This window comes from Aethalodelphis obliquidens, unplaced genomic scaffold (assembly GCF_003676395.1).
Source record: "Aethalodelphis obliquidens isolate GAN/ISIS:26980383/991018 unplaced genomic scaffold, ASM367639v1 scaffold12, whole genome shotgun sequence".
In the NCBI taxonomy this organism is placed as follows: Eukaryota; Metazoa; Chordata; class Mammalia; order Artiodactyla; family Delphinidae; genus Aethalodelphis; species Aethalodelphis obliquidens.
Window position 1 is genome coordinate 37,703,709 of NW_020837956.1, and position 72,089 is coordinate 37,775,797.

The window sequence follows — 72,089 nt, forward strand, 5'->3', positions numbered from 1 at the left end:
GCCTCTCACTGTTGCGGCCTCTCCCGTTGCGGAGCACAGGCTCCGGACGCGCAGGCTCAGCGGCCATGGCTCACGGGCCCAGCCGCTCTGCGGCATGTGGGATCTTCCCGGACCCGGGCACGAACCCATGTCCCCTGCATCGGCAGGCGGACGCTCAACCACTGCGCCACCAGGGAAGCCCAGGAAGCACTTTTTAAAGTGCAAAGTGCTTTGCATGTTTAAGGTGGTATTAGAGTGTCTTCAAAGGCTAGAGTGAGAAGGCCTTGAGATATATATGTATATATTAGTACTACATGATGAGTGTCCTTTGTTGAGTGGAGAAACTCATGCTTGGAGAAGCTGCGGCACTTACCCCCAGTCCCTTGATTAAGATTCAGAGGCGCTCAGAAGTCAGGTCCCCCCTCCACAAGGTCAAGTCCTTTCTCTGTCTTTCACCCACGGCCTCAGACAGCCACAAACATTTTCCTTCTCCTCTCTGATTTTACAGATGAGCAGCTAGGAGTCTAGAGATGGAGTTTCCCCATCATGAACCAACATGGCACAAGGGTCTGGAGCTTCTGGGCTTTTCCTTCTTCTAGAACACTGGCTGCCTCACGCACTCTTGTTTTCTGCAGAAAACAGAGAATTCCAGCGGAACCTCTCTGGGGGGTTGTCTATCTGCCACAGGGATGCTTCCGCAGGCTCCAGCACTTTAGAAGACACGCAGTCTGTTTTCTTACACAAACTCATGGAAATCCAGAGAAGCCGACTGCCTTTGGTCTGGAGGTGGTCTTAGGCAGAGGACTTACTTCAGTGTCTCACAATGACCTGTGATTTAATTTACGTTTATTATGGAAAGTGAAACCTCCGAAGCATGCATATAATTTGTCCTCAGGTGGCTTCCATGTTCTCTGGGAGCTTGTTTAAACTTTCCTTTGACTGGCCCGCCAGCCCTCCTTCTTGTGGCCCGAGGTGCTTAGCAAGGCAGAATTCACACCCTAGAGATTTAGAATTAACCTCTCCCTTTTACAGACGAGGATACTCAGGCTTGGCAAGTATTAAATGACTTGCCAGAGGCCAGAGCTGTTAGCTGAATCTGATCCATGAGACTTTCATCTTCCAATCCAGAGCTCTTCCATAAAGGAGCCAGTGGGAATTTTATTTGGGCTGGCCTGTGGTTACAGGGCTGTGGAGAGCTGAGCGCTCAGTCTAAAGGATGGTGGGAGGGGCAGAGGCTGCAGGTTCAGGGAACGAGCATTGGACTCTGGCCTCCGGCCGCCAGCACCAATTTGCTTTGAGATCGAGGTAAAGCCTCAGCTCTCTCATCTGTAAAGTAACAGTTTGGAGGATATTATGGTCTGAGTTGTGTCCCCCAAATTCATAGGTTGAAGTCCTAACCCCCAGGACCTCAGAATGCCACTCTATTTGGAGATAGAATTTTTAAAGAAATGATTGAGGTAAGATGAGGTCACATGGGCGGACCTAACCCACTATGACTGGTGAGGAGATCAGGGCACAGACACACACAGAGGGGTGACCACGTGAGGACACAAGGAGAAGGCAGCCACCTACGAGCCGAAAAGAGAGCCCTCAAGAGACACCAACCCTGCCGACACTTTGATCTCGGACTTCCAGCCACTAGAACTGGGAGAAAATAAATTTCTGTTGTTTAAGTCCCCCAGTCTGTGGCGGCCCTGGCACACCAATATAGACGCGTGTCTCTGGTGTAAAGAAATGTCACTTCCTGTTGTTGGTTACTGAGGGTTGGGTTTGCTGGGAGTTGGGCAAATGAAGTTGGGTCTAGAGAGGTGTCTGGAGCCTGAGGTCTCAGAATTGGCACTTATTGGTTCAGGGAAACACTCTTGCTGTCTTTCTTCACAACCCCGCTCCCTTGTGAGCTGCCCCTGGGGCAGAGCACGTGCTGGTGTGTTCCTTGGCCCCAGGCACTCCGCGTTCTTGGCAGATTTTGTCCAACGAGCAGGTAAACGCCACAGGAAGGAAAGCATGGCAACTTATTAAATGGTTGAAAGAGCGAAGAGAAAAATTGGAGACCATCTCACCATGGTGATGGGAGTGGAATGAGGTTACTGTTGGTGGGGCTAGTAGGAAACTGAGCCGTGATCTGGTCCAGACTGTGCATTTCACAGATGGGAACTGGGCCCCCAGAGGAAAGTGACTTACCCAAGACAGGGCTGACGCTAGACCACCCATCTCCTGAGCACCACTGTGATGCTTTCACTGGATTGTCCTCACTTGGAGGAGGGGAAAGGAAAAAAGAGATTCTCTTCAGATTCAGAAATGCCTAACACAGAGAACGCAGCACACTTAAACCCTGAAAGTCCCCGAAGGAAATGGCTTAAGTTGGCTCTCCACTGTGTGGAGGAATTGTTAGAAACAGTTAAATGTTATCATCCTCCTATTGTGTGAGAAGGACTGTGAAGGTCAGGAAGAAAGGCAACGTGCTTATCTCTGCTTATCTGAGAATGACCCTCATCACCGGCATTGTTTATGTTCTGTGGGAGCTGAGGCTCCAGTCACACTGGTACTTTCTCCAGGTGAACTAGGGCGAGGGCCACAGAGAAGGGGGGCAGGGTTGGATGCCCACCATGGAAGGTGCTGGAACGCTCTGTTTTTGCTGAGTCCCTCCCAGACCAGGGTGCCTCAGCCTGGGTCTTTGCTCCTGCAGTCCTGTCCGTGGTCCTTCTCTGGAGGGAAACACAGCCACTCACAGGCCACGTCTGTGCCACTTAAGAGACTCACATCACCCCTCAAACACCCCGGAATTACCCTTAAGAGGTGGTCTGAAAAATGGGCTTAGTGACCCTTGTTAGATGGAATGAGGGTAGCTGCTGGGGTTCAGCTAAGTCACAAACCATCACCTTCCTGAGCCCACTGTGGGGGGCACGTCTCTGGGTCGGCACTGCTGTGCAGGGCTGCTCATCTCGTGGGAGGGGAAATGCAGGGACAGAGGGGCTTGGGGACCCCCATGCTCAGGTTCACCCACATGCTCAGGGATGGACTGAGCTGGGATGCACACTCAGACCTGCCCCGTTGCCAGGCTGAGCCCTCTTCATTCGACCGCATTGCCTCCGTTGGGGTATTTCTTGAATGCTTGTGACCTGGGAGGCCCTGGGCCATGCAACCGGGACGTGGGGAGGAAGCAGAGCCGCTCCCTGACCCGGTCGCCAGCAGCCGTGACGGGTGTGAGGCTGGTGGGAGTTAACATAGGGGGCACGTGTCTTAAAAGACATACACAATAAGTGTATGTCTAAAGAAAGCAATACTTACTCATCACTCCAAATTTAAAAACACAAAAAGAGTGAAAAGAAGAGAAGAAACCAAATTACCTGTATTTTCACACTCAGAAGTTCACCGCTATTACTCTTTGGTGTATTTTGTTTTGGTCTGTTTTTTCCCTACACAATAATTTTCATATCTAGTTCTAATGACCCCTTGATGGTAGCCTTCAGTATTCAGGATCTACGTTTTTCTCATTTTCCACTTTATCCCCTAACAGTTATGCAACTGGAGCTCAATAAATGGGTTTAAATACATTTGTAGAATAATCACATATATTCAGTTGTGTAGTCTCACGTTCTCATGTAAAATTATAATGTGTTTTTCCCACATTTTCACCATCTTTTTCTAACTAGTGTCTTTTTAATAAATGCATAGGAAACCATAGTTGTGTGTACTTCACCATGTCCCTACTGTTGGACGTTTAGGGGTTTCCCAGAATATAGTTTATTCTTAATAAATAATAAAGCAGTGAACATCTTTGTACATAAAGCTTTTTTTTCTCCATATTCTGGGACATTTAACCTGGATGGATTCCCAGAAGGGATTTAACATGTCAAAGTATATGAACATATTTATTTCAAATCCTTTGGACACAGATGGCTAGAAACAATTTTCAAAGCTTTGTACCACTGTACACGCCCACCAGTAGGACGAGTGGCTTGGAGACAGAACATGAGGTCTGGGATCCGCCATCTGGGCTGGAGTTTTGGCATTGTCCCCTACTTGCAGGTGACCTCATTTTCCTAGATTGTAAAGTGGAAGTGGTAGTGACAGGTGAGAATCGGGTGAGAAGAGTTTGCAGAAGTTCTCCACAGCCTGTAGGACTCTGAAATGTGAGTTCTCCGTCAAAGAGACTTACTGTCAGGAGGGCATCGAGCCTACAGCATCCTGGGACAGAAGGTTACAGCTTCCCAGGACGCAGAATACAGCACCCTGGGGCTCAGGAATTCAGTCTTGAGGATGCCATGTGGTCTGTTCCCGCCCATCTCCTCAGACAGCTGAAATCCGAGCTGTGCCAGTTCTAGTGACTCAGTTCAGAGTTTACCACTGGCCTGTTCAGTTACACCTGCCTCCCAATGCACTGCTTGCCAAAGGGTCACGTAAAGAAGCACCTGGAAGTAAGCATTGTAATTTCTTTTTCTGCTTATATATATTAAGGTCAAAAATACCCCAACAAATCGATCCCCAGAGTTGCAGAGGCAAAGGAACAGCTGTGTTAGACTGAAGGGCATGGTAGGCGAGGCCTGGATCTTAGGGGGGATGAAGCCAGCGAGGGTCACAGGAAGGAGGGAATGTACTGAATACTTCTTCCAGGAAACTCTTCACGTTTCCCTCCTTCCTTCCCTCCTTATCTCTCCTCCTTTTGTTCTTTTGCTCGCTTACCCAATATCAACTCATCGCTGAGAATTCGAGGGTCAGAAGACACAGCCCCTGTTGTGAGGGGCTCCTTAGTCCGAGGAGGCGTTGGGGAGCGACAGAGCGGTGATAACGCAGCGAGCGTCTGGGCGTGCAGAGAAGGTCCGTCTCGACCCAAAGCACCTGGGTCACATCAGCTCTGCGTTGAAGGGACCTGCCGTGCAGAGGACGATCATATGGGGTGTGGGAGCTCCATTTGTGGAAAGAGCTTTTCCACAGTGGCCTGAACCGGGAGGGAGGTGAGGCCTGGCAGGCAAGTGGGCTGCATGATGGGCGGGTATCTCGGGGAAGCGAGATGCCGCTGGTTCAAGGGCAGGTCTCAACGGCACCAAATTCTGCTCCTGGAGGCTGAAGGCAGCAGGAGAAACCTTCTCTCACAGGTCCCAAGGGCACTGCAGAGAGCTTCTGTGGCCGTGCTGGGCCGGCGGGACTGTCAGTTCCCAGGAGGAAGCTGCGCGGCTGTGGAGATGCAGCCTCTGGCCATGTCGCCTGACTCCTGCGCTTAGCATCACGCCTTCCCAAGTCAGCGGCTGGCCTGACCCGGGACTCCTCCGTCAGGAAAAAGAGAATGGGCCGCCCCGTTTGCGTCTGTGCTATCGAGTGTGGGAACCAGCTGGCTTTTCTTTCCCCTGTACTTTTGGACTCAGGCTTGGTATTCTATAAAAATGCACAGGTGCTGTCGATGGCACAAGTTTTAGGGGAAAAGCGTTATTATAGTGAGTGCTTCCTATGCGCCGGGCCCCGGGCTTCAACGCTGATATTTAGTTCTGGGAAGGAGCCCTGAGTTAGGGGCCATCACTTACCAGTTTACAGAGGAGGATCCAAAGCTTAGTGGTAAGTGAGTTGCTTGAGGTCACACAGCTGATAGAAGGAGACCCGATTCTAGGACACACGCTCTCACCCACTGCTCTGTACCCGTCAGAGGAGGAGAAGGCATGGTAGTATATACTGTATATATGGCTTTCAGGAAGTTCTGCTTTGAGGAACTGGGGTTACAGGAGTACGCTTGGAAGTCTCCTCATTATTCATCCAAGTTCCCAGGGGTCAGGATTTACGTAGTCTGGACACTAGGCTCTGGAAACAAAGGTGGGTCCGAGGGACAGGCATATCTGAAGGAAGATCAAAATAAAAAGAGATTAGAAGTTATTGATGGGTTAAGACCTAGACCAGAGGTCAGAGGGTGGAAAATTCACCACTGTGAAATTTAGCACAACAAAAATGAGGACTATATTAATAAGAAGATTGTTAATCAATATGGAGTAAAGAAAAGAGTGAAGGGCTTGGGCCAGCTCTAATTCTGACCGTGTCACGTAGTAGCTTGAGACTTGGGTTGCCTTGATTCTTCCAAGCCTCCCTGACCTTATCTTTAGTGGAGATGCCACCAGGATGTATAATTCACAAGGCAGTCATAAGGGTTAGAGAGTAAATCCACTGGTGGGCACCTAGACTTGCTGGCATATACTGAGAGCTCAATACATACTAATTCCTCCCAGCAATGGGAAACGTCTAAGAATGGAATGACCTGCCTCCACGGGTGGGCATACTCTATCGCTGAAGAAATTTAAGGACAAGTTAGATGGTCTCTTGATGAGAGAGTGGAAAGAGGATACTGTGACATGAGGAATTTCCAAATCTGATGGAGCCTGGGGTCTGGTGGATCGGTCAGGCCTTTCACAGAGAGTGGGAAGGTTTTCAAACTGAGAAGAAGCACCCTCAGGTCCGTCTGCCTCCTGCCTGATAAAGGTGTTCGCTGTGTTGAGGACTCTGCTAGAAATACATCCAGACTAAACTGAGGGCTTGTGGGCACGGTGGTGGAGCAGGGTCGTTTCCTGTGGAGGGTTGTCCTTGGTGAGGATCCTGGCTAGGTGAGGAGATGGGCAGTGGGGAGCCCTGACCTTCCATCACAGCTGATACCAAAGCCTGAGAACCAGGTCCTGCCCTGATGCCAGCACCCTTGCATCCCAGCTGGAGAGGAAGATCTATTTACATAGAAAGGCCAGTAATAATAGGGACCAATTTATGATAGAGCCACAGTAAGAAGTTTGAAGTGGGCTGCGTGATCCTACATTAGGGTTGGTGGGTAGGCTCGGGACACTTAGAAATGTGGGCCAGAAATCCAGGCAGGGAGGGACCAGAGTGACTTCTTTTCTTTTTTTTTAATTTTTCTTATTCTTTTTTAAAAAATTTTTATTTTATACTGGAGTATCATTGAGTAACAATGATGTGTTAGTTATAGGTGCAGAGCAAAGTGATTCAGTTATACCCATACAGGTATCCATTTTTTTCAAATTCTTTTCCCATTTATGTTATTACAGAATGTTGAGCAGAGTTCCCTGTGCTATACAGTAGGTCCTTGCTGGTTATCTATTTTACATATAGCAGTGTGTATAAGTCAATCCCAAACTCCCAGTCTATCCTTCCCTCCCTCCCCCAACCCCTTCCCTCTGGTAACTATAAGTTCATTCTCTAAATCTGTGTTTCTGTTTTGTAAATAAGTTCATTTGTATCATTTTTTTTCAGATTCCCCAGATAAGTGATATCATATGATATTTGTCTTTCTCTGTCTGACTTACTTCACTTAATATGATAATCTCCAGGTCCATCCATGTTGCTGCAAATGGAATTATTTCACTTTTTTAATGGCTGAGTAATATTCCGTTGTGCATATGTCCATCTTCTTTATTCATTCATCTGTCAGTGGACATTTAGGTTGCTTCCATGTCTTGGCTATTGTGAATAGTGCTGCTATGAACATAGGGGTGCACGTATCCTTTCGAACCATGGTTTTCTCCGGATATATGCCCAGGAGTGAGATCTTAGGATTGTATGGTAGCTCTATTCTTAGATTTTTAAGGAACCTCCATACTGTTCTCCATAGTCGTTGTACCAATTTACATTCTCACCAACAGTGTAGGAGGAACCAGAGTGGCCCTTTGCTGTAGAGAGGAGGGCATTTGAGAAGAGGCAGGAGAGAGATGTCAGATCCATGTTGTGAGGGCTTTCCTGCCCAACCCTCCTCCCCTGGACACTGCTTCCTCGATGGCGGGGCTGCTGTCTCATCCTTCCCTCCTTCTGATGGTATCTGGACAGGGAGGGGCTCAGTACAAGTTGTGGGTGTGAATTTTCCAGTCCGCTGGAGGAGGGATTCAAGCCGAGGAAGGAGCTGGGCAGCGGAAGGTTACTATGGCAGGGAAAGGGAGGGATGGAAGGATGCTGCAAAGGAATACTACTTGGCAGTGAAGAGGCAGTCGGAGACAATGCTGACTCTTTTCAGGCTGGGGGAGGGTGGGTTCCAGGAGAGAGGGTGAGAGTCACAGGAATGGTGCTGCTGACATCTACCGTGCATATTTCCTGCTTCTGCTGACACATCAGGAGCCCCCATGGCACGCTGGGCTGGTTGGGGATGCGGACAACTGTGGGGGCAGGTGGAGACCATGGGAAGTGATGGGACCATCCTCACAGATATGGTTTGCTGCACACCAGCCAAGCAGCAAGTAGTGTGCAGGGCTTCATGTACTCCATCTGTTCTAAAACCAGCCCCCAGGGAGGCAGGTTAGGACCCACCACCCTGAGAAACTGATAAAAGGATAACGTGGATTAGTGGGTGCCCACAAGGAGCTCTGGGCTGGATCCCGAGCCCTCCTGATACCCCACCCCGTGCCCAGCTGATGCGTGACGGCACCTTCCTCATGTTTGGAGCGTGGTCTGGGGAGCAATCTCCTGGTCGTGTGAGAGCCGTTCCTTCCACCATTTCCCCACTCCTGGTGGGGGACTCAGAGGCTAGTGGTCAGAAGCTGGTCCCTGGGGAGGTGGTGCAAGCAGCTCTTGGTGGGTACCTTGTAGAGGGTGGGGGTGGATGCTGAGTGAGGGGCCACAGCAGAACTCTTCCAGGCATCTCGGTAGATTCACAGGGGCTGATGCCTGTCATGTGAGCTTAGGGCTGTCTTTCTACACTCAGTTATGATGGGTCTCCTAGACTCAGTGCCCCTGGGTCAGTTGCAATTTTAGCCAAAGTTACCAAACAGTAAACAAAGTGAGACTGTCCCAGATTCTTCCGGTCCTCTTTGCTTCCTGCCTCTCCCCAATCTAGCCCATCCTCCTTCATCTAAGGGACGGGTCAGTGTCAGCATATATGTTAGGGGTGTGTGTGTGTGTCAGATCCCTCAACCTTATTAAACAGTTATGCTGTGTCTACTCCTTGATAGGCACCATGAGGCTAACTTAAACCTCTGAAGAGCCCACAGACAACTGAGAGAAATAAAATTATTTATTAATCTGATGTAAAGTAGAATGTAGTAATCTCTGAGATCAGGTGCCGGTGAGACCCCTCTTCCAGGCCGCAGATGAGTGTTTGCTCGTGTATCCTCACAGGGTGGAGAGAGACCTAGCTAGCTCTCTGGCCTGTTCTGGTAAGGGCACTAATCCCACTCATGGGGCCCCACCTTCATGACCTAATTACCTCCCAAAGGCTCCACCTCCAAATACGTCACATCTGGATTAGGGTTTCAACGTGTGGATTTGGAGGGGACACAAACATTCAGTCCATAGCACTAAGGATTGCTGGGAACCACCAGAAGCTGGAAGAGGCAAGGAAGGGTTCTCTCCTGAAGGTTTCAGAGGGAATGTGACCCTGTTGTCACCTTCATCTTGGACTTCTGGCTTCCAGAACCGTGAGTGAATCAGTCTGTGTCAGTTTAAGCCGTCCAGCTGACAGTACTTTGTACTGCAGCCCTAGCAAAGAATACAGTGGGTACCTTGATGCCGCTAACAGCCCCTCCCCTGGCTTGCTGCCTTGGCTCAGGGTCCTGCACTGGGGGTATGGGTCACTTCTCAGCTCACTGCCCACCTCCAAGGTTGCTCTGGCAGGAGCTACCGACCGTCTCCTCTTCACCCCAGCTGAGCCATTCAGTTCTGATAGCATTGGGGGTGAGCTTGTCAAAAGCTTGAATTGTTTTGTTGGCATCTGGTGGGGGAATAGGTGGGAATCCCTCCAAGCAGGAGCTGAGGTCAGAGAGGAGGGGTAGGAGAAAGGGTCTCTTCTGCCGGCTGCACTGGTCGGTCAGGGTGAAGGGATGCAAAAGACGCTGCTGCTGGTCTGTATCCCGTTGAGGAGAAACGCAACGTGCTTTTGGCTTCATGTGGTTAAACTGAGGTCTGTGTAGCTGTTTCTACACATGTCAGGAAAAGCAAACAGCTGTGGCGCAGGGTTCAGCCCACCACCGAACCTGTTCGAACCTGGTGGGGACAGATTTGCGTGAGTCGAGGCCGTAGCTTCATCTATTAAAACAAAGTGCTGGAATGGCTCTCCCATTCCCCATTGCCCTGCCCACCCTTCTCACTCCCAACACCCGCTCCCAGATCCTTCATCAGCCTGTTTCTCCAAAAAAAGGTGGAGGAAAAAGTCACCCTTGTTGGATACTGATCGAAGGGCTGCCTGCGTCCTGCACACTGGGGACATTGTTTAAGACGGTGCCACCTCTGTGAAAATATTGGTTCTGTAGTGATGCCAAGATTTCTGAGTTAGCTATCAACCAGAACTTCTTGTGCAAACCCAATCTGCCTTCTGACAGGTTTAGTCAGCACGAGATCCTTGTTAGAAAATGGTCACAGTGCTTGTGTGCACGTCTTCTCTGTTCCCTGCTGGTCACCAGCAGCCACTGGGGTAGGAGCCATGAAGCTGTGGTCTTGAGGCAGAGTTGAGTAATTATGACACAGAGAAGGGCTGGAGAATTCTTTCTCCAACAGGCTGGGTGAGATGACAATTCTCTTCATACTGGAGTGTCTTTAGAGAATATCATTAAGCCAAAGATTAAAAGGAAAAGTGTTTTAGTCGCTGAAGGAGATCCATTGTTTGCACTTGAACCTTTGGTGTTTAGATTCTGAGACTCTCATTAATGAAGTCAAGATTTTAAACTATGGATATCTATTGGCTTGGAAAAGAAAACATAATGGTATTTCCTTTGATGTAATCGCCTTGGAAAATAGTGTTGTAATTACTAGGCTGTAAGCAAACCCTGCAATCTGTTTTTTTGTAAAATAATTCTATACAGATATGTAGATTGACAGGTGGAATTTATCCAGGAATGAGGTTATTTTAGCCATTAATTTACTTGGGATTAGAAGAGATTATTTTCAAGTACTAAAAATAAATAAGGAGCTCAAAATTTATGTAAACATTAGATGAACATTTTTTTAAAAAATTTAAGCATGGCCAGAAATTTGTAACAATATATGCTGGACCTTTGAAGTAACTGAGTTAATATGTAGCATATACAAAAGACAATGATTTGATAGAAGCATCAGATAAATTTCCTCCTGCCTTTCCTCACTCCCCCACCCTGTCTAGTTGCGTAAAAATGACTGTTTTGAATTACGGATTTACAGCAGGGAGGAAATTAATAGAGAAATATGTACTTGGAGCGGTGGCCTGGGAAGTTAGAGTCTAAGCCTATTGCTTCTCTGCTCCTGACTTCCTGTGTGGCCTTGGCCAAAGCAATTAACCTCTCTGGGCCTCAGCTTCTCTGGCTGCGATGGAAGACTATTGCTTGTCAACTGCCATATGGGGGGAAGATGAATGAGCCAGCACTTGGGAAGAGAAATAAGGGAAGGACTGGAAGACGTCCGGCTGGAAAGCAGCAGGGGAGTCACAGACGGCTCCCGCTAATCCCATGCCTCTGACTTTGGCCCCTGATGTCTGTGATCTGTGGTACCATTCAAGACCTGGGGTAATTTGGCCTATTCCTCCAAAATCCCGAAAGCAAATATTAACTCAAGCTAATGCAACTCAAGAAATACAGAGGCCAGCTAACCTGGAAGAAGAAAATATCCCCACGTTTTAAAACGACGGCACACGATCCATCCAGAATGGCTCATAAATTCCTGTCCTGTGGCGGCAAGAACCTGCCTGAGAAAGGAATGCCGGGGTATCTCAGGGCAGCCTGGTAATCATGTCAGATCTGCACACTGTCCCCAATTACTAAAGCTCTTTGTGGCTGATAAGGTGCTTGTTACAGAGATGGGAACTAAATTTATAGCCGGCTTTTGTGGAGCCAATTTCCATGTTGTGCTGCTGGGGTTTGAAACGAAAGGAAATGTGCTTGAAGCCAAAATTGGCTTTGTGGCTCCAGTTTCCTCAGCTCAGCACCACCTGCCTCCAATCAAACTGTCCAATTACAGGAAACAATTGTTTTCTTGCTTTCTGGGAAGTGAAGAAATTCATCCAGTAAAGGACTGATTTCTAAATGTTTCTCCTCCCCCCGACCCTTTTTTAAAAAGAAAAAAAGAACAAAAATCAACAACAAATCCAAACCATCCACACTGTTTTGGGGGAGAAAGTGTTTCCCTAACAAATTGCTTTCAAAGTTCATAAGTCAGAGTGATGTGGTCCACGCATTATGGTGTGATTGACCACAGACCCCTGATCTGTAATTACCTCCGATAATACTGTCGTGAGCCATTCAGAAGAAAGTTTCTCCCTTTTAAGATGTGAGGCAGTAATTAAAGGCTGTGAATTTCACAGGTGACATCTCGCAGAAAGTACAATTTTGAAGTCAAAGAATTTAGTGATCCACCTCTGGTTAATTAAACTTTCTTCTCAAAATAAAATCTTGTATTTGAAACAGTGGAATCAGTGGCAATGATACTATTTATCTCTGAGCCGGAGTCTCATTTCTTTACACTCTCATTTGACTTGCTCAAGCTGATTTCTCTGAAATGGTTAAAATGGCAGCAGAGGAGTTGAAGGGAGAATAAACCATTGGCCACGTGGAGATGATATTTAGCCTGCACTGAGCATGGCTGGTAATTATAGTACATACTTTCCCCGGGCAGGTAATATTTTAATGGAACAAACAAATTTCCCTTGACGTGTTTTTGTGTCATCTCCTGAATTTTCTTTTTTAAAATGAAAATAGAACTGCTCAATATTTCATGATTCAATAAAAATCATGACCTCATGAAAACCACTTATAAGCACTGTTCCACATCACTCTGGAGGGCATCTACATATCGGAGGCTACCTCCCAAAGCTTACATGTACAACATTGATTTTTGCCACATTCACAGTCCACTCATGTGGTATTTCAAGGGAGGAGCCCCGCTCTGCTCCATGAGCTCTCCTACATATGGGCGTTAGCTCATAAGAACTAATGTTCTCCTCCTCCAGGAAGCCTTCCCTGATCAGATCAGGTAGAGGCCATCTCTCACTTTCTGCTCCCGCTCTAGTCCTGTTTCAGCCTCTGTCCTGGGCAGTGGTTTTCACTTCTGCAGTGTAGAGTAGCCCTTTGGGAGTATGAGCTCACTGGGCACCAGGCTATTTCTCTTCCATTTGGTTAAAATGAATGAGTGGATGATTTTCCTCCCATTTACTTACTCTGAGCTCCCTTAGAGAACTTTCCTCTTCTCCGTATCCCCCAGGTAGTGGCGGGACACTAAGACTCCAGCCTGAGCACCTTTTCCTTTCATTCTGCAAACTTTCTGGGTGACCTCATGCTCCCTCATGACTTTACCTAAAACCTTTGGTCCCCAAAGCACAGGCCTGTGTTCTCCTTAGGCCCTGATGAGGTCTGGGGCTAGGTGCTTAGCATACCGGCTCTAGGTAAAGTACCCCTGACAGGATACCCCTGTCACCTCAGGGACGGTACTTACACTCCTGGAGTCTTAGTTTTCTTACCACATGGGGGTGTGGGATACCAGTGAGAGCAAATCTTTAATCCTGAGAAATCCCTCCTCATTCATCAGCCTCAGCTGGGCTCAGGCATCATGGCTCGAGGCTCTCGCTGCCTGTACACCCCGTGTCTACCACCCCAGCCTCATGCTGCCTGGGGCCACCCTGCTTCTGTGCCCGGCAGGGACTGGAGCTCTTTTCAATCAGAACCACTGGAAAGTGAGTTTTTCCAGGGCAGGGGCTGTCACTTAGCTTTGTTTCCCTGGTGTCAAGAAGGCACCCGGGAAATCTTTACTGAATGGACAGATCTGCTTTCAGCAGCAGAGTCTGTGTTCCTTACCCACCCGGCACTTTATCCACAAGAATGAATTTCGGATACTGCGAACCTACCGCTTCACGGAGGTCTGGTGACTCAGGGGAGAACTGTGGGCATGGGGGCTTTCCAGCAGCCTAGTTAGATGAAACCACACAGTAACCTTCCCACCCCATGGGGTGACCTATTTCTCAATTCCTGTAGTCTCAGCATCCCTTGCTGCAGAACTCTGATGAGGTCGGGCCATTTCATGGCTGGTACTTGATGAGAAAAGGGAATTGAGATGTAGGTGATTGATTTGGACCTTGAGAAGCTGATGGGACATCATCCCGTTCTTTCTGACAGCGGGAACTAGTCTCCGGGAAGGGGGCTTCCTGTGACCCCTCCTGGGCCTCCCAGAAGTTCTGCTCCATCCCTGCAGAATGAGACGGGAAGGCTGCCCTGACACATGGTGCAAGGGGTTGATTATCTGGGCTCTTGTAGCCTCTCTGGGTGAGTTTCCCAATTAGAATGAAAAATCTCTAACAATCCCGTTTCCACCCGGATCCTCATTTTGCTTTTTAGAGCTGAAGTGAAAATTGAACTCTACACATCTTGCCTGACTGAGTTTGTCTGTGAGGTAGTCGGGCTGGTGGCTGCAACTCCTCTGGGCTGATGGGCAGACGCTCCTTCCTCCCCGTGCCCGGCAGGACCGAGTGGGCAAAGCAGAAACCGCTGCATCTCTGGTGGGTTGTGTTTTCTCAGCCCCCTCAGCAGCAAGGAGAAGCGGAGATGCTACAGTGGGAGATTCCTTTTCTCCTCTGCTTTTCTCTGGGCACTTACTCATCTTAGCGTCCTCTCCTCTATAATCCCTCTCGTGACCATTCAGCCCTCCCTCCTGCAGCCTCCCTGGCACCCTGGACGCCCCCGGTGGGAAACTCCTCAGGCTGGATGTGGTTTTCTGCTCACGACTCAGCCTCCTACTGTCTGGCAGCCTCTGGAGGGCAGGATGCGGGGTAAACGCAGGGGCCCAGTGCCCGTGACCACGCAGTACAGATTTGTAAGGAAGGAAAGAACCTTGCGGTGGTGATCAGCCCTGTGCCCAGTGGACTATTCGATCTTCTTAAAAATAATGCAGAAGCCCTGGGCCCCCCCGAACCAATGGGATCAGTATCTCTAGGCATCAGCATTTAAAAAGCCCTCCACTTGGTTTCTCTGTGCAGGCCAACAGGAGGACAGCTCCAAAGGGCAGAAATGGGGCTTTGGGCCTGGATCTGGGTTTCCCTCCTCACTAACTCTGGTTTCCTCGCTTAAAAGGAGGAGGTTGCTGGGTTCTAGATATTGCATATAAAGTACCTACAAGAGACTATGCATTCAGTAACTTTTGATCTTGTGGTTGCAGATGTTGGTGTCCATTGGGCTTAAGCCTATAGGAGTTGGAGTTAGGCAAGGCCTGGTCTGAGTAAGTTACCAAATATTTGAATCTGGGCAGACTGCTTGACTTGTCTGAGTATCCTCTGTGAAATGGGGTTCATCATATTCCGCACATCACAGGGGTGTAAGGATTAAATGAGCTGAGCCATTCAAGTGATACAATATGATGATTGGTACCTGTTCAGTATTATTATTCTTCACAGGGTAAATGCTGCCTGACATTCATAGAAGACAAAACCATTAGATATTGACAAATATGAATGGTGGTTACTTGGACTTCTAAAGCCTATCTCTTTAAGGAAAATTTCTGACCTCCATAGATCGAAATATTGATTAGACTTTATTATGTAATGCTAGATTCGTGAACTGGCAATACATCTCTGGAGTGGAAATACATTTTCATTTGCTAACTTCTGTTAAAAAGGCAAAAAGCTTTCTTAAATAAACAATTCTATTGTTAGGGGAGAGTAAATTCTTAATTTTAAGTGCTTAATTTAAGCACTATTCAGAATTTCGTTAAGCTTGTCTTCCTTCCGACTATTACTCACTCTGTTGATCACACTGTTCTTTGGGCTGTTAACCTGAGGAACTCTTAGCCAGCCCTCAGGTTCAGCCGTTAGACATAGGTGACCCTGGTCGAGATTTTGTTTGGGATGGAGCCTGTGAACCAGCAACCAGGCTTGAGATCTGCAGGCCCCTGTCCTTTTTTCCCCACCAGGGTTAATGGCGGTAAGGAAGCCACCATCCAAATGTGGACAATTTAGTTTTCCAGTATGAGGATGAATAGACTCTGGTCATGAAAAACCAACTAAATGCTTAAAAACCATGGGGAAAAATGATGAATGTCTCATTCCAGTGTCTGCTGGCTCAAGAGATGCCCCCTGACTGATAGTATAAGCCTTCTCCCAGAGAGCACCCAATTATTCCTGACATTCCCCACCCTGGTCCCCCTCAGACCAGGTCACGTGGGGTCACCAGCCTCTTCTATCCAGGGCTACTGCCCATGAATGAATGAGTGGGCATCTTACTGCTGTCACTGTCAGCCTGGAGAAGGCTACTGTCCAGGGCAGGGTGCTACCTCCAGAGGTGCCCCAAGCTTCCAGCTTGCAGGGAGCCAGCGGGTGCTGGGTTTCCAGCAGACACAGATGAGTGGATGGCTTCTTCCCGGGGATCCGTGCGTATGAGGCAGATTGGCTGCCCAGCATCTTCCTAGGGGTCCAGTGAATGGTTCTGCAGGCTCCCCTCCCCTTGGGGCAAAACCCTGGGCAAGTTGGGAAGATACCGTGTGGTCCCCTCGATTTTCCTCCTGATATGTGACTGTAGGGAAGGGTGAAGCAGGCCAGGCCTTAGCTTCGCCAGCTGAAAATTCCCTGTTTCGTATATAAAACCCAAACCCAGCTCATCAAGCAACCGACAAAGATAGCATGACTTGGTAATGCCTTCCTAGAGAGCAATTTGGCAATATTGATCAAGAGTCTTAAAAACGTTCACAGCCTTTTACTCAGCATTTTAACTCCTGGGAATTTGTTCTCAGGAACTATTTTGTTATGTTCATAGAGAACTATGTTCCAGGATTTCATCTTAAAATGTATCTCCCTAGTATACGGGTAAAATTGGAAATGAAACTTAATGTCCAAAACAGAGGAAGAATTAAATAAATTCTGCTGTTTACATATATATGGTAAAATATCTTAAGCCCATTGAAGTCACATTGAAGAGTAGTTAATGATATAAAAGATGTTTATCTTGTAATGTTACTTTTAAACTCTTGCATGTAAAATTGTAGGTATGGATTTTACAATCATGTAAAATCATATATATATATATATATATATATATATATATATATATATAGCCTCTATTTATATGTGTGTGTGTGGTGTGTGTCATAAAAAAAAAAACAAAAAACAGAAAGCATGCACCAGGATATGGACAGTGGCTATACCTGGGCAATGAGACAATGACAGATAACTTTCTTTTTCATAATACTCTGTTTCCCCCTAATTTTCTAGAATGAGCATGTATGATCTAAAAAATGCTTTATAATGATTCCAACGACAGAAGGTAACAGAAACTCAATGAGAGCATCCTACAGCCGAGAGCGTAGGCTGTGTTCCCCCAGGTCTCCTTTGTGGGGACCTCCCAGGCTGGCTCCCCAACTCGTGCCCCTCCCCAATCTCTGATGTGGCAGACTTTCCCAAGGAGACAGAGAGTCAGAGATGGACTTGTGTGAGCCTGAGCCCCTAGCCCGGGAGAGCCATGGTCCCTCCCATGTCCTGGGGGCAGTAGACAGCACTAGCTCTGGATTCGGGCAAGTCTGTGGTGGTTCCCAGCTCCACAACTTGCACGTATGGACCTCGGACAGGGATTCCTGCCTCTAAGAGCCTTACTTTCCTCATCTGTAAAATGGGGACAGCAATACCACCTGCAGGAATGTAATCAAGGCGTATGACAAGAGCTTAGTGTTGTCCCTCACATGTAGTAAAGTGTCCTGTAATTGGGGTGTGTGTGTGTGTGTGTGTGTGTGTGTGTGTGTGTTCCTGTGTGTCTGTTTGGGTGAATTTTCTCCTCTGATATGTGGATCCAAGATAATTTTCACCATTCACTTCTTAAAGCTTTGGATTAATTTATGTAAAAACATTTATATAAGTGTTTTGTTGCCAGGTGAGGTAAGTGGGGTGTCTTTGTGCTGAGAAAGAGAAGGGGTCGTGGAAAGGGCGCTCAGCCTCTGCAGGTGGACAGAACCATCGTCACTGTTCTCTCTTCACAGCACATGTGGAGGAGGGCTGCTGGTCAACCCTTAGGGTCCTTTGTGTCCACTCTCCTCACAGCCATGTGGCTGGACCATGGCCTCTCATGCTAGGCACACTTAGGTGAGTCAGTAAACAGTTGCCGATACAATCGTGTCCCCCTCAATGAGGGAATGATGCCATTGAGAGGAGGCTGATAGCATCATCATCACCATCCTTCTCCTCTGCCTCCTCTTCCTGTTTGTCATGGCAACGAAAGGCATGGATGACGATGCAGTCCAGGTGTTACCTGGGAGCTCAGAGCCTGGTGCGGCCCACACTCTCCCTTTGCCGCTGGTTCCCTCCTAGAAGCTCAGTGTGTAGAAGCTGCCGTCTGTGTACCTGGCCTTACCCCTTTCTGGAAAACTCTGCTGTGGCTGTGAAGGGAGCTGGCTGGTAGGGAGGGTACCATGGGAGTGATTGCATTGCCAGCGACTGAAGCCGTGATGGGGCTCTTAGGGCATCCTGGCTCCCAACCTAGGTGCCATGGCAGAATAATCCCACGCTTGCACCATGGGGTGATGCCAGCAAGAATAACAATGCACGAGGCCGAGTACAAATTGTTTGAAAACACACAAGTGAGCTTGGTTCAGGTCGTGCCAAAGAATTTTCGATTTCAGCAGAGAGTTATTTTGCGCACTTTTACTACTCTCATCCAATAAAAACACAACAGTTCAGAGTGTCATTAAGTTGTAGTTTTAGGAGATGCTGTCAGAGAGGAGGCCACAGATTTAACCTGATTTGGCAAACTAATCTGAGTTGCGTTTTTCAAAGCCACATCGAGCTTTCAAGTCTGTGTGCTTTCTTTTTCTTGGTGAAATTGTTACTCTGAACATTTCGAATCAATTTGATAAAGTGATACTCACCTCAAGCCACTCAAAGTGCCCAGGACTCTAGGGTATATGCTGTCATTCCTGATTTCAAGGAGCTACTAGGAAAGGTGGCACAAAATAGGATGCTAATGGGAACACGTGTGGCACAGGCCGTGGGTATCATCAGGGATCAGGAAACAGAGATGATGTCACCTGCCCTGTAATGAGCACCTCCTCCATCCAGGGCCAAGTTCATGCCCTGCAGCCTGTGGAGCGGCACAGAGCCGTGCTTGGAAGGGTCCTGAACTTGGTTTAAGCCTCTGTGTCACAGTTTTGAAATTCTTAGTAATTGTGAGCCTGACCCTCTGTATTTTCATTTGTACCAAAGCTGTTTCCTTTTCTTTCTGGACGCGCAGGTGGACTCTTCTTGCATCCTCCCTGCAGTCAGGTATGGTCAGGTGCCTAAGTTTAACCAGAGGAACTCAAGTGCCATTTCATAGCTGACCCATTGGAACATCCAGTGCACGATCCTTTTAAACACGCATACACGTGCTCCCGGCTCAAGTAGTGCCAAAGAGTTCTGGACCTCAGCCGAGGTCCCAGGGCTCTGCTCCTGCTGTGATCCAACAATAACACAGCTGCCCATGGGGTCCGCAAGCAGCTTCCAGGGGAAGCTGTCAAGGAAAGTGGGCCCTTTGGAACTGGGATGTGGCCCCCGGGCAACGCTGGAAGCCTGTTTTGAAGACTGCGTAGCTGCCATCAGCCTGGGTTAGGTCCCTGAGTCGCTGCCTGGAGCAGAAGGCTGTGTGCCCCGCCTCCTTGTCTCAGCCACTTGGAGCTGCCCTGGACTGTCACCGGAGCAAGAAATAAACGTCCCTTGTGTTGAGAGACTCCAGATTCAGCTCTGTGGTTTCTGCAGCTCTGCCTGCTGGGATGCCTCATTTTCAGAGGAAGGAGGCTTTCTCAGAATCTCCCAGCAGACTCCCTCCCTCAGATTACTGGCCAGAATTTAGTCTCATGTGCGTCCCTACATGAATCCTTTTCAAAGGGAAAGGAATTGCCATGATCAGCTTGGATACATAAGGACTTGCTCCTGAGGGCCAGGCAGGCCTATGTCTCCAGAAGCCTATGGCTCCTGATACATGGACATAACTGGGCTTGGAATAGTGGGGAATGGGGGGGAATTGCCACTGGGGAGGGAGCTGAACTGTTTGCCATAAGGGAGGAAAAGGAAGGCTGTCGGCTTTCTTCCCCAGATTTACTGAGATATGATTGACGTATAACATTCTGCAAGCTTAAGGTCTACAGTGTGATTCTTTGGTACAAGTATGTATATACTGGGAGATGATTACCGCGATAAGGTTGGTTAACATGTCCATATCCGTATCCATGTGAGTGTATATTTGTGAAGAGCATTTAAGATTTACCCCCTTAGGGCTTCCCTGGTGGCGCAGTGGTTGAGAGTCCGCCTGCTGATGCAGGGGACACGGGTTCCTGCCCCGGTCCGGGAAGATCCCACATGCCGCGGAGGGGCTGGGCCCGTGAGCCATGGCCGCTGAGCCTGCGCATCCGGAGCCTGTGCTCTGCAACGGGAGAGACCACAACAGTGAGAGGCCCACGTACCACAAAAGAAAAAAAAAAAAAAAAAAAAAAAAGATTTACCCCCTTAGCAATTTTCAAGGACATAATACATGGTTTTCTGTTGTTGTTCAAACAACAAATATTTGGTTTTAAGCTTCTGAGGACAGAGAGTACCGTATCTGTTTCTTTTGGAGCAATAAATTATCACCTGTAAGTTCTTATACATTGGGAGATGAAGAAAATTATACACGTTACATCAGTAAAGAGAAACCTCCACTGTGAAGTTTACATGGAAATGAGAATGATCCATGTAGATCTTCAACAATAGCCACTAGTTTAAACCCTCAGCTTTCCCACCTCAGGTAGACACAGTGACGTACAAAGGGAAAGACCATGCTGAGACCTGTGGGAATTGTGATTAAAGTGGGCTGTTAGGCAAAAGGGTGGTTCAAGCAGTGACTGAGCTCCTCCGGACAGCCTACTTTCCCTCTTCATGTCTGGTTGTACACCAGTAGAGGATGTCTAAGGCTGCAAGTAATAGCATATCTGACTATCTGACTGCAGGGGTATAAAGAATAAGGGGTTTATTTTTTTCTAACAGAACAGGAAAACTGGAGGTAAGTGGTTGCTGGCACTGGTCCAGAAGATTGGTGTTATTGGTGACAACCTTCTGCAATTTTCTTGGAGTTCCCCTAACAGTCGCATTAGGGCTGTTACAGCCCCAGCTGTCATGACTGAGGCAGGATGAAGGTGGCAGGGTAAGGAGAGATATTTTGAGCCCTGCCGTGTCCCATTTTATCAAGACAGCAAAATTTTAAAGACTCCAGTCCTGAAGTAGTCTCTGCCTTTGGTCTCAAGCCCAGAATTGGATGGTGGCCCTCTTGCTATGAGGGAGGTTGAAGAGTGAGGGGCAGAATTGTTAAGATGGCTTTGACCAATCGTGACCATCATCTGGGGCTGGCTGATGGCTGCTGTGAACCAAAGAGGGATTCTTCTAGCAGGAAACAAGGGAGGAATGGATATTGACTAGATAACAGATAGTGTATGTCACGGTCTGCAAAGAAGTTTGGGGTAAAGAGAGTGGTTTATAAACATAAGGCAAGTGGGAGTTGAACTGGTCCTGGCCAGGAGGAGGGAGGTTCTGGGTCTGGAATACTTGATACAAATAAAGCCCAGATCAAAGTGGAAACCAGAGCAGAGCTTGCATCTGAGCTGATGCACATGTCCAGAATGGAAACCACCATTCTTCTTGCTGTCAGAGTTTGTCCTACTCTTATCCAGTCCTTATAACTTTATTGGGTTGTTATTGAGTCTGTATCATAGAGGCCAGTGAGCATGGTAGATTATCTGTCCAGTCAACTAGATGATCAATAAGAAGGGCTTGACCTTCATATTTGTGTTCTTTAGGCCCAAGTGTAGCATTTCACTTGCTGTCCCATGACCTCACCTTTGTGCTTCCTTCCTTTTCTTTGCCTGCCTGTGTCAAAGGGACAGCTCAGTTCACTTCTCACCCTCACCAGGCATGGGCCTCAAGGCAGCACTGCCCAAGAGAAGTGTAACGTGAACCACGTGCATAACTTTAACCTGTCTCACAGCCATGTTTATAAAAGTAAAAAGAAACACATCAGAATAAATTAAAACCTATATTTCAGTTAACCTAATATATTAAAAATATCATTTCAATATGTAACGAGCAGAAAAATGATTAGTGAGCTATGTTTCACTCTTTTTCATACTAAGTCTTTGAAATCTGGTTTGTATGTACACTTCACCCATCTCAATTCAGACTGGCCACATTTGCTATGATCGATAGCAGCCACCGTACTAGAAGGCACAGGTCTCGAGGACAGACACCCTGCTATTCATCTCGTCCTCTTTGGTGCCTGCAGAAGAGTAGGCCCTGAGTAAGCACTGAAGAACAGATAGGGCCACACTGTTGGGAATGGGTCTTCTCAAACATAGGTACTTGGGAGGTAGACCAGAAAGCCCTGGAGTGGCGTGGCTGGTAATCAAGAGCATGGACTTGCATTCACACCCCTTGGGTGTGGCTTTACTGACAGCTGACCCAGATCAAATCGCTTAGCTCTATGTCTCTGTTTCCTCATCTGTAAAGAGAGAGAGCAACACCTGTCTTGCAAGATGTCAAGGAGATTAAATGGGAAGATATACAAAAACGTGGAGTGTTTGGCACAGAGTAAGCACTTAAGAAGCCGGAGCTGTCGCTGTTTGAAATTAGATATTCTGTGCCTCACACAGAAAACTTGGGTTTTAGTCACAACAGCAGGGTTTGGCCGGAGCAATGCTGGTCCTCGCCGAAGGTATGGGTTCTCCCTGCTTTGGGAATTAGCCTGGGGAGATCTCAAAGTCATTCATGGTGTTTCTCTTTTTGGCTGAAGCTGGGTAAAGTCACGTGCCAACTGTAGGGCTTGGCAAGCAAGGACAAACGCTAAGCGAGGGTGGCCCTTGCTCTGGGAGCCGCTAACTGTTCACCGTCCGTCCACAGCCTGAGGGTTCCGATTCCCATGGGAACTTGATGGCAGCCTTCAGAGCAGAGAGTGAGGATCCGGGTCCCTGTTGCCTGCTGTCTCTGCTCCCACTGGGCCATCTCCATCTCCATGCTCATCCCTCCTCTCTGTCCTCCTCTGGGACTTCCACTGACTTTTTTTCTCTTCATCGACTGCCTTGAAATATGGTTGTTCTACGTAATGGAAACAAGCATTTCATTATTATATCCAGTGTTGAAAAGCAGGCAAAACAAGCCAGATGCATAGTGACATTAAGAAAAGCAAAGACTAACTTTATTAAAAAGCTTCTTTGTGGCGTTAGGCAGGAAGTGAAATGGCTTTAAATGGCAAACATTTCTCAACCACTTAATGCATCAGTAATCTTGGCATTCTTTTTCTTCTGTCTGCTTAAAGGAAAAAGAGAAAAAAAAACGAAACAGTGCCCAGATATAATTCAGACAAGATAGGGCGAAGTGACCGAGTCAGTGCATGGTCACAGAGCCCCTCGGAAGGCTGCTCATCCCTTCAGTGATGCTTCACAGGACAGCCGATGATGGGCATGCGTGCAGAGGAAGATGCGGGTTCTGTCGTGTGGCTGAGCCCGGGCTACCCCACGGACTGCTGATTTTTTGTTGGCACCGTCAGCCAACTCGCTCTCTCAAATCTGTTACTATTAGAAACACCAACAGTGTCAAATTTTAGACTTTAGCTTGTTGAGCCCATTTTCCGGGGATGGTAAAGTCCCGGTCTCCACATGTAATATTTGCTTCTCTTGCCAAATGCCGTTGTCTTTATTTCTACGGCAAGTGAGGCTCTTTGCACAGAAAACAAGAACATAGAAAAGCGTGACTGGCTATACCTTTCCTTGAAGAAAAAAAATCATACTTATTGAGTACCAAACGAAAGGGGGAAACCAGAAGATTTGTGCCGCTGATAGACTCTTGCTTGGTTGCACTTTTAAAGACTTATTTATAGATGGCAAACAGGATATGGCCCAAGGGAGGCGTTCAGTAATTGATTAAAACACAGAAATGTATTTGAAGGTCTTTAAGGAAATAAGTATACTTTAAAAAAGAGCAGTTGACCTTAATCAGCGATAAAGATGGCGCCAGATGGAATCATGTTGATCAGGACAAAAAGTCTAATACGAAAGAGCTCTCAAGTGTGATGATTTTAGGATCTTTCCTGAAATTTCTCAGGATGGTTTCCCACATTTTCCCATTAACCTTTGAACAGCTCTGCAGTGTCAGGAGGCAGGAATTCTAACAAGGCACTGAGGAAAGCAGAGGTGCGCCTTCACGTGTGGCTGGAACTCCCATTTCTGAACTTTCAATCTCATCCTTTCTTATCCAATCTCTACCCTTCTCCCTGCAGCAAAATCCCCTTATCCTCGAACCCCACAGTGGACCAGCTGGTTCCGGTATCATGAGCTCCTACCCCTGCTGTGCTGCTGGCCCCCGGTAACATAATTGTTTTCTTAGTGCCTATCTTTTCCTGTGAGTTCCTCAAGGACGCAGACCCAGATTTACTCATTTTTACATCCCAGTAACTCCCAGTGTCTGGTAGGTAATAGTCTAACCAAGGCTGGTTGAATGAATGCAGCGTGGATACGTTCCTGGGTGTTCAGAGTTACTCACTTAGTTTGTTGCTGGTGTTCTTTGCGGTGTGTTTCTAGTCCTGCTTCCTGTGGCTCCCTTTTCTCCCTGAGATAAAAAACGAAGCCAGACTTCTCAGTTTGCAAAAGGTTGGTCCTATTTCTAAAGCCATTTTGTGAGCTCTTATGGGAGGCTTGAAACGTCTCCTATGTCCCTGGGGAGAATCCTAGGTGAGGGGTTGGCAAACGTTGCTGCAAAGCAAAAGAACTTGCCCTTGAAGTTAAATGAAAAGGGCATTGTGTCCCTTCCCTTTTAATTTCAATCCCTGTCATTGTCATTTGTCTGGCAGGGAACTCCGTAGATGGGGAAAGCTGGATTTTTTTTCCCCACTCTGAACTCTTCGTAGCCGGATATACTTTGCGATTTTCCCTCGCTGGTTTTCCCTGCTTCAATGTACTTGAAACAACCTTTTTGAATATGGAGAGGGGTTTCAGCACAGTCCCAGCGGCTGTCAGGGGACAGCCGTTATCCTGGCTGTGCTGCGCTGTGCTGAGTTTACGCAAGTATTTTTTCAAGCCCTGACGACAAGTGGCTGCTTTCTCAGGTGGTGCTTTGTATAAATGTCATAAACAGTGGCTATTGTGGGGACGAGTCTAACTTCTCTGGATCACATACTCACAGGTTGATGGGCCGGTGAAGGTTCTTCCTTGTTTCCATCCATCTGATTATTCTAATGCTCGTCAGACCTATGATTCCCTGTTTGATAACCCTCCAACCATTAAAGGGAAGTATTTGTCATCTCGGCACCTGGTTTCAGGAACAAAGTACTCACCTCCCAGCCAAGTAAGCCATTTCAAAATAACCTTTGTTCAGGGATCTGAAAAAGCTGAGTAGCTCAGCAGCCAGGACAGGACAGGACTGCCCCACCGGCTGGGCTGGTGCAGGTAGGGGCAGGGATTTCAGGTGAGCAGGGCTTTAGCAGTTTCCATGGAGACTATCAATCATTTGATGAAACCTGCTGGGAGGGGGAGTTGAGGGTGAGAAACCACAAGAAAGTCATCTGCCTTTTAACAATTCGTTAGCACTTAGTGCGGCTCTCAGGCTCAAGGCTTTGGGAGCACTTGATGCTGGAAACAGAGGGAAGCTAAGCATTGTAAGTAACTTCCTTTAAGAAATGCATATAGACACTACCAAATGTGAAATAGCTAGCTAGTGGGAAGCAGCCGCACAGCACAGGGAGGTCAGCTCGGTGGGTGCTTTGTAACCACCTAGAGGGGTGGGATAGGGAGGGCGGGAGGGAGACGCAAGAGGGAGGGGATAGGGGGATATATGTGTACATATAGCTGATTCACTTTGTTATACAGCAGAAACTAACACAACAGTGTAAAGCAATTATACTCCAATAAAGATGTTAAAAAAAATAAATAAAAAGAAATGCATCTGACTTGTGAATCAGGAGCCTCATAATCCTTTAGGGGCCTTCAGGGCCTGCCGTTAAGTGTGTGTGTGTGTGTGTGTGTGTGTGTGTGTGTGTGTGTGTATGTTGGGATGGGACAGCCTTTTACCAAAATTGCCCTGTGCGGCCCGTGCACACAACTTGGTGGCAGTAGGATTTCCTGGCTCTGATGCTGAATCCTGTTCTACAGTTTTCTGTTTAGAAGCCTAGTGATGACCACTGCCATTCTGGTACCCAACCAAGTGATGATAACGTCAGCTCTCCTGTACTGAGGACCTGCTGTGTGCAACAGGCGTTACTCACATCATCCCCGTTAGCTCGTATTGAAGCAGAGCGGTACCCTGTGGTCCTTGCCCACCTTGTCCTCCGCCTGCCTTTCGTCTGTAGAAAAACTTTAGCCAGAGAATGAGTTTAATCAGAAGTGAGAGAATGCAGAAACAAAGAAAAGCAGTCAAATAGGACAAAATAATAGTAGTCTGGTCAGTAGGCGGAGTCAAGGACCTTTAGTTCCTTCCCAAGGGCTCTAGATAATATTCTGAGCCATATCCTGTGAGCTGTCTTATAGATACTGAAGCCTCCACCAGGCGGAAGAAGTTAACTACATGAAGACCAGGCTGTAGACTTGACACAAGCTGCCACAATTCCGAGAACTGGCTGCAAAGAAATGGGAACAAACCGACCCTGGAACTGAAGATGAACTGTACTTCAAGCAATCAAGATGATGCTGATTGGTCAGACCACCGCATGACCAATTTGAAGATGCCCATCAGAGCTGCTGGTGCTGTTTCTGCTCCATCTATAAAACTCTTGCCCCCTGATTGTCGGGGTCAGTGTGGGAGTTGGCCTTTGGACAGGCGTCTGCCCTCGCCGCCACCCCTGGTTGCCAGCATCCGAAATACAGCAAACTTTCCTTTCCACCAACTTGCTTCTTTACTGGCTTTTGAGTGGCGAGCAGCTGGACCCCACTTTCGGTTACGTTACGACCCCTTTGTAAAGGATGTTGTTAACTCTACTTTACAGACAAGGAATAAAGGTCTAAAGAATTGGAAAACGAAGCCTCTTCGAGGCCACAGAGCTAATAACTGGGGGAGCAGGGACTTCATACCAGCTGACGGTGCATCTCGTGTCCTTTCGTCTCGGCGCTTCTCAGCGGATTGATGGAGGAACGCCCTCTGTGCTAACAGGCAGTCACCGGGGCAGGGTGGTGCTTCATCAGCAACTCCTATGGCCCTCTGGGGCACTCTCGACCACCTCTGCTCTCAATTCCCTGCAGCTGCGCTCAGCTGATGCAGCCCCCTTCCCGAGAGGAGCCTCCTGGCACCGTCTCACCTGATAACACCTGGTAGGCGAATGCTGTTTGGGACCTCAGGCGTTGGCCACCCCCCACTCTGTCAAGGGCCAGAGCTATCAGTCTAAGCAGCTGACCCTGGAGTTTGGGCCCAGCTTCACGTGTGAAGAACGGGACTCTGACTTTGCTAAGGACAGCGGAACCACATGGGAAGAGCCGCACTTTAGTTGCCTTTCTGCATGCTCAGTAGATGTGTAAGTCTAGACACTCAGGCACTCTGTTTGACTGAGTTCTGCCATGACTTGGGGTGCGTCCAGCTGTGGAAGTGACCAAGCCCATCATGGAGCTGTCACTACCTCGTGAGTTTTGGGTTTCATGACACGGGCCTCTTTCTCCCATGGGAAAGACTTCAGACTCCATGGACAGGCTGGAGCCAACCAGGGTCTGGTACCCTTTCCCTGCCTCCCTGTCTGCTTCTGCCTCTTTCCAAAGATTTAGATCTGGCCATGTCCCAGGTCCCTATGGAAGGACTGTCTTATAAGAAAGAGAGAGGAGAAGCCAGAGGCCTCCTGGTTCATTGTCTCATTATAACACTTAATGACATCTATGGACGTATAGGACATCTTTCCTTCTAGAACCACAAGTGACAACATTGGGAGAGGGGGTGTGGCAGTCATGGTGGCACCAGACAAACCGGGCTCTACCACGACTGTGAGGGAAAGATCTTGACATCTCCACCTCACGTTCCACATCTGCAAAATGGGAATAATAACATGTAAGTTGCCAGAATAAGAAACAAGGCGTGTTTAACACCTGCCACCAAGTAGATTCCCCATAAATGGTGGAAGTTATTATTACCATGGGACAATCTTGTATAAACCCTCACTCTGTAACTCCTTTCTAAGCTCACAGGAGTTGGAAGGGCTCAGCTCCAACGTTCCCTTCTTCCTGACCTCAGCCAGAAAGGCTCTGTCCTTCTCTTCCTCCTTCAGCTCTTGGCTAGTTTGGGTACAGAATCCATCGAATATCAACCTCATGATTGTATTTGAATAGAGACTGTGTCTTATCTGCCTGCTAGAATGATGCTCACAGAGGTTAAGGGCCCCAGACCACAGGCTAGTTGGTGTGGAGCTGGGCGTTTGAATGCAGACCCCTCTTCCTTATCCAGGAAAACAGGAAAAACAGCGTTAGGCAGCAAGTTCTAGCAACTCGCATGAGGAGCTTTCTCTCTCTTTGGCTTCACGGTGGAAACTAGCAGGCGTGTGCTGTCCCTAACTGCGCCTGGGAGCAGCACAGGCCCCCTGGCCTCCAGCTCACAGCATATTTATAGGAAACTACCAACTTGTCGTTTTCCCAATCGGGGTCGACTGCACGTCTAGAAACATCCCCTGGAGATGTGGGTGTCGAAGCTCCTGATAAAGAGGACAGCCATGGAGGAAGTGCTCAGAGGCTGCTGGGCGAACCGGAAGTGGGAGCTGTTTCTAGCGCAGAGGATGTGGCTCAAGACAAGGTATGAGAAACGAAAGTCAAGGAGGAAGTAGAAGTGGGATCCGTAGGGGCCTCGAGGACAAGGAAGTGGCTTTGTTGCCAAAGGTGGAAGGAGGAAACTGTGTCGAGGCTGAGTGTTGAGGTGGGTGTGGGAGCCTTTTCCCCTCTGGTAACGTCTGCAGGGCGGGAGGAGGCATTGGAGCCTGCAAGCTGGACATTGCCCAGTGGAGAGCTGCCGTCCACGCGCATAGAAACCGCTCTTGCAGAGAAGCATCACTTCTGAAGGCAACAGAACATTAAGTAGAGAGAGGTGGAGTTGGTGGCCTGGGCTTGTGTTTTAGTTCTCCGGCCATGGTGGGGTCCCGGGGGTGTGCTGGGTCGCTGGGAGTCACTCCAGGGAGAAGACTCTGGGGCTCCATAACATCTACCCCCCACCGAGCACCAGCAGTGCACCGGGGTTTACAGATATTAAATAATTTCATCCTCACAATAACCCCATGGAGCGGGTAAATGCTATTACCCACAGGAGGGGAGTGAGACTTACAGTCCAGGTAATCTGTCCAGAAGTAGAGTTGTTCTGGCGGGTTGATTTCAACCGGGTCTCTCTGTTGTCAGAATCCAAGGTTCTTTCCGCTAAGCTGCTTGTTCACATACAGGTCTTGCTTAGAACATTTTCTCCCCTGCGTTTGAACAAGGAGCATAATCAGAGGCCATTTTGAGGTCCAGGGTCCCTTTGAAAACCAGATGAAAGCTAGTGTATAAGAGCACATATGCCCTTCAATTTTAGGGGTTAAGGACCCTCTGAAGTGCATCTATAAGCGTCTTAATGTCCACAGACCCAGTTCAGGAACTCCTGAGATAAGGAAAAGGAAGCTGAAAGAAGTTAGAAAAGAAAGAACCCTCCATGGAAACAGATTTAAAAATTGAGCTATCCTTACAACCTATATGTTCTGAATTTGTTGCCGTGAATAAAACAAGCTTAAATAAACACAGCTGTATTATCTCACATGAGAAATATTCTTCTTGTTCATGATGTACCTGTGAAAATGGACAACTCGTTTGTATATTCTACAGGTAGATATTTTTTTCCTACTATAGAAGCCAAAACACAAAATAACTTATAATAACGTATAGGAAATCTTAAATGATAGCATCGCTTCTTTTTCCTTTCCTATTCAGGTATTTGATGTTCAAGGCAGTCATCCATTCTTCGAAGCCATTTTGGGCTGACCTCATTGAATCATCCAGAATCATTTTGTTGTAGTAATCGTAAGAGGACCTGCATCTCATTGGAATATGGTTCTCTGTATATGTTTTACTAAATTGATTATTTCTTTTATACTACTTTTGAATAATACTTAAAAATGCTCAGGCACAGAGAATCACAGGCTGCCAGGGATGAGAACTGTATCAGATAGGAAACTGCAATGTAAGAAGGTTTGGGCTGGATGACCTCTGAGGCAAAGAAAGGTTAAACTGGCAGTTTCAAGGCTACCTGCTGAGTTGGTGGCAGAGCTGGGACGAGAACCCTAGTGTCCCGGCTTCTTCCAGGACTCAGCTCATTGCAACACATCTGTCCCGCAGACACTAAACACATATCTGTTAAATATGTGGCCGGATGGAATTTTCTTCGGACCTCACTTTCTCCTTCCTTCTGCTCCAAAGTCCTGGCAGGGAGAGGATCTTTGGTCAGCTGGGGGGAGGCACAGAAACTTTGCTAGCAAAGAGACCCCACACTCATGATGAAGCCCAAGGCCATGGTCAGAGAAAGGTGTGCTGGTCCAGGCTATATGGGTAGGACCCGCCTCTGCCTCTGGGGATGGGGCCAGAAATAATGGGCATCACCAGCCCAAGGACACTGGGGAGCAGCTCCAGGAGGGGGTGGTGTCCCAGGGGGCCAGAAATAGCCAGAGACATGTGGGGCAGGGAGAGGAGGCCGGTGGACCATCGAGGAAAAACTTCAGGCGCCCCTTAAAGTAGACCCTGTGTGGATTGAAAAGTGGCTTGATGGGAGAAGGAAAACCATGTGGCTTGGTGTGTGACACCTCTGTGTGTGTTTGGGTCCATTTGGGATGGAGGGGAGAGCTCAGCTGTCAATGTACAAAGGGCCTGTGTGAGCACACTTCGGACCAGGCCCTTGTGGGAAGTTATAGAGGAGGAGAAGTCAGGGTCTCTGCTTTTAAGTTCCTAACCTCAGAGGCTGATGTGGTTAGGCACCAAATTTAGCCACCTAACCTTCAGTGTATTTTCAGACATTTCCCCCTTTCAGTTGGATTAAAACCTGGCTTGAAATTCAGTTCATGCAATCGCTATCTGAGCAACCTTGGATAAGTGAGTTGCTTAACTTTTTTGAGCCTCAGTTTCCTTGCTGGCCAAATGGAGCTTCTTCCTGTCTCTTCTTGTCTCCAAGAAATTAGAAATAACCCACTCTAAAAGTTAAAGTATAATTGAAATTAGAGGAGCAAAAAAACCTGGCTCCAATCAGATCCTACATGATCTTGTCCAGAGAAAGTGAGTGTGTTTCAGGAGGAGAACCAGCCATCTTGGAAGCAGAGGGAAGGGACTCAGGGCACAGACACTGATGTCCAGCCACTGCAGGGAGAGGCCCCCACCTGGGACCATCATCTCCAGCACTGCCAATGCCTTGTTATGGAGGCAAGTACACCTGACGTCAGGACACATCCACATCAGGACAAATTCAATTCTCCCTGCTCTGGCTCTGAGCTCACCAAGCAAACTTCTGGCTGTAATTTGGCATCCTGTGTAATTTGCCTACAAGGAGCAAATATTTGGCCATAGGAAGTAAGTGCTGGTGCCCTAGGCGGTCACATCTTGTTTTAACAATAAATTAATACGCTGGCACTCTGGTTTCTGTTCTTTTGTTTCCTGTGGGTTGGTGAGCATGAGTCAGCATGGTTCTCACGTACAGCCACAGACCCCCAGCACTGCGTCCTTCCACTAACCCCAGGCCGCTCTCTTTCCCCCCAGCTGCTGCCTCTACCCCTCTCCGCTAACCACACAAGGGCTCAGAGCCAATCGGAGATCCCAGGGATGGCTCTGGGCCATCACTCAGCTCCCACAGCTGCATCCCAGTGGAGGCTTGGAGGAGGGACTGTGCCTACACCTTAAGCCCAAGGCCTATTGGCCTCAAAATGCTAATGGAGTGAATGGATGACTTAACGCCTGGACTTAAGTAGAAGGACAATAGAAGGCAAAGCTTTCTCAGGGGCGAGGGGGTTCCTATTTGAAGTTAGTGGAGGAAGCACTGGGCAATGGGACTTGGGTTCTAACTTCGTTCTTCCTCGGATTCTCTGCAAAGTAGTGGGAACATCAATGGGGTTCTTACTTGTAAAATGAAGCAGCTGGAGTTGGGATTTTGGTATTATGGATGGGAAGGTACAATAGCACAAAGTTGTAGTTAATATTAATCTATAAATTCAATGCAGTTCATGGAACTTGAAAAGAGAATCCTAAAATTCACTTGTGAGAGTGAAGGACCAACAATAGACAAGATGATTTGAATGGAAAAGAATATGATGTGGGACTTGCTTTCTAAATATTAAGACTTATTAAAAAGCTTAAATTAAAAGTATTGAGGCAAGAATAGAAAATGAATCGATTGAGCAGACCAGAAATCCCAGAAATAGATCCATATGGAAAGTTGGTCTAGAACGGAGGTAGAATTACAAATTAGTGGGGAATGTCTGGATTCGATGTTTGGGATATTTGGTTATCCAAATGGGAAAAAAAAATGTTAAATTAGATCTTTATCTCACAACATCCAAGGAGGTCAATTCAGGTAAATTAAAGACTTACACGGGAAATGCGGAAATGTAGGGGACTATCTTCCAACACTGGAATAGGAAAGCATATTAAATAAGATGTGAGAAGCAAAAGCCATAAAGGAAAGATTCATAAATTTGATATTAAATTAAAATTACTGTACAATAAAGATAAAGGCAACCATATATTGGGGGAAGATATTTGTGACAAATATTACCGGTAAAGATAAGAGTTAAAAATATGTAAACAGGAAGAGAGTATGGCAGCTCCTCAAAAAAAGAAACATAGAATTCTCATAGCAATTCCATTTCTGGGTATATATCCAAAATAATTGAAAGCAAGGACTCGAATGTATATTTGTAAACCAGTGTTCATAGTAGCATAGTATCCAAAAGGTGGAAGCAACCCAGATGTCCATGGATGGGTGAATGGATAAGCACAGTGTGGTATATAGATACAATGGAATATTATTTAGCCTTAGAAAGGAAGGAAATTCTGACACACTCTCTAATGTGGGTCAGCCTTGAGGACATGGTGCTAAATGAATTGTCAGTCACAGAAGGACAAATAGTGTATGATTTCACTTGTATGCAGTACCTAGAGTAGTCAAATTCAGAGACAAAGTATGATGGTGGTTGCCAGGGACTGGGGGCAAGGGGGATGGAGGATTTTGGGTTAATGAGTACAGAGTTTTGGTTTAGGAAGATAAGAAAGCTCTGGAGATGGATGGTGGTGATGATGGTATTACCTTGTATTGATACTTAATGGCACTGGACTGTACACTTAAAAATGGTGAAAATGGTAAGTTTTATGTTATGTGTATTTTACCACTACAGAAAAAATGAAGTATTGATATAGATCACAACATGGAGGAAACTTGAAATTTGCCAAGTGAAGAGGCCAGTTCCTAAAGAGCATACGTTATATGATTCCATTTATACAAAATGTCCAGAAGAGGCAAATCTAGAGGGACAGAAAGAAGATTAGTGGTTGCCTAGGGCTGGGGGAAATGGGGAGACAGAGGGGTGGTGGCTGAAGTGTACAGTTTTTTTGTGAGGGCTCATGACAAATTTCTAGAATTCTAGAAATTGATTCTAGAATTGATTGTAGTGATGGACGCACAACTCTGTGAATATACTAAAAGTAAAGGAATTAGGTGAGTGAATTGTATAGTGCGTGAATTGTATCTCAGTAGAGATGTTACCAAAAAGGTAACAAATGAGAATATATAAATAACACTTTCAAAAGAAGAAACGGCAAACAGTAAAGAGAAAAGTGGGCAAAGAATATGGTTAGACAGTTAACGGAGGGGGAAACGAACATATGAGAAGAAACTCAACCCCGGGGAAATGCAAATCAGAGCAACAGAGACTCTATAGCACAGTTATCTGATTGGCAAATACTCAGGTTGTTGAACAACTAATATTGGGGAAGATGTGAAGCAATGATAATGGTCCCACACTGCCGTGTGGAAATGCAGATCTGTACAGATCTTTGCAGAACCATTTGGAAATACCTGGCAAATGTGGAGAGTTGCCCACTTTGATTCAGCAATTCTGCTTCTGGGGACACACCCTAGGGAATCTCTCACACTGGTACCTGAGGAGTTATGTGCCAAAAACATCAATACAGCATGTTTTTGATAGTAGGAAGAACTTGCTAACATCCTAAATGTCTATCCCAGCCTAAGGAATAAACACATTGTCATATATTCAAACAGTAGAATACTATACAGCAGTTAACATGTACTGTAGGTGGACTGTATTAATATGGATAAATTTTTCAAACAAAATATTAAGTCAAGAAAGCTAGTTATTGAAAGACAAGTAGCACACGCCACATATAATGTTTATAAACAGGCAAAACAATGTTCATATCATTTATAAAAAGGACTTCAACTATATCCGTTTTTTTTTTAAATCGCTCTTTCCCTTCTAAAATGAAAGGCCTGAAGGAAACATCAAAATGTTAAGAATTATTAAATCGCAGATATTTCTGTGGATGTTTGCTACAGTATTTATGTAATTATGAATACTCCATAATTAAAAATAAATTTAAAGACACACAAACTGCCGTACAGTTGACATCATGTACATTACTTTGAAAAGCATATGCTTCTGCATTTCATTAATGGTAACCTAGCTAACTAGAAAGCATCCTCAACTGGAGAGTAAGTAAGCTACCTCCGGAGTCTAGAGTCAACCTACACAGCTAGTCAACAGCAAACACATATGTGAGCAACGTGAGGGCACGACCTGGGCCGCACTTAGCTTCGCTCCTCCCGCCTAGCACAGTATGTGGCATAAATGATTGCTTATGGGTGAACTGTCACCAAAACACACTCAAATAGGAAATGCTGACTACAACCAGAAGAGCTGATTGGAGTTTAGAGAAATGAAGTGTCTTAAAAGTCAGTGGGCTCGGGGCTTCCCTGGTGGCGCAGTGGTTGAGAGTCTGCCTGTTGATGCGGGGGACGTGGGTTCGTGCCCCGGTCCGGGAGGATCCCACATGCTGCCGAGTGGCTGGGCCCGTGAACCATGGCTGCTGAGCCTGTGCGTCCGGAGCCTGTGCTCCGCAACGGGAGAGGCCACAACAGTGAGAGGCCTGCGTACAGCAAAAAAAAAAAGTCAGTGGGCTCTGCCTGCTAGACCACAAAGCTAGCCTGAGAAGATACTCATACTCTGCCCCTTGTTCCAGGTTCAAGGGTAACCCTACATGCCAACTCAATAGAGTCACTTACTCTCGCGGAAGAAATGTATTTTACTTTTAATTTTTTAAAAATAAAAGTTGTGCATATCTAGGGTGTACAGTATGATGATTTGATATACATAGACTTAGTGACATGATTACCACAGTCAAACTAATTAACATAGCCTCTTCCCATAGTTGCCTTATTTCTTTTGTGATGAGAGCTCCTGAAATCTACCCTTAGCAAACTTCCAGTATTCAGGACAGTATTACCAACTACAGTCGTCACGCTGTACCTTAAGATCTCCAGACATTCGTCTTACATAACTGCAACTTTGTCCCCTTGGACTAATATCTCCCCATTTCTCCTGCTTCCCTACCCTGGTAACCACCATTCTGCTCTCTGCTTCTCTGTATTTGATTTCTTTTGAATTGAAGTAGAGTTGATTTACAATATTGTGTTAGTTTCAGGTGTACAGCAAAGTGATTCGGATATATGTGTATATACATATATTCTTTTTTAAGATCCTTTTCCATTATAAGTTATCACAAGATATTGAATATAGTTCCCTGTGCTACACAGTAAATCCTGTTCTTTCTTTATTTTATATATGGTAGTGTGTATCTGTTAATCCCAACCTCCTAGTTTATCACTCCCCCCCTTTGGTAACCATAAGTTTGTTTTCTATGCCTGTGAACCTGTTTCTGTTTTGTAGATAAGTTCATTTGTATTATTTTTTAGATTCTACATTTAAGTGGTATCTGTATTTGATTTTTTAAGACTCCACATATAAGTGAGATAATGCAGTTTTATTCTTGCTGTGTCTGGCTTATTTCACTTAGCATAATGTCCTCCAGACTCATCCATGTTGTTGCAAATGGCAGGATATCCTTTTTTTGTTTTTTTCCCTTTTCTTTATCTAGTCGTTCTTGGAAGGTACTTCTCAACCATGGGTGCGACCACAACCTCTCTGATGTGTGGATGTTGATAACTGCAATAAAGTCATGCTCATCAAAATGCCATCTGCATCCCTTTCCTAAAAATGAAAAAAAAACGCTTATTACTTTCAGGCAAGTTTTTAAAGTCGGCAGGACTGAGTGCCCCTGCGAGGCTGAGCTGAGACGCTGAGCTTTAACTGCAAGTGGCAGAAAGGAAGAATGACGGCATCTATTTTGCTGACGCAATTCTTCTCCTGCTGTGGGTAGAGGGTAGCTGATCATTACAGAAATGAGAGATGAGCTAGTTTTGTAGGGAGAGGATGTGTTTGTGACATAAGTTAAGAGAGAACAATAGTTTCCCTCTTCAAACTAAATTATTTGATTTTGCCTACATGAGCTTAGCTCGGAGCCTGCTACACCATCAATGAGCCCAGGGCCATCTCATTTCTGGTCCACCAGAATCTACCAGGCATGGTCTCAACTGAGTGCAGAAGCATTGGCAAAACCTGTAGCACCCTTCGCTGAAAGCTCTCTACTTCTGTACCGAGGAAGGAGTGGAACAATCATGACCATAGCAGCTGAGATCCAGGCAGAAGATTTCCAAGTGCTGATGGCTTCTGAAATGTGTTTGCTTGGCTTTCAAATAGTGACTGAGAATGTGTTCAATTTAATGCAGAAAATCTGAAGATAGTGCCCAACCAGTTTAGTGTGGAAGAATGTGATAGTATTTTAATAATATGGACTTTAGGCAAAAATTGTTTTCATCTGAGCAATGAGGAAAGGTTTCATGTGTATTTACTGAGCACGTAGTAATAACAGTGATGAACCAAACGATAAGGCAACGTGGATGCAGACTGCCTTTTTTCTTTCAGTTCGCTGCAGGTTGAGTCCTTTCTTCATAATGTCTATCTTGCTGAACAATAAAATTGGTTCTAAACTGAAATGAGAATGTCTGAGTGTTCAACCCAAGTGCATTAGAAAAATTACATTGGTAGGACACTTACTTCCTCTTGAAATGCTTGTGGGAAAATAGTTTCTTTTCTTTGGCCTTGCAAAGTCTTTGAGAATATCTTCAGTCCTGCAAAAAGCTTTATTTAAGAATGCCACAAATCTTTTCCTAGCTTTCATTCTCACCAGTGGAGAGAGTGATATACTGCAGAATATGAGTGTTTAATTTTAAAATACTTCGTGTAAAATAGTTCTTTCATGTCAGCTGATCTCCCATTTAAAAAAATAACCCATTCCTGGGAGAAATGGTTTAGTAGGATTCTGACTCTTGATTACCCCCAGGGGAATTTTTCTCTGTGGATGTCACATGGCAGGTAGCTGTCAAGCGGTAGGCGGGGACTGGTAGAATAATGGGCGGTGCAAGCTTCTCCGGTTGGAGAGTCCATTTACAATATTTACAAGGTTCCCAGGGCCCCAGGCTGAGGCGGGTAGGCAGCCAGCCATCCCCCAGACCTCAGGGCCAGCACACATTTGCATGGCTGCTTTAAATGGTAGAATCAATGTCAAATCCACAGAGAAGTCATAACGTGTGACCAGAATGAAAAATTGGGGTTAAAAATTCAGAGCCATGTCTCTATTTCATTCTTGGACCTTAGCAGCTAACAGTAATTTCTTTCCTAAGTAGGAGATTTGAATGCAGCTTATCGGATGACTTTTTTTTTTTTTTTTTAAATCTCTGTGCTTCCTTTTATGCAACTTTTTCTTTTTCCCCACTAAGTGCTTAAAGAGGCACAACTTGGAAAAACCAGTCGTCTCTCTGGGATTCATTTCAGCTGGAGTCATCAGAAAAGGCACCCAGCAAGGTGGCAGGAATTCAGTAGCCGGCCGGAAAGGGACTCTGGCTGGAATGGGGGCAGAGCTACTGTGTCCTGGTGTGACACTGTGGCCTGACTACTATAGGGTAGAGCTGTGATGTTTCACCACGACTTTGACCGGGAGCGCCTTGCCTATCTTTGCTCGGCATCCAAATTGGCAGCAAGGTAGCCTGAGAGGGGCTCCCACCGTCCCCTCCCACGCACGCCCTCCGCCTCGTACTGGTGTTCCTGGGTTTGGGCCCTGCCGCCTGGCTTCTGAACTGCTCTCAGGACCCACCCAGACCTTCTCCTTGGCCCCTTCCCGCAGTCTACTTATTTTGAACTCTTTTAGGGTCTCTTCTTTCTAGAAACCCCGCCTCCCGTGGACTCCACGCTTCTCATCACTGCCCTCTCGCTGTGGGCTCACCTGCTCCTTGGTCTCCTGAGCCTTCCTGAACAGGGATGTCCCACATGGCCCTTCCCTCCACATTTCCCCCCACTGGATTTCATGCAGGAGTCTGCGTTTCAGTTTTTACTTGTATGCAGTACCCCTCCCCCTCTCCATTCTGACAGTCAGCCTCACATGTTTATTTCCCACTGGATTTTCCCATCTGGACACCCTGTCGGCCCTGACATTTAATTTCTCCTCCATCCTTCCCTGTATCATAGCTTCTCCATACAGCCTGCAGGTGATAAAATGCCCACTCCTCGGGATGCTACCTTTTCACTGTCTCTCACCTCTGTCCCTTTCTCTCCTTGTCTCTCCGTGTATTCTCGCTAACACAGCCTTAGCCCTTTGTGGGGGCTTCAAAGCTGCTCCCCTACTTCCATTTCAACCCTCCAATCTACCCTGACTACTGCAGCTTTCATGGGGTCTCCCCCAAAGAGCAGCCCTCTTCCCTGCCTGACTTCTGAACGTGTTAAGAACTAAGACAGTAAACTAAGAGAGAGGCCATGTAGGGAGGATCTGACTCTGCCTGGCTGGGCCAAGTGGCTTTCAGGACTGACCTCAGTTTAGGCCAATGTGGCCACCTATTCTGTGCAGCACCAGCCTGGGGCGGGTGTACAGGTGGGGGGCTGGCACAGGTAAGATGGTCGGGGGTGCCTGGACCCTGATGTATGGCATCAACCCCAGGTGTGACTAACAGCCTAAAGCAGCAGCGGAGAACTCGCGTTCTTCTCAGAGTGGAAAAAGAAGTGCAGAGCTGACCCAAGCTTGCCCAGTTATGCTTCCTAAACGCCACCCAGAGAGGCATCTGTATGCCCTGGCATGAGAGAGGCTACTAGAAGGAAGCATCAGGAGAGCGGAGAGTGTTCTCTCCCTTAGGAGAACAGACTCATAAAGTGTAAGAGCTGATTCTCTTGGTCTCTTGCTCAGATGCCTCCAAGCCCTCAATTTTTGTGCTCCCAACTTTATACTGCAAAAGAAAATAGCCTACAGCCTTCCGTTTTGTCTAGATTAGTCAAAGTTCAACAAGCTCATCTTGAGCTTTTCCTTCTTCATCTATGTTAAGTTGGAGACACTGAAAATCTTCAAAGACTTCAAGGACAAGTTCGACTGCCATAGTGATCACTGCAGGGACCACGACCACGGCCGTAGCATCAGCAGAGCAACTCCGTGTGATGCTTTCAACACGCTGCCTCATTTATTCTCAAGTGTCAGAAAACCTAACCCAAACTGACTTAATCAAACAGGGAATTTACTGGGTCATGTAATTAAATAGTTTCTTAGACCCAGCTCCCTCTATCAAGGCTCAAAGAGCAGCATAAGGGGTTGTCTCTCTGTTGCTCTCCTTATGTGGTCCATGGCCCATGTTCAGGGCCGCAGTAGTCATAAGATGCTTCACAAGAGTGACAATCCCACACCCTCTCTCCTCATCTTGAGGGGAAGAGCAAGTCAGCTTTCCATGTGATCAAACACCAGCCTGGGGGCTTCCCTGGTGGTGCAGTTGTTGACAGTCCGCCTGCCGATGCAGGGGACATGGGTTCGTGTCCCGGTCCGGGAAGATCCCACATGCCGCGGAGCGGCTGGGCCCGTGAGCCATGGCCGCTGAGCCTGCGCGTCCAGAGCCTGTGCTCCGCAACGGGAGAGGCCACAGCGGTGAGAGGCTGCGTACCACACACACACACACACACACACAAAACCACCAGCCTGGTTGTATCTGATTGACCCTGATTGGCCTGATCCGGGCCACATGCCCATCCATGGACCAGCCACTGTGGCCTGGGCCATGGGATGCACTGATTAGTTTAGCTCCAAGCCCCGACCCCTTGGTGAGTGATTCACAAGAGAGAGGTTGAACTGGAGGCCCGCTGTGCTATGAGAAGAAGTGGACTTAGAAGTAGCAACAACCATCATCCTGTACTGCAGGCTTCTCACACCCCAGCAGACATGTAAATTGTCATCAAAATGCAGATTCTCATCCAGAGGGCTTGGGTGGAGCCCGAGAGTCAGAGTTGATACCAAGCTCGCAGGTGTCGCCCATGAGCCGGACACACTGTGAGCTGAAAGGCATCGTAGTGGCTGAGGTCATAGAGTTAGCAGGTGGCAGAGCCATACTTGAGTCCTGGTCTGGTTGATTCCATAATTGGGTGCCTTCCACTACTATCTACACTGCCTGATCACCCTTGGTGAAAATTCTCTTTTCCTCTGAGTCCCATCAGCATTTTCTATTTCTTTCATAGTATTTAGGTTCCATGTCTTATGCCAGTTGTTTGGGTAGGTGGTACGATGCATTGCAAGTTACCATAGTTCACTTTTTCCCCTTGAACTTCTCACCTAGAATCCTATGAAGGTAGTCAATTGGCTGGAATGTGGTTTTATTGAGGTCAGGGTGGAATCCCTTCCCTGTATCAGAATCCAGTACTGAGAGCTGATTACCGTCTGGTCACAGAGGGATTTCCGTGGAGACTGACCATCGGTGGAAAGACCTAGTCAACCCATCAGCAAGGATGTTTGAGCCCCTTCTAGGGCTCAGTCTACGCCTGCTCCTCTTGGGCAGGACCCAGAATAAGTAAAAGACATGAAGACATGGGCCCTGCCCACTACGACCTACATCGGGAGACCAGAATAACCCACTTGAAACTGTGGTGAGCAATACAAGACAGCCTGGCAGTTAAAGGCTTATTTGAAGGACTAGAAGTGATGTGGGATTCAGAGGTGAAAGAGATTCCAAAGAGCCAGAGTAGGCTAGAAAGACTTCTGGAGAAGGTGGGACCTCAATTAAGTTTTGAAAGACAGGCGGGATCTGCAGGAGGGCAGAGGGCATTTTAGGCCAGGGAAACAAATAACTCAAAACATTCACTTCTTCATGTAAGAGACAGAACGTCTCTGTAGAGGTGTTTGTATTGGGCACTCTGATGGCATGGTAGGTAACTTCCATCCCTGCCAAAAGTGACTTGATATTTATTCAGACTTTAAAATACATTGGCCTATGACATCAGGTATAAAGAATCCTGTTTGAACAGTGACTAGATTTGAAGGGTCAAGTTCTTTCGCAACTTTAAAAAAATTCAATGGCTCATTCGATGAATCAAAATTAAATTGAAAACCGAAAATTAATTCAATGTTTTCCTTCCATGAAGTCTAAAAGCCTGGGAACCACAGACCTCGGAATGCAGGGAGCAAAGGACAGTGGGGGAGAGAGATGATGGGCAGTCACCTTGGTTATGCTTTGACTTGTTTGTTCATGCCCTCAGGACGTCTTACAGGCCTCAGAGTGCACAGTTTTTACTTAATTTGAGCACTGCAGAATTTGAGGAGATATTGGGGGAAAACTGTTCTCTGGGGGTGATGATTGAGGCTACGTGTGTGGCTCAGAGGAAGCTGGGGCACTGCCTTTGTGGAACCCACCTCAGACTCAGTCATGTTGCTCGGGCTGTCTCTCGGGGGAGGTGTCTTCAGGGATAAAGGAGGAGTAAGGTGGTCAAAGAGAATCAGGAACCGAAACAAACCTGTTAGCTCTTAGGGGCATTTCAACAGAAGAAGTGTGAGAAACAGTAATACGAGAGGTGCTCCTAGTACTTGTGGGTCCAGCAAGAATTGTTTACTGGGCACTGTGCATGGACCAGATGCTAGGCTGGATATATCCTCGGTTACTGAATAATGCTGCTTATTTCACCAGCATAAGCAGTGGTTTTTTTTGGCTGCGTTGGGTCTTCGTTGCTGCCCACGGTCTTTCTCTAGTTGCAGTGAGCGGGGGCTACTCTTTGTTGCAGTGCGTGGGTTTCTCATTGCGTTGGCTTCTCTTGTTGCAGAGCACGGGCCCTAGGTGCACGGGCTTCAGTAGTTGCAGCATGTGGGCTCAGTAGTTGTAGTTGTGGTGCATGGGCTTAGTTGCTCTGCGGCCTGTGGGATCTTCCTGGACCAAGGATTGAACCTGTGCCCCCTGCATTGGCAGGTGGATTCTCAACCACTGTGCCGCCAGGGAAGTCCTATAAGCAGTGTTTTATAGGCCGAATGAACTCATGAAGTGGTCCAAAGCCATACTACTTTCTGGTTGTTTTAGGGGATCAGTAGTTGAGAACGCTGCTCAGCACGCTTTGGTGAATTTGGAGTGTTGGATGCACGTGTGCATGTGTGGAAAGCAGCGGAAAGAAACCTGCATGACCAGGACGAGAGGGATGTGACATTTCTACGGTGGAAGGGACCAAGGCACTTGCAAGAGCCAAATAGGCGTTTCTTTTTTTTTTTCCAGTTTTATTGAGAATAATCGGCATACATCACTGTATTAGGTTTAAGGCATATGGTGTGATGGTTAGATTTATGTATGTTGTGAAATGATTACCACAGAAGGTTCAGCTAATATCCATCTTCTCATATAGATACAATGAGAAGAAAGAGGAAAAGGAAAAAGGGAAAAAAATGCCCCCTTATGACGAGAACTCTTAGGATGTGCTCTCTTCCTTTCCTATGGCTCATACAGCAGTGTTAGTTGTGATCATCATGGTGTACATTACATCCCTAGGACTTATTTATCTTATAACTGGAAGTTGGTACCTTTTGACCACCTTCCTCCAATTCCCCCACTCGCTTTTGAAAATTCCACTTGCAGGGCTGACAGTCTTTGTGCTAATGGTCCAAATGAGATGCAACTCACCATGAGATTCCACCTGGTCAGGTCGGTGCGGTGGCTCAGTGGGGAGGTGGGTGGGATTTAAGGCCCAAATCTTCAATGCCTGCAGATCTGGGTTGGAACCCTGACATCATTTCAGAGTCAGGACTCCATTATGTCCACTTCCAGAAGCAGGTCTGGTCACAGGCCAGCCCTGGCACAGGGGCTGACGGGCCTGCAGGGTGAGGGGCCCGGGCTGCTCTGCTGTCTGCTTCCGGCGGGGCATTGGTGCGAACATGAGCAAAGACTCACATCCTTCCTCCATCCGCTGCGTAAGGTAGTAATGGTGTGAGCAAGGTAATAATCCTTATTACAGCATGAAATATGTCGTAAACCCAAAACTAACCAAGGACACGAGAGGAGCAGGCAGGCGGGTAAATGGCAGGTCAGTCTTCAGCACACCTGGGCACGCAGCTCCCACCTGGAGTAACAACAAAGCCAATCCCTTAGAAAGGAAACAATTCCTCAAGTCTTCTATTCCATCAGCGTGCTTGCATGTCACTTGAAAATGCACTCATCCTCTCTGTTGGAAATTAGAATTTTCAAGTAAGACTCTAAAAATCAATAAGCAGATAAATATTGCAGCCATGAGGCTGGGAATCCCTGGGAGTTCAAGAAATAATACAGAAACCAGACCGAAAATACAAGGAATTTTCCTGTGGTGTACCCCAGCACTTAATTTTTATGCTGATTATACAATTATTATTCAATGTTATTTAACACCTGGGAAATCGACTTTATTTCGCTTGTGAAGAGAGCATAGACCATGGGATGGGGGTGAGGGTGACACTCATTCACAGATCTTAAACAGAATTAAAACTGCCTGCTTATATCAACAGGGAAGGTAACGAGAACATAAAAATCGACCAGCAGAAAAGGCCTGGGGAATCCAGTGAGACCCTAAATATAGTCCAGTGAGTAATAAAGGACAAATATTTCTAGTAGGTGAGAGGCAAGACGATAAACACCAGGTAGGCTGCACCTGTTTTTCTCATCTACCCTTTTAAGAATGCTCTCACTAACTTCCTGTTTATCCCCACCTCCAGCCGAGGAAGGAGATCGTTCCTGGGGGAAGATTCTCCTTGGGGCCGCTGGCTTCTCCACCTCCCCTAACACAAGCCTTTGGCTTTTTGTTTGATTTCACATGATGGATTTATCCACCTTGCGGAAGGAGGCCACCGAAAGCCGGCTTGGGAGGTGTGACTGCGCTTATTTTCAGTTATGTATTTAATACAATTAAATACATAAATGAGACCCTAGTCATTTCTCAGCACTCCTTTCTGCAAGGGCCGTATACACACACACGTGCGCGTTCAATAAAGTAAGTAAAGAAAGAAAGGCTTGAGAGCGCTTGGCTGCGCGCTGAGATGCAAGTCGGGCTCAGCATCCCCCGCCTCGACCCGCTCCCTGTATCCGGGCTGGGGATCCAGCAGCTGCTCGGCTGCCGGGGCCAGGCGCTCAGGCCACGGTAGGCAGAGCCCGGCGCGGCCGGCGCAGCGGGCGGGACCTCGACTTTCCGGGGAGAACGGGGCGGGCGGCGGGGAGGGAAACGGGAGGGCGCGCAGGTGCTGCAGGCACGGGGCGTGGGTGCAGCCTGAAAACGCCCCGCCCCCAGTTCCCCGCATCCCTGTCCCGCGCCCCTGCGCGCGCGCCCCCGGCCGCCCCCCAACAGGAGCGGGGCTGGGCACGCTCGCTAGCCAGGCAGCTGACGTCGGTGACCCGGGGCTAAGCGTCCCCTCGGTCCCGCGCCTGCCCTAGAGGGCCGGTGGGACTGAGTTCTCCTATACCTCGCTGTCCGCGGGTATGCAGTTTCCCGTCTGGAGGGACCGGGGAGGCCAGCGTCCCCACGTTCGTGGCCAGCGAGGCTGCGCCTGTGCCCGGCCAGGCGTCCTGCAGCCCCTCCAGGTGCCCAGGTGCCGGGCGCGCCCTCTGCCTTATCCCCGAGCGGTTCTAATGAAGTCTGAAAAGCATCTCCTGTGACACAAGCTTTCGAGGGCCCGCATCGCCGCTTGGCGCGGGCGGTCACCTTGCCCGTCTTTAAAACGAGCAACGAAACAGCCCACAGTCAGGGTGGCAGCCTCAGCTGACAGCGCTCAGCCGGCTTTGCGAACCGCCTGGCTGAGGCTTCCTCGAGGAAGCAGACCCGGCCGCCACAGCCCGCTGGTTTTGGAAGATCATAGAATCTCAGAGATCTGCTGCTTTACCGACAAAGCCAGCTGTCTGTGCGGCCCCCCTCCTTTTGCTTTTTCCGTGAGTGAGGGTGCAGACCCGGGTGGTGGGTGACGGAGCAGTGTGGGCGCCTGTGGAAGGCTGGGCCGGGGAGATGCGGCTTTGCCGAAGGCTGCACTCTCCTGCTCTGGGAGCCTTTGAAGGGCTTTTGGGCGAGCTAGGCGGTTGAGTTTCAGAGAGCAGCCTGCTTTCATTTTCTTGGTTGCCTTCATCAAGATATAGCTCATTCTTTGACATTTCCTGCCCAGAAACCTTTGAACCCTATTCTTTTTTGCTGATTGTGTGTTGTGCTCTGGGAAAGCGTGTTTATTTTTTTTGTCCCTTCTTCTGCCTAGCTCTGGGCGGAAGAAACCATGGAAAGGGGGAAAGGGTGGATGGAGGTCCTGCCCTACTCCAGGCCAGAGACTCGGTGATATGGGGAGGGGGGCCTCAGGCCTAGGGTGACCTTTGAAACGTCACGATTCCATCCTTGGGCCGTCGTACTAGGCAGGAAGAACCCGACCTACTTTTAAAGAACTCTGGAAAGATATCCTGTGTCCTCCTGAGACAGCCACTATCGCCCGAATGCTCGTTCACCAGTCGCCCTCTGACTTTTAGCTCCGAGCCCGTCTTTGTGACTAAGTTGTGTCACCACCGTGGCCAAGGCTGAGGGGGCCTTCCGCAGAGCTCTGTCAGTTACGCAGTATTCAGGATCTGGGTCAGGATGGAAAAAACTGTTTTTCTGTTGAAAGGTTTCTTCCGCGTCTTTTGTGAAGACGTGCTTCTCGGTGTTCAGTGAGCAGGATAAACTCCTGCTGCTGGTCGGATCTGGGAGGAATTCCCGCCCAGCGTAGGCGGCTCCCTGCTCCATGACTTTCCATGGATGCCTCTGCTGTGATCTGCGTCCGCTCCAGGTCTGTCCTGGTTACCTTTGTGTCTTTCCAGCCTGGAAGTGGCGGCAGGGCTGGACCTTCTCCCCGCCTGTCTTTCCTGAGTCTGTGTGAATGTGGTTTCACTGAGGGACATTTGGGCCCGTGCTCCGCCCCCTCTGGATGGCTTCCAGCCTTGGCCTGTGCTGGAGACAAGGCAGGAGGCAGTCACGCCCAGAGCGCAGCCAGTGGCTCCTCTTTTGTACGCTTTGGCCTGACTACGGTTGGCTTCCGCTGGCAGGATGCGTCCAGAGGAACTCCTGTAAGGTGATGTTGGGCTCCTGGGGGCCTCACCTGCAAATGGCCCTGAGGGTGACATAAGGGCCATTGACTTCGGTGGTGTCTGTGAAGGAAGCAGCCTCCTTCCCCCTGCTACAGCCCAGATTGCTCAGTACGATGATTCAGTACTACACCGGGCATCTCATCTGGAGACTGGGCCACGGAGCGCCATATTGAACGGAAGAAAGATGGAATGAGCTTGGAGTGTAACAGCTGACATGTGGGGATGTTTGGGTGCTGCTGCTTTAGAAAGGGTTGCAACTTTTGAGAGGCTGTTTAAAATTGATCTAACGATTGTTATGCTTCCAAAAATCCTCTTCCTTTACTTTGAAACTCTTGTTTTCAGCTCAGCATCCAGACTTGTCTGGTTCCACTTCTCGAACATCTGTGTTCAAGAGTGTGCACTCAGGAGCTAGACAGTCTGGGTTGGAGTTCAGGCTTTGCCAATTATGACTTGTGTGACTTAAGTGTCTTTGTGCCTTAGTTTCCTCAGTTGTCAATGGGGGATAGTAATGGTATCAACTTCTTCATGGTGTCGTTGTGAGGATTAAATGAGTTTAAGTGAAGCATTTGAAATGGAGTCTGGTAGACTCGGCACTACGTAAGTGAGGGCTTAGCTATTACTTTACTCTTGTGTTGTTTGGCTAAGCCATCGATCTTAATCCAGCTCTTGGTGTGTGACTTGGAATTTTCTTGTTTAAAGAGAGAGAGAATGAAAGAGAGGGAAAAATATAATTGACCTATTTCCCTGTTAGACCAAGTGGAAACCATTAGCTAATGTACGTTCCAGATACTTAGTGGATTCGTATTGGAATAACTAGGTTAACTTCTTGTGAGTTTCTAGGTCTTTAGACAGTTTGGAATGGTGAGGGTTCAGTAGAGTCCTGAGGGAACTGGATTTGAACATTGGCACCATAAACTGCTCATTCTGGCCAGAGCTCCACGGATGGGACCTATTCCAGGAGGTATTGGTCTGGGCATAATCAGCGCCAGCTCCAAGTTTGCAGAAAATGCAGTTTCAGGAGATTGTTGGTCAGAACACCCCTAGGTCTGATGAAATTGAAAAATGAGAAAGTATGGTGGTTATGTCAGTTTAATGATTCAGTACCAGTATCTGAAAGTAGCACACCTTACCAAAGGGGAATTTCTGGACTACACCAAGGACTGGGTAAAGGTTCACTGTCTGTTTCTGACCCGTGTGAATGCTGGGTGGTAAGTCAGGCAGGGACACATCCAGCAGGATGTGCATGGGAGCCCCACGCAGCTGTGCCTGTTCTCACTTGGAAGCCCCTCCCTGGTTGGATCCATCCTCGGGTGCCATTCCTGCCAATGGGTTCCAAAATTCTTTCTCCTCCAGGAAGCCCTTTCTGGCAATAATTCTGAATCAAGAGCTCTGGGGAGTGGGCTCGGGAGCCTGCATTTTTAGCACCGGATGAGAATTGCTGGAGCAAGTGCTGACTCAGGGCGGATGATGGAAACCTCTGGGTGGCACCTCGTACATGATGAGCCGTAACTCAGAGCAGTTGTGCTTATAGGCTCAGCCTTGGTAAGACAAGGTGGTCTGAGTCGTTTTTGTAGAAATGGAAACAGGCTTGCCCTGAGTCATTCATACCCTTGCCAAATCGCTTTCATTAGCAATCATTCACATTCCCTAGATAATCTCTTTCATGTGGGCTTCTCACAAGCACATCTTCCTCCTCATGGCCTCTGCAGTGACCAAAATTATGACCTGGTGTGTCCTCACCAACACTATACCAGCTGGTGAACTCAGAAGGATGCCCGGTGAAAATTTCACAATCTTAAGAAGGATATTAATGATGATACAGAAGAGAAAGTTTAAAAAATGACTGCTGTTTATTTATTTTTATTGAAGTACAGTTGATTTACAATGCTGTATTAGTGTTAGGTATACAGCAAAGTGATTCAGTTATATATATATATATATATATATATATATATATATTCTTTTTCAGATTCTTTTCCATGATAGGTTGTTACAAGATACTGAATACAGCTCCCTGGGCCATACAGTAGGTCCTTGTTGTTTATCACTTTTATATATAGTAGTGTGTGTCTGTTAATGGCTGCTGTTTATTGTGTGACAACTGCACACATGCCCTTGCTAAGGGCTGACCTCCCTTATCTGCAATCTTTATACGTAGAGAGTCTACCTGCCTGGTACAGATAAGGACAGTGAAACTTAGAGAGGACGTGTTCGTCTTGTGGTGGACTTCTGAGTAAGAGGAAGCGCTGCTGACACACTAGTAGTGGGTTGTGCTCTGCCCCAGGAGGGGGGATGGTGTGTGCTGATTCTCCAGTGACTCGTGCTTGTCTTGAGCTCCTTTTTGTGGCTGACGTTTTGAGCCTGCCTGGGTCTGGGGTTGAGCGTGTGGCAATGGACCACATGAACACTCAAGCCATGGGCATCTCCATCCTGGTGAAATCGAGTAATTATTTGAGTTATCAGTTTTCATTGCTTTTCCGTGCATGTCTCCCACTCTGGAAAGCTCAGGGGATGGGTAGCACAGCAGGGTAGGAAACTCTATTCTTGGCAAAACTCAGGGCATGAGCAATACATTTGGAAGAATACTAGCTCAGAGCAAGTGTTTCTTCTGTGTTGCCCTGAGATCAAATAAAGGTTCTAGAGTTTGGAGAAGGGCGGAAAAGATCTAAGTGGCCCAGGGCTCTGTCTTCACCCCCTTACCCCTCGCCAATGCTGGGTCCTTGGCTGGAGTGGTGATGGAGGTCCCTACAGAAACCTCAGACGTGTTTGAGAACTCCAAGGGGAGAGAGCTGTCCTTCTTGTCATCCCTGAAATGCCCTCGGTAGGACCTGGGGAAACAGTCGTAACCCAGAGTCGCCCTGGTCCCATCAGGTGAAGTAGTTTCATCATGTGTTTGGGTGGACAGGCCTGAAGCAGCCTCCTCACAAGCCCCGCCCCCCATGCCTAGAGGACAAGCAACAGCACAGAATGTTGACTTCAGGGCCAGAGACGCCTAGGGAGCCCCTGCACCTGAAGAGGGTCCACAGTTGCGCTGCGGAGGAAGGAGGGGTCAGTTGCATGAAGTGACGCTAGGAGGCTGGAGGGGATACTTTTGTGGACGCCCAAATGTAGACACTGGTGGATGGCAGTGACCAGGCTTGGAGGCGCTCACGCGTCCACCCACTTCATTGTCACTGCAGGGCGTCGATGTGAGCCTGTGAAGGAAGAGATGAGACTCTGAACTTAAATTCGGTCATAAAAATACAGTATTTATGCCGTATTTCTTATGTTCTCTGATCTGCAGGCCAAGATTTGCAGCCACTGCCTGAGTGAACCAGCAACGGCTGTGCTCTCACGTGACACTGGTGGGGAGAGCTCTCGGCTGTGGTACAGATTTCAGGGACACCTCAGTGACAGTGCTGCAAGGTCATGGGGTGAAGGGTCATGGGGGCTAGGATGCCTGGTGTTTCAGCTCTGCTCTTGACCTTTATTCAGAGCATGGCCTCAGCCACTGATTCACCTCTCTGGACCTCAGAGTTTTCACTGATACATTAAGATTGGGTTAAATTATCTCTAATGTCTCTTAGCATTCTTCTTTTGTGAGACCAGGAAATGAAAATCAGATCCTAAATTCATTTTAAATGGGGAAAGGAAAATACCACGAGTTTCTTCTCCCCCCCTTACTTCTATTATCAACCAACTCACATCTTTTCATTTTGACCCTAATTTGTGCTTAGTTTTTATGCAGCCCTGTAAGCGGTCACTTAAAGAATGTGGACAAGGTGGCTCGGTCCCATTCTGTTCCGCGGCTCATGGGTGACATTTCTCCTAGGTGACTGCTTAGGCATTCTAGATATTTGCCTTGGTCCTTGGCTCTCCAGTGTTCTTTGTTTGGTCTTAAAATAGGCACATGCTTTATCATGGGCTGACCTACTAACGTGAAGAAATCCCCAGTCTCAATGATTAAAAAGGGAGCCCCGGGAAGGTCACAGTGTTCTCGTCCCCAGGGGCGGCCATTAAGGATGCAACCTTCCTCATGTGGACATCTGTCCTTGGATGTCAGTTTTGTACTTTTAAAAAACCATGGAACCAGCGAGACCAAAATGGAGAGTCTTTGATACGTATGTGATTCTCCAAACAAAGAAGAATATCTAGGTCAGAAAACATATGAATTCTAAAATTTCACATTTTCACTAATTATCTAGTTGGGGAACATTATATTTATTTAGTTCTAGTGAACGACTGAATAGAGATGGAAAGAAGAATCGTTACTCTTGTATATTGGGGGCGTTTTTCTTCGTATGTCCTATAGATGATTATCCACAGGTCAACGATACAAAAGGTGACTTTGCAGACACAACGGTACTTTTACTTGTGGTTGTGATGCCGCCTGCCCTGCCCTGATGTGGTGCCCAGTGCCCATCTTCGTGCTTCTGTGGTACCCTCAGCTCGCCTCTTATAAAGCATTTCTCACCCTTTCCTATGATTTTTGTTAATGTGTCTTCTTTCCACACCGGACTGTGAACGCCTTTAAGACAGCAGTTGTGTCATGTATTATTTTCTACCAGTGCCTAACAACTGTTGAGTGGCTGGAAGGCCGGATGGAGGGGTGATGGGCGAAGAGCAGAGATGCTGAGAAGAAACGTGTGACCATATTTGGCACAATGAATTAATATCAAGTAACGCATGAAATGAAATGGTTGCAAGTGAGCTGTTGGATCAGTTAGGAGCCATCCACAGAGCACAAATGCTGCTGGTAGCTAGAATCCCTGATTTCACACCAGTTTTAAAGAAGGTGAAGACAGGTCATCATGTAAACAGCTCACTTGTCCGTGATGACTAAGGCACATTTGCCAGTTACCAACTTGATCAATGAAATGACTTTGGAAGTCAAAGTGGCTTCGAATAAAAAAATGACCAATTGTAAGAAGGAGTTCTGATTTGAAACTCTGTTATGTTTGTTTCCAAAATATCAAGCTCATTATAATATATATATTATATAATTATTATTATATATATTATCTTATAGTAGTGGTTCTCAAACTTAATTATACATTAGAATCACCCGGGAAACTAAAACAAGTCTGATTCTCATGCTGTGCCCCAGACATTCTCGGACTCCCTGGGGGTGGAGTCAGACACCCATAGCTTTTAAATCTTCCCAGGTGATTCCCATGAGCAGCATGACCTCTTACCTGGACTAAATACATACCCTAACCCTAGACTATAAATTGCAAGAAGAAGTTGGCCCAAAGAGAGCAAGAACTTGGTTCAGAGCTTAAAAATGGATACTTTGAAAAAGTATCTTCAATGAATAATAATTCAAAAACGCACACACACTAAGAACAGGGTGAAAATGCTCTACAAATCAATTTTATTGTTTTAAATTCATTGTTAAGTAAAACCATTGTTTTATACCCAAGTTAATTGGATTTCATGCCCTAGATCGAGCTTTCTCTGTGCTTAGAAGGGTGAAGATGTTTCTAGCACAGTGTAGATGTGAGTGTGAGAGGGCAGGAGTTTCCTGGCTCAGCTGCCACTCACTCTGGAAGCCACCGTCTCAAATGCCACAGGTGTAGCAGGGCCAAATCTTTTAATACCACTTCCACCCCCGGGAATTAAATTCATTCCCAGTGAAAAGGGATTCATAAATCCTGGCCCTGCCTCCCAAACAGCAGTCTGATTTCACCAGGGTGATAAATTGCTCCTATCAAAACAGACATCAAGCTCGCAGGGAAATAATGGGCTCCAACATACCAAGTGGAACATCTTAAGTGCTTACGAACAGGGGATTCCTGATGAAAAATCAACTCTTGGGAAATCAGTGACTCTGTGTGTGTGTGTGTGTGTGTGTGTGTGTGCTTGAACACCTTTCAACCTCTCTTAAATTGTAAGGGGTACAGAAGAGCAGATGAAAAGGCTAATGTGATTATTGTATTGTTTTAAAAAAATTTATTGGAGTATAGTTGATTTACAATGTTGTGTTAGTTTCTGCTGTACAGCAAAGTGAATCAGTTATACATATACAGATATCCATTCTTTTTTAGATTCTTTTCCCATATAGGTCATTACAGAGTATTGAGTAGAGTTCCCTGTGCTATACAGTAGGTCCTTATTAGTTATCTATTTTATATATAGATATAGTTATCTATTTTATATATAGATATAGTTATCCATTTTATATATAGTTATCTATTTTATATATATATATATATATATATGTATATGTCAATCCCAATCTCCCAATTTATCCCTCCCCCCACCCTTACCCCCTGGTAACCATCAATTTATTTTGTACACCTGTAACATTTCTGTTTTGTAAATAAATTCAATTTGTGCCCTTTTTTTAGAATCCACATATAAGCGATATCATACGATATTTGTCTTTTTCTGTCTGACTTACTTCACTGAGTATAAGAAGCAGAGTCTGCAGATTCAATGATTAACTTGAAATGAAAACAAAAGCCCCATCATAAACGGGTCCCTGGGAGCACAGTTGTTTGAGGGCGTTGGTCTGAGCTGGGCGTTGGCTGTGGCCGCGGGGAGGTGTGCCGGCTGATCTTTTGCAGGCCTCCCCGGCAGGATTCCTGGGTGGGGAAGCCGGCTGTCAGTGAGCCATGATTTACTGCAGGCTGAGGGGCATTCCTGGCCTGAGAGAACCTCTTCCTGCCCGACCCGCCCTAATTCCCTACAATTCTCTCATTACTGGGGGCGAAGTCAGAGGCCCCCCCAGTGAAAATGCAAATGTTATCTGGACAGAAAGACCCATGAAACCCTCGCCAGCTAGTAACCAATTATCTTAAATCATTTTCCCCAAATAGCCACCTGACCTCTTTAGATGGCCTAGAAAGAAATGGACGCAAGAGTTATGTCACGTGTCTCCCCCCCCCCTCCCCCGCCCCGTTTACTAACACATTATCTTGTGCTACTAAGACAATAGCCTCTTCCCCAACTCACAGTGTGTTTCTAGGTCCTGGGGCTGTTTCTTGGGTCTGGAGATGTCTTGGCTGCATCCTCCAGGACCCGGCTCAATGCCTTAGGAAGCCTTTGTGAATTCCTCCCACCCTACCCTGGGGGATTAGCCGCTGCTTTTATAGCCCTTTGTAGGTCCTGTAACACTTAGGAGAGCAGAGCGGCATCTGAGAGCACAGGTGACTCATTCATTCAGGCATTTATTCAACAGGAATGGGTCAGGCACTATGCCCTGTACCCCGGATAGAAGAGAGATCCTGGACAGAGACCCAGATCAGCGTACTTTGTATCCAATTCTAATATGCTTTTCCAGACGTCAGGGAAGCCTAGGTTCTGGTTCTCTGTGCAGAGAATGGGGGGCGGCCCTTGTTTCTTCATCAGTAGACTGAGAGGGTTGCAGTAGATAACACAAACTTTCTCTCAACTCTGAGAGTCTGTGAACTGTCGAAATCTAAAACAGGAATACTTTTTAAAAATGTGATTCCTTCTGTCTCTGAATTCCTAAAAAAGTAAAATACTTTCCTTGTAGAAAGTTTATATGCACAGAGGATCAAAAAGAAAAAATCATCATGATTCTACACCTTAGGGATGTCCACCATTAACATTCTACTCTGGTAATTATGTTTTATTATGCATACGTTCCTTTAACGAGGTCAAGAGCAGCTACTGTTTGTTTCCCCATCAATTCCCACAGGTATGGCTTTTTCCATCTGTCTCTCTTCCCCTTGGACATGATTTTTATGGTTTACTATTACTACTGCTACCATTATTATTCTTACTCTTTTTACTAAGTAGTGTTTATCAAGTAATTACAACATGTCAGGCACTGTGCTGAGTGTGTTATATAGCTTAGGCGCTTTAATGACCCAATGACCAGATGAGGTAGGTACTGTTATTTCCATTTTACAAATGAGAAAGTTGAGGCTGACAGTGCTGTACAATGTACTGAAGATTTACCCTGGTAAGTGGGTGTCCTGGCTGTGGAACCCAGATGTCATGGGTTCCACGATGACCTGTCACTGCACGTCTTTTCCAGGTGTGAGTGCTAAGGTATCTGATCCGCCCCCCACTGTCAGCCCTTTAGACGGCTTCCTGTTTCCCATTGTTATAAACAATACCCTGATGAAATCCTTGGAGCTAAAAATTTGCACAGGATCTGGTCTTATTCTCTTTAGATAAATCCTTAGCTGAAGAATTGCAAAATCAAAGGCCAGGTTAACTCTGAAATATATGTGGCCAAGTTGCTCTTCTGTCCACCACTAGAGGTGTAACAATGAACACTCCAGCCAGTGGTGTATGAAGTGCTCCAAACCTTGGTGAGCAGACAAAGGGAACCGGTAGAATGCTAAAGACAAGATGGAAAGATCAGACACATCCAAAGAGAGACAAGCATGCTGAGGATGGAGGGAGGCAACTGACCCCAAACTGGAAGCCTCCCAATTTTACTGGTACCTGGCACCCCTGATTTACAGCAGGTAGAAGGACCACCTTCCAGGTTATGCATTGTACCCAGTTGTATCATGTCCATTGACAGATGAATGGATAAAGATGTGGTACATATAGACAATGGAATATTACTCAGCCATTAAAAAGAATGAAATAATGCCATTTGCAACAACTTAGATGGACCTGGAGATTATCATACTAAGCAAAGTAAGTCAGAGAAAGGCAAATATATAATATTGCTTATATGCAGAATCTAAAAAAATGATATAAATGAACTTATTTACCAAACAGAAACAGACTCACAGACATAGAAAACAAACTTATGGTTACCACAGGGGTAAGGATGGCGGGGAGGGATAGATTGGGAGTTTGGGGTTGACATATACACACTACTCTATTTAAAATAGATAACCAACAAGGACCTACTGTAGAGCACAGGGAACTCTGCCCAGTATTCTATAATAACCTAAATGGGAAAAGAATTTGAAAAAGAATAGATATATGTATAGCAAATGACTTTGCTATACACCTGAAACTAACACAATATTGTAAATCGACTCTAATATAAAATAAAAATTTTAAAAATAATAAAACAATTAAAAATAAAGTTACTGATATTCAACAAATGCTGATTTTTCATTTGCCTTGAATTCAAAAGATAATACCGCCTTCATTGTCTTTTTCTGCTATCAAGGCTGATGCTTTTGCCAACTTTTCCCCTATAGAAATGTCAGAATAAATTCCAGGGCCATCAAGTGAGACCTTTATTTCTCCACCTGCACATTATGACTCTAATAAACAAGTTATCAGCTCAGGAGAATGATGGCAAACAGGTGACTGAAGGATTTGATAAGTCAGCAGTGAAGATTAACTGTTCTTTTCAGAGAAAGCTGTGAGAGGTTCCCCTATTTAAAACAATTGTGGCGTGTGAATTTACAGCACTTAAATCATTATCAGCAATTAGTTTGTGTCAAAAAGGTTGCAGCTGGCTTCAATTACAGGTAAAATTTTTATAATTTGAACTTAGTAGTGTGTCTGATAAGTAAGACTTAGATGAACACACTTAGAGGTATTTACAATTTGAGAAAAACTTCAAGGCATTTCAAAATTCAAAAATTCATTATTTTCAGCAACTCTTTGTTATTGACATTTATTATTAACTTCCAGAAAAATTTCCATAGACTTTATCCTTCTGCTGTTTTCTTCCCTAACAGAAAAATTACTGATTAAAAATTGCTTTTATATTAGAAAAGCACTACAGGCACATTATAGAAAAAAATCTGAGTAGCACAGAAGATGCAAAATAAAAATAACTTTCTGAACATCTCCTCATCCTTAGTCCTCCTTGCCCCAAAGATAGGCACTTTTGCTTTTAATTCTTCTAGAAATTGCCACCATAACTTCATATAGAATTATTTTTACCCTTATATCTTGATCAATCAACTTTGGATGATTGTATTAACTCTTAACTAGGAAAGATATGAAATTTAATGCCTTTGCATATTCTTCCATCTCTCTTTTGCTTGTTAACTTTTGTTGATTATGTATTTTAAAAATGTTTCCAGTAGTTTCATAACTTTAATATGATTCTCTATTTCATGATCCATTAACTGTAGATTTTCACCATTTTAATAGGTTTATAGTGGTATCTCATTGTTTTAGTTTGCATTTCTCTGATGACATATGCTGTGAGCATCCTTTAAGATACTTATTTGCCATCTGTTTATCACCTTCCATGAAGTGTCTGTTCAGATCTTTCACCCACTTTTTTAATGGAGTTGTTTATTTTCTTATTGTTGAATTTTAAGTGTTCTTAGTATATTCTGGGTGACAAGTTTTTCTCAGATATGTCTTTTGCAGATATTTTCTCCCAGGCTGTGGCTGGTCCTCTTATTCTCTTGACAATGTCTTTCACAGAGCAGAAGTTTTTAATTTTAATAAAGTCCAGCTTATTATTTCTTTCATGGATGGTATCTTTGGTGTTGTAGATCCATTAACTTCAGATGGTATCTGTTGATACTCCACTAAGGAAGGTGGAAAAATCAGCATATTTATAACTTGCATCTTTCTTTCCCCTCTGTCCAGCTGTGCCATTATATTTTTGTATTGTCAGAATCAAACATGTTTATGTTTACTACTGTAACTATAACTAAGTTTTCTATGCTTTTAAGGATCAATTATAAAAATTAAAATAAAAAAACAGCATTTATATTATTATGATTATTTAATATTTTATGTACTGCAAAATAAAGAAAAGTTATTTCTATGTTAACCAAACTGGTGTATTTGAAGAATGATCTCCTAAGAGTCAATATTAAATCTAATTTTCTTTTCCTAAACTCCATCTATTCCTCAAATTAGGGCACCTGTAAGTTTGCTTCATATTTGGAGCATGCATGTTTTGTACAGCTATCTTCCTCTTCCTCTAATTCCTCTGGTGTTTCCTTTCTTTAAAAATTTGTTTGTTTGTTTGTTTGTTTTTTGGTAAGTGTTGACTGCAGGGACATATGTAACCAACATGTCTTTTAGACCTGTCAGGTTATCATATAATGTGTGTGATTGGATTTGTTTCTGTCTTGAAGATGTTCTTCACAAGACATCTTACTTTCTCTTTTAAGGGGTCCATTGCTTTCTAGACATGCTGCACAGCTGTCAACATTGGATTTCTTTCCATTGGTCTCCTATTTCACTGTGAGTTAAATTTTATAGCATCTTTTTTCTTGAGTTCCCTTTTCAGTGTGTTAGAGTGTAGCCTCTCTGTGCCACTGTTTCTTCATCTATAAATTTGGGATAAAAATAACATATAGGGTCAATGTGAAGATTCAAGGAGTTAAGTGCATGCTGAGTGCTAAGAGGAGTACCTTGCAAGTATTTACTACTCTGCAATTTTTTCAGAAAGGGAAGTAAAACTCTCTGAGTCCTACAACTCTTAAAATATCTTTATTTTCCATCACCCCATTTGGTTAATAGTTTGGAATATATTTTAGTTCAAAATAAGTTTCACTTAAAATATTTGTTTTTGTTTTTGTTTTGCGGTACGCGGGCCTCTCACTGTTGTGGCCTCTCCCGTTGTGGAGCACAGGCTCCGGACGCGCAGGCTCAGCGGCCATGGCTCACGGGCCCAGCCGCTCCGCGGCATGTGGGATCTTCCCGGACCGGGGCACGAACCCGTGTCCCCTGCATCGTCAGGCGGACTCTCAACCACTGCGCCACCAGGGAAGCCCTCACTTAAAATTTTGAACGTCTTGATCCTTTGTCCTTCAGTGTTACATTCTATTGATAAATACCTGGGGATTTTTAGTTGAATCTTCATGAATGAAGGACTGTGTTGTGAGCAAACGTAGTAGATGTGGTTTCCTTTGCAAATGTATTGGTCTGTAAAGCAGAACCACCCCGCTCTTGACCCAGAAAGCTGCCTGCAGGCTCTATGCACATGGGCAGTTCTAGTGACACATGTGCTTCCCCTGAGGTATTAGAGAAGAGAGCAGGCAGGCTTGGGACCTTCCAGAACTGGCACTTTCCCCAAATTATCCCGATTCCTTGGAGTGAAAAAATATACCAATAAGGGCGATTATATAGTTGTCTCATTGTGCAAACCTGTATATTAACTAAATTTTATGTTCTCTCATTGTTGAAGGGAGAAGGCACATTACAAGGGACGGACTTGTAATAAAGGATTAGATACAGAATTTGTAGATTAGCATAAAGGTTTATAGAGATGAAGCCCCATCACAAGTCTTCATTCATGATTGCCTATAGTTTATCCATCTTTTTGCTGTCATTGAAGCCGAACACTTGTTATTGAAGCTTCCACAGGCGTGGAGAAGCATGACCCTGGGGCTTGAATGGTGTTGCTGTGAGAACGGCTGTTTAATGATGATGTGTTCATTTCCTATTGCTGCTGTAACAAATTATCCAAACTGGTTACCTACAACAACAGACACTGATTCTCTGTCAGTTCTGGAGGGCAGGAGTCTGAAATCCGTATCACCAGCTGAAGTCTGGGGGAGACTCTGTTTCTTGCCTCTTCCAGCTTCTGGTCACCGTTGGCGTTTCTTAGCTTCTGGACACATGACTCCAACCTCTGCCTCCGTGGTCATGTGGCTTCCTCTTCCTCCCCACGTGTCAAGTCTCACTCTGCCTCTCTCCTAGCGACACTGTGATGGTGTGTAAAGCCCACGCTGATGATGCAGGGTGACCTCCCCACTGCAAGATCCTTACCTTAATCCCAGCTGTAAAATCCCATATAAGGTAACAGGTTTTCAGGTTCTGGGGATGGGGATGTGGATTTTGGGGGGCCGCTTCTCAGGAGACCACAGATATTGTACACTGTGTCAGTGCTGAGTGTTGGGTAGTAAAGCACGGGACTGGGCAGGGGTTCTCTCCTTGCTTGCCTGTCCTGAGGGCAGTACTGGCTACCTAGGTGACTGTGGCTCAGTCCTGGGAGCAGAGCCTGGCACACAGTGAGAGCTGTGTGAACATGAGCCACTACAGTTAGGACCACAACATGTCAGCCACTCTCCAGCTGTTGCACAATGATCTTCGGGACAGGGCCTTTCCAGGTGTCCTCCTTTTAGGTGCATCCATCCCCTCTTGGGACCGCAGGTGACATGGTTCTGCTTCCTTGAATGCCTCTGGGTCTTTGGGAAGCTGGTAACCATCAGGTTTCAGGCACCACTTCTGGGAGTCTCTGAGGGCACGTGGCCAGGAGAGCCATGAGGCTGCCAGGTAGCGGCTGCAGCCAACAGAATGGAGACCAGGGAACCAGTCTTCCCTGGAAGGAATTACCTTCCCTGCTCTCAACAGATGCCACACGCCCCGATTTAACCAATTCCTATCAAATTCCCTACCTCACACCAGACATGGCGTGCTTGAAACAGAGATTCAAGGATGGTAAGACCAGGGCCCTGTCCCTCCGAGAGCTCTTGGTCTGGGGCAGTGTTTCTCAAACTCCAGAAATATAGTGATTCCTTTTAAAGGACCAAAAAAACCCCTGGGTCACCGGGTGTTGTTTTGAATAAGTTCTGTTTGTACAAACATAGCTAGGAGTCGACCTTTCTATGCTTGTAGCTCCCACATTTCTATAAAACAAAAACAGTTCTCCGGATCAGGTGTGAACCAAACTGAAATCCTCTAAAGTTCAAGTGTGTGCGCTGATCCTTTGCTGACGCACACGGGCCCCGGTGCTGGCGGCCGGGCAGATCCTGGTTAGTTTGGCCCCATCACTGCCCAGCTTGGGGTGACTCAGCCCTCCCGCTGGAGGCCTCTGTTTGAACTGCTGTGAAACTGTCGTTCATGCAGTGCTCAGTGATGTCATTCAGTCTTTCTCTCAGCCCAAGTTCATTACTTGTGTCTGGTCGGCCCGCATCTGTGAAAGCAGAGCTCCACATTCCAACATCGCCGTAAACACAGAGGCGGCAGAGCTGGGCTGTTAGGAGATTCGCCAGGTCACCAGGAGTATGTAGAGAGCAGCCTCTTCTTTGAAGATGATGATCACAGTGAAAACAGAAAATGTTAACTTTTTCTAAGAAAAGACACAGACTGTTAAGAATATATCCTGGGATCTGAGTCTGGGAAATGTCAATCTAGCCACCATAGCTGGCATTTTCCAGGTCGTTCCCATTTCAAATGCTCTGCTTCCTTGTCTGTCTGTTTGCTACTCCAGCTTCTTTTGGTTTGAAGAAAGATGGCCCCAGACTTGAGTTCTGACCACCTTGAGTCACCTGTTTTGTGCCTTCGCTCACTCCCCCCTTCATCCTGGAAGGCTTCTGTCCCTTTATTCCTGTTGAAAGGAGACCAGCTCAGATCGCACTTCCTCCAGGAAGCCCTCTCTGCCGTTGACTTGGTTCTTTTCCATCACGCCCTGACCTTGAGCGGCCGCGTGTGATCTGTCCATCTCCTGCTCTGAATCCTGTCTTTGCCCCACGGGATGAGGCAGTGTCTGCACTCACCAGGTGCTCAGTGCGCCTTTGGGATTCAACTGGATTTGCGGGTCCCTCTTCTGCATCGTGGATCAACCAGGGAACGAGTGAAATGCTGCTGTGGGAACAGGGATGGCTGCCCCTGTGTCCCTAGAATGAGTTTAATATAATTTTGCAACACTGACATGCTGAGGAAGACCCAGGAAGAGTCCTGAAGAGGGGCAGAGCTGGCACGGGCTGTGTGTCTGCACGTGTGTGTGTGTGTGTGTGTGTGTGTGTGTGTGTGTGTGTGTGAGGGTGAGCATCTTGAGCTGTGTGCTATAGGTCAGTGTACCTGCTGGTGGAGGTGAGAGCAGTGGGACATTCTTTTCACCCAGGGAGGTGCCCCTTCTCAGGTCCCCCTGCAATCCTTTCCCCATTTTTCCTCCTCCTTCTTCCAGCGGGACTAGTGGTAAACAAAAGGGGCAGTGGGACTCTCTAGAGGATCTTTCTTATTGGCCATGTTTAAAATGAATCCTATGAAATGATTTACTGGGTGAACCCCTTTGCCACCGTCCTTTGATGTGTGATACGCTGATCACACCCTTGGGGAGTTGCCAGACACAGGCTGCTTCTGAGCATCTCTTCTTCCCAAATGGTGCGATTTTATCTCAGACTATTCATAACACTCCATGGCGTTTTGGTTTTGTTTTTAACCGGTATAAGTAAATCAATTATTTAAGGCAATCACTTTGGTCATTACCAGCTGCCGGTTTGCGGTGGAGAATCTTAGCTGTTCTCGGAAGCCCCATCCCCTCCCAGCACGCGGTGCAGCCCTGCCCTTCAGCGGGACACTTTAGCATCATGTGTCCTGCTGTGGCCAGCAGCTTTGAAATCAGTCACCAGGCGCTCCTCGGAACCCAGAGCAGTGTGGGCTTCGTGGAATTCCCACAGGAGGCCCTTCATCTGAGAACGTGGGCACAGTCTAAGCTGAGCAGATATCCCAGGGCATCCGTGATGCCTGTGATCTGCGCCCCCTTCAAAGGGGGTCCCCAGGGGAAGCCTCTCCTGTCATCCTGGGAATCCGGGCGGTGTGTTCTCTGAAACAACACTGACACTGGTTGGGCAAAACCAGTGGGTTAGCATTATATCATAATGCTAATCACAAATTAGCATTTATATCATATTAATGAAGTGCTAATTGCTCTTGCAATCTTTTTAAGACACAGTCTTCTAGTCCTGTTTACACTGTCAGATACCCAGTGCAATATACTCTAGCCTGTCCATTATTGTCAAAGTCATTATCAGCGTGTCCGTGGATACGTAGCATCTTTCACTGTGGCTCTCCACTACACACTTGGCATCTTTGGGGGGAATAAGACTGTTCTAAGCCTGTTGGGGTTGTTTTAAAGTTACAGTGTCTCCCAAGGAGAGGGGCATTGGAAAGGGTGCCACAGTGACATGCTCGTGTGGGATTTGCGTGGACGGGATGAGCCAGCTGGCCCTGAGCAAGTGGCACCGGTGACCCCGGGAGGCTGGGAGCTGGCTAATGCCATTGGAGGTCCTCATCCTTGTCTGTCTCCTCCCTGCTTTCTGGGTGCAAGAAACACTGAGCAGCTGGAGGGAGGGGCTCACACTGGGGCTTGAGGCAGTAATAGGAATAGGTACCCCATATATACTGAGCAAAACCTCCTCCCATGTTTCAAACCAGGCAGAACAAGTAAACAGAAGCTCTGATATCAGAAAACCATGACTATAGATAATCCCTCATTCCTCAGGCTGTTTGTGCCCTGACGTTCAACCCTCACGGGGCTGAAGGCTGCCCCGGCCACAGTAGTGGGTCTGGGGACACGGGAACCATGGCCCGCTAGAAACCACTGTTTCAGAAACCGCAGAATCTAACACATAACAGCCTGCCTTTGTTTAAATGTTTGGATATTTTGTTCATGATGGATTTTGGGGTTAATTTTTATTTTTAAAGTTATTGCCTTAAAAATCATGTATCTTGATGACCGAGATTCCGGCTCCTTCTTCCGTGGTGCCTCACTTGCTGTACCCAATCCTGGCCCCGAGTTGAAAAGGCCATTCATCCAGTAGCAGAGGTGACAGCCCTGGCTTAGACGGAGTATTGTCAGAGGAGCTGGGGATTCTGGGTCTTTCTTGGACTTCTCATCTTCTCATACATTTGGGGAAAATCCCAACATTTTTGTTGTCTTTGAAAATGAGGGCTGGGTCGTTCAGCTACGTTTTTATAGAGGGTTTTTATAGAGGTAGCTGTTTCCAATCTCCTTAGATATAAGTGGGGTATTATGAATAATAAAAATCACTCTCCAGATAAAATTAGAGTCATCTGAACACGTGTAATGTTGAAGATGAACTTTGGATTTGGGTCGTGTTTGGGTTTTAGTTGGCTCTTCCCCTTTTTAGCTGAGTGACCTTAGACTTTGATTCAAGATCTTTGAGCCTGTTTTCTTATTGGTAAATGAAAATAATGCCTATGTATAGGGTTGTTATAAGGATTCAGTAAAACAATCTGGGCAAAGAATCTGGCATACCTTAGACTCGATAAATTTCTAGTTTCCCTCTTCATCTGAAAAAAAGACCTGTGTTTACAAATGAATTCTGAATTCATGCCCAGCGAATGGTCATTTGGTCTTTTATTTATTCAGTCACACAGCTAGTAGATTCTAGTTGCTGAAGGTCACTGTGCTTCCTGAGGCCCCAGAGCCCCAGGGTCCCAATGTAGTTTCATGCTACAGCAGGACCTCTGCACCCCGCCTCCCCCAGTCATTCCCTGCAGAACTGAGGGCCCCTTAGGGATGCGGGGCGGTCCCTGTTCTTTGCCCTGCAACATCTCTCTTCTTTCCTCCTTTCCTGCCCCAGCTCCTTGGGGTGATCTTTGCGTGCCACAGAGCTTCTTCCGGGCTTCATGATGGCTCTCTGGGGCAGTCCATTGCTGTAGGGGGAGGGGCACACCAGTGAGGGGGCCCCGTCACCGTGTGGGGTGGTCCTCGGTATGTCCAAGTCACTCTGTGCTCTTGGCAGGCGTCGGGGGAAGCTGCTTTCCAGGTCGGGGCTGCGGTCTTGCCGTTTACGCTAAAACTGAACCCCGTGTCGTAGGACTCCCCTTAGCGGCAGATGCCACAGGCTCACGGTCCCAAGCCCCATGTGCGATCCCCTTGATATCTGTTATCTCTCAGCTGGGGGCGGCCACCGGGTCTAGTGCCAGCCAAAGGGATGAGAGGAAGCAGAGTTCGCTTAGAGTTCCTGAAAACTTGTGCTGCAGGGTGACTTCCTTTTTCTTTCTGATGGAGCACACGCAGACATGGTAGGTGGGACTGTTCTCACCAAACGCAGCCCATGACCGGGTCACCACGGCAGTCTCAGAATGGGGCCACTGAACCAGAAAAGTGAGCCCCTGATTTGTTTAAGCCACTGCGGTCAGGTTTGCTGTCACTTTCAGCCAGAAGTCTTCCTCTCTGGTACACCACCAACTCCTGCGATCCAGGGAGCACCCGAGGACTCCTGGAGGATAAACACGAGGCCAGGCCTGTCTAGTGCTTTGGACGGTCACCGCTGTGATCCGATGCAGCCGGGTTCCTGGCCTTCTCTACACTTTGGATGAGTCACCCTGGTTTCTGATGCACATGGAGCCCTGGAAAGTCCACCTCACCTCCTGCCGGCCCTGCCCAGATGTGTCAGTTACAGCCGCAGACTTTGCTTGTGCTCCAGCTGGGCCCCCTGTTTCTAGAAATGCATTATGACCTCTTGACTGGGAAAAGACATGGTTCCCGCAGAGTGAATACCTGAAGAGGGGGGTGAGGTAGGCTTGTGGACACCACCATTAAACGCGACAATATGACCTTGTTCTAAGAAATTCTTAAAAACCTACTCTTATCCACTTAAAGTTTATTGATGAGATGACGAACAGTAACTTCTGTAAAATTGGAGGGAAAAGGCATTGCAGAGACAGAATAAATCATGAACTGTGATTTTCAAGGAAGGTGCCTTCCAAATGGATGAAGCATGTCAGAGGGAGGGGTGTCACATGCTGTCTACTTTGCAATCATGCTGGGAGGCTCTGATGCAGATGCAGGGGTCCTCGGGCTGCTCGTTCAGCGCCCCTCCCTCTTTGATCCTATAGCACCGCCTGGCCCTGGGGTCCCTCTGGCCTCCTTTGCTCCTCGGTCTGGCTGGGTCCTGCCCATCACTAACTGTTGGCAACTGAGCTGATCGCTAACGTTGCCCCCAGGTGAACACAGCCGACACGAATTCGGTTTCCCAGTCGTCACTATAAGTTCTAACTCAAAGGCGTGAATAGCATTGCAGGCACCAGGACACACTTGATGGGGCTGGGGGGCTGATGGGCACTGTCGAGTGGTGGGAGAAGGACATGTTTACCAGACGGAACAATGCATAACCCCCTCCCAAAGTTCTGGTTATGTATAAGGGTGACATATGTTTATCTAGAATAGCTCCTGAGGAATCTGCTTTTTAGAAAGCTCCAGACAAAAACAGTCTTTTGTAGGTTGTGCAACTGGGGGGAGGTTAATTGTACAGCGAGCCATGGGGTAGAAGATGATCCGCTCAGAGACTGAAGTTGGCCAGTAACAGGCGACGACTTGGGTAGCCGAGGGGCGGAGGGGGCTCGGAGCAGATACCAGGAAAACAAGCTGCGGGAGGGACTCCAACCAGAGGTCCCGTGGCTTAGGCCAGGGCTCCAGTTGGGCTTGGGAAAGAAGCTGACCCAACTGCACTCTCTAGGGGAGAGCCTTGTTGAAGGGACTCTGGGGAAGGGGGTGCTTCCTGAGTGGAGGCCGAGGCACTTATACGGCTCAGGCACAAAGGATCAGGATGCCCATGACCTCCAGAGAGCTCAAACAAAACCCAAAACAAACCAACAAACAAAAAAACCTCCAACACTTTACTGGTCTGGGAAAAGGGGCAGAACAAGAGGAAGAGCCCAATCTATGGATTTTTAAATTTCATCTTTACCCCTGTGGTTTGCCTGCCTTTGTTACTTAAACTCGACATGGAGACTTGAGTGATCGCACCATGGGGGGTGGGGTGTTTTCACTCCGCTTGTCTCCACGTGAAGCCCAATGCTTTGTACTCGCAGCGCCCGGGGGTGTTTGCTGATTGGATGTGAAAGCTCACCTGGGCAGGCAGGCTGGACTGAGAAGCCTGGGGTCCAGGAGAGGAGAGGCCCTACTCCTCCCTCATGCTGCTGGAGGCACTGGATTCTGGTTGGGGAGACTTCCTGCTGCAGGAGTCTTTCTGTCCCCATAGACTCCACCCTCCTGCAATGAATGGGAGAGAGACAAGGGATTTCACTTTCTGGGCCCAACATGTGCCTCTGGGGCTACTGCCCCTAATCAACGATTATAGCAACAGAAGAGGGGTGATCGGGGCACATTTTCTCATCGTTTTTCATGAACTGTCTTTGTTGGGAACATTTGGACACCATTCCAAGTGTGATCTTGAATAAACGTGAATTTTGACTTGATTTACTTTTTAAAATGGGCCCCATTCGTAGAGCTCACTTGTAAACTGAAATTAACCATTCCCTGCCTGTGGCCTCCACCGTACAAGCTTCCATCACAGCATCTATACGCCAGATTCACGTTGCTGTCCTTCTCATGCCCCCTCCTCCCCCCATAAGATGGGGACTTCTTTTTGGCATCTACACCTTTCCCAGCACCTGACACACAGTCAACTCTCATAGACATTCTGCTGAAAATGATTCCAGTGCTGAAGATTCCTTTAAAGTGTATCTTCCATATATGGTGGAAAATAGACGCTTCAATTATCTAGCTATTTCAAACCAAGAAATTCACCTTGACGTCAACTGTCTCTGTGTATAGGGCAAAATGTATTTTTGACCTGAAGCATATAGATAACTACCCTCTGCTTCCATGTTGCCCAAATAAACATGTCATTGGTCTTTCCAGGTACAGTGAAAGCCTGGATACTGTGTGAAGCACTCACAAAATTAGATGCACGTATAATTATAATTCAACAGTTCACTTTGGCTGCCCCCTCCTCCGTGTGTGTGCACGTGTGTGCATGCCTGTGTGTGCCCTGTGTGCACACTGACAGCCGGCATGCACATGGCATGACATGCATTATATTATATGGCAGCTCTCTGCCAGGCTAGTCCCTGAGCCTCTTGCTTCTCTGGGTTGCAGGTACTGTAAGAAGTAAGATGATGAACAGAGGGTTACAAAATCCTGGAAGCCTGATACGGAAAGAGAAAAGAGAAGTCCACATTTTTGTTTAGCAGTGTCTTCTAGTAATTAAAATATTTTTAACTTGATAGAAAGTTGGGTCAGAGTGTAAATTTAACAACATTAAATCAGTTAGCACTTAGTGACTGCCTTCTCTGACGGGTGCAAAGATGAATCAGGAATGGTACCTGCTCCCAAAAAGCTGATAGTCAATGAAAGCAAAAAAATACAGATAGATACAGATATATAGAGACAGGTAAACAGAGAGTCGATAGATACAGTGTACATTTAACTGAGTGTTTATTGTGTGCCAGGCTCGGATGCCTTAATCATAGCATCACAATGAATCTTCATGACCCCCTGTGTGGTAGGTAATATTACTATTACTCTTTTTTAAAATTTTTATTTATTTATTTATTTATTTAGGGCTGTGTTGGGTCGCGTTTCTGTGCGAGGGCTTTCTCTAGTTGCGGAGAGCGGGGGCCACTCTTCATCGCGGTGCGCGGGTCCCTCACTATCGCGGCCTCTCTCGTTGCGGAGCACAGGCTCCAGACGCGCAGGCTCAGTAGTTGTGGCGCACGGGCTCAGTTGCTCCGTGGCATGTGGGATCTTCCCAGACCAGGGCTCGAACCTGTGTCCCCTGCATTAGCAGGCAGATTCTCAACCACTGCGACACCAGGGAAGCCCCACTGTTACTCTTTTATATCTAAGTAACCTAGGCACAGAAAGGTGACAAAACGTGTGAAGGTGCGCAGAGCTAGTAAGCAGGAAAGCCAGAATCCAAGCCAGATTCTATGACCATGAAGTCAGTGGTTGCCCTAGGTGTCAGGTGGACACCGTGTCATTTGCACTTCTGCTTTTAGCTCACTCAGGACAGGGAAGTGGGGGAGGGCAGACGGGCCCCTTCTCCCTGGCGGCAGCACCAGGGACAGGTCCTGGCCCATGGGGACAGAGCCAGGCACGGGCTGCCCGAGCTCCCCAGTCTAGATATGGCATGTGACCATGTGTTGGCAGGGCAAGGGGTTTTAGAGGACATTTTAAAAATTGAAGTGCTGGTTAGAATCAAGTTGAATCAGAATCCCGAAAGTTAGAACCTGATCAAGGTTAATGGGCGGTTCAAACTTTGGAAGCAACCACATGAAGTTATGGAAGGTTAAAGACTGATTCGTTTACAATTAAAATAACATTTTGGAGTCAGGGTACAGGTTCTTTGGCAACAATGTATCGGGGAGGGTAACAGTAGAAAAACTGAGGTCACAAAGTAATTAAGTCCAGGTGACTTCTTGTTTCAGATAAGTGGAAACACTAAAATATATATGAAACGAAGGCAGCTAGAAATCCTTTCCTTATGTAGTCACGCATTGCTGGCATTCATGGGCTAAATAATCCGTGCTGTTTTTAAGAGGGTCTTGACGTAAGCCCACCTTGAGAATATCAGGATTTTGTTCCGCCGCTTGGTTTATTGATGGTATTGGAATCCCTCTTTCCAGAAGATAAGCTATTGCTATGAACAGGCAGTATCACATACGAGATGTTGTTGCCACGAGGTGATTACAGATGCTTGAAGACGAGGTGGCGGTGGAAAGAGGCCAACTGAATATGGGGCCCAGCCCGGCACGATGTGAAGATGCCTGAGAAATTGCAGATGTGGGTCACAGAAACCGGAAGTTTCCTTGTCCACTCAGCTGAGGGACTTTCCATTCTGGGGAAGTAATAGCACCTTTGCAACTGCCTGGTAAAGCTGACATTAAAAAATGATATCTACACTCCAACGGGGCTGCAAAAACTGACGCGGGAGGACTGCTGGGCAAAAATGTGGCAGCCCTGATTTACTACTTAATTTCTGAGATCTGGGAAGTTTCCATAAAGAGGAATGTACAGGAAAAAATGCTTTCATTCATTCATTCATTCACTTATTCATTGAAGCACTATTGAGAGTTGAATTTGTGCCTAGTTCCTGGCAAGGCGCTGATAACTCCCAGAGACACAGGCTTGGTCCACTGCTAGTGGTGGAGAAAGACGATGAGGCACACGGTGACGTGCACAGGGCAGTGCAAATGGCAGGCACCCTGACGCGGTCATTAGAATGAAAGGGCCAGGATCCCCAGAGGGGCCCATGGAGGAGTTGTTGAGCTGAGTTTTGCAGACCGCGCAGGTGACTGAAGTGGTGTGGAAGGGCTCTCCCAGCGCATGCAATGTCCCTGATTCGTGTATATTCCGCTTAGTCTCTTGCCTTGCTAAGGTTTTCTGTTTTGCTTGGGTTTAGAATTTGGGATCCAGTTATTCTCTAGTCTTGCCTCCGCAATTAGATTCACTTCCTCTGTAGGGCACAGGGCATGAGATTGGGCACAAAGTCGGGGAGCAACTGGAAATGTGTGGCTCTTCACTTCTAACTCTAAAAAGCAGCTCCATCAATACCACCTTCTGCCGGGAGACTTGTATCAAACACTGTAAAATTCAGTTGTTAGTGTTTACTAGACACAGGACCCTTTTTGTTTCAGATTAAACGAGATGACATTCATTTGCAATAATTCAGGGAGCAAGCAGTCAGAATTAGACTTTTGAAAGAGTTACACAGTAGTACAGCTAAGACAGAAACGTGGCCTTTCGGAGTCTTCAGGGAGCTGCAATAGTGAATATTTAACTGTGACTTATTTCCTGTAACAATTATTTTGTGAGTGAGTGCTTCCCATGTGCTGAAACAATGTCTTCCCTGATGCATTTTGACACTTTCCCCCCAAATACTGTTTATAAATTTAAATTGCTGTGTGAAAGAAGAAGAGGATTGCTGGGCAAAGTTAAACCTCAGCCCAGCACGAATGATTTCAAATCAGCGAATTCTGGGTAATGAAATTTTACCCTGGGTCACAGTAATAGGTTTTGCTCTGTCAAAATGTGAAACATGCTTGGGGAAGGGGACGTGGTGGAGGCAACATTTTGGAGGATTGATGGGGCCAGTCAATGGAAAACAGTTCAGGGAAGTTCTATTTCTTTCCCAGGGTCTATGCAAAGGACATGTATTACATAGGGGAGCTTGGAGGGCCTGAGCTCTCAGCTGCCTGCTTTCTGCATGGTGTCTGCAGCTAAGGAGCAGCAGAGTCAGAGCCTGGTCTCAGGGGGACGCAGAACTTTCTCAAGACCCCTCAGCACTGGCTCACTCTATGCTACATGCACCGTGCAGGCTCGCTGGAAGCCCGCTGTCCAGCTCACAGCCTGGCAGTGACCGTGTTGTGGAGGAGCGAAACAGCTCTCCTTCCCTCCCGTGAACATCTCCACAGTACTTTCCTCATTAACCACATTAGGCTCCGCCCCCAGCATCTTCGTCATGAGATAAGGGGACTAAGCGAGAGGTGTGAGATGCTGGGGACCCCCCCCCTTTAGATTTGCATGAAGTATGGCTCAAGACGACTCAGGTCTATTTATTTTTATTTTTTATTTAAGGAAAGGATTCAAGATCCAGGACTAAGAAATGTACTAGCTAATAGAAGAAAATGTTGCAAGACGATCCCCCTCTATTTTTAAAACTCTGTGGTCACCTTGATTTCAGATTTTTAGGGTGCTTTTATTTTGGGGTGGGGCTGGACTGGAAGAAGGCTTGTCTCAAATTACCTGCCCTTGAAGAAACAGACAAGGGCAGCGCCGTGGAATCAGTCTGTCTGTTCTGAAGTTCTGCAGGAAGCTTTGAAGTCACCAGCACGCATTTTCTGTATCCGATTGTCACCTCTTTTTCAACATCACCTGATTGGAATACAGATTATTTTTGCCATGCAGAAGCACTTGGACATGTGAGGCAAGGCTTCACTTTCACTTTTATGGCTTATTTTTAAAGGGGAGAAATGCTGATGAGTACCAGCTGACAGTTACCTTGGGGTCATCTGGCTGCATCTCTAACTAGCTTGTGCACCTCTTGCTAAATGCTTTCCTGTTTGCAGAAGCCCGCTGGTGTGGCGAAAGAATTTCACAAGAGCCCTGGCCCATTTCTCTTACAGTTCTTCCCATATTTTATTGTCTGCTTTTGCTGATAAGAAATGCCTATGTAATTTGGGTTGAAACCACATCAGGGAAAAGTCAAAGAACTAAGTCCAGAGAGACCTTCTTTTTAAAAAAGTACATTTTGGCTTTTATAATCTAGGTACACTTTGTCTTCCATCTGAGGGTTTATTTCACAGAGAACCACTAAGAGCCCTGGGGAGCATGCTTGCTCGTTTGCCTGGGCAGGACCGGTTAGCACCTTCTCTGTTTGCTCTCAGAAATGTCCTGCTTTGGACAATGTGTATATGAGACAGGCACCACACTCAGAGTGCACACCCTGGCGCGTCTCTGGCTCACGGATATTCTGAAACACTCCAGGTTTCTCCTGGTTTCTACAGCGCTTTCACTCTGCATTTTCAAAGATGCAGCTTTACAGCTGGTCCCGTGTGGGAAAACAATCCCTTTTATTTCAGAGTTATTCACGGCATAGTGACCAGTTATTTTGCAGACCCCTGGCTCCTTTAGAAAAACAAACAAAAAATGTCAAAATGTACCTGATGCCTTTGGACCAGTTTTCAAGTGCAAACTTAGAGTAGGGAAATGTGCTTCCACAATTTCTCAAGCCCTCGAATGCCTGTGCGGTGGGGATAAAAGCCATCTTTCCAGCAACATTCAAGGGGGTTGGGGTGCGTGTGGACAGCCGGCCAGACCAGGGGCTGCGAGGTGTGCTTCCCTCCCCAGGAGTGGTGCTGTGTGGCCATGATGCTCTAACGGAGCTTGTTACTCTAGCCTGCCGTCTGTTGCAGTTTTATAATGTAATTTCCCCAGATTCCTTGAGGAATGTTTCATCACAAAGGCCTGCTCTCGCAATGCCCCAGGGAGTTGTTCTGTCTCTATTTTCCCCTGCACTTTTTATTGCCCCATGCTTAATGAACTTCTCTTGGCCGTTTAATCTGTCAGTGTTTAAAGTCCACTGGTGAATGTTGGTTGGCTTTCTCTGCACTGAACTGGACTGTTCAGTGGCAATGATTGTTCTTAATCACCATGAGAAATTCGAGGGAAAGGTGAACCTTCCAAAAGTCTGTCAGTACAGCAGCAGGAACTGAGTCTGGCAGAAATGGGAGGGGAGGAAACGAAGGTCCATTCTATTCTCCTGAGACAGAATGTGGCATGCACTGGAAGGGTCTATGGAAATAAAGCCAAAAGGAAAGCAAAAGAGATGCCACACTGATTTCTCCCTTTGCTGGT